A 72,089-nucleotide genomic window follows, 5' to 3' on the forward strand; every position below is an offset into this window, starting at 1 on the left:
TTCCGGAGATCTACATGGTACTTCCGTAAAGCAGACTAAGGCTCTCAGTCTAATTCGGTTTTGTGACAAAGACAAAGGTAAGGTTTTTGGGGCCTTGATTCTTGAACAGGTTATACAATTCCAAGCGTCTTGAACATGGTATTTTTGTAGACGAAAGGCCTTGAACAGGGGGTAGACGTTGGCGGCTGGTGCGCCGTCTACAAGTGCGGTACCAACAAACTTTTAAAAAATCTCAACAGTAAACTGTGTTTCTTTTTTCATTTTTTTCCGTCTTCTTTATTACTTAATTCTTTATGAAAAATGAAAAGAGGGTAGTGAAATGACTCTTTTTGTCTTAAATAGAGTCAGGGTTTGAAGGCCTCAGCAGCATAACCACTACCCAGACTTTCAATTAGTGCCTTCAAAGGGGCTTATCCGTAGTATATATAGCATGAGGAAAGACGTTCTAGAGGGTACCATGGGTGTCTAAGTTTCATGGACTAAGGCTAGGGAGGATGAGAAAAGAGGGCTGCAGGAAAGATAGAGTTCCTCAAGTCTGTCTTTCCTTTTTAGGTGTTCCCATTCGTTCGTTACAAGATTAGTATTATACTCTATTTTGTTTCCCTATTTTTATTGTTATTTATTTATTTCTTTTCTTTTGCGGAAAAGACGATGTTCTCTTTCCAAACGCTGTTGAAATGAACTTTCAGTCTTTTAACCTGTCATCTGCAGTTCAGTATTACAGCTAGAGTTTCCATGACACTAAAACGTCAATCAGTGCAAAAGTCTTTCAGACCAAAAAACAGCCCGTACTTTTTGCTTAAGCCAAGAACGCGCGAATAATCGAACGAATGGTCTGGAGCAAAACAAATGGTCATGCCCTCCTGTCTGGAGCAGACGGGGGTGGGAGAGGAGAGTGAGTGAGACTGGGGAGAGAAGCGAAAAATACGTCTAAAAATACGATAGAAATTGACAAAGAAAAAATAATAGAAAGAAAACAAGAAAGAAAAAAATGACAGTTTCACTGTCAAAAAGCAGTTAAAAAGTTAGTACTACCAAATCCGTTTCTGCTGATCAATAACAAAGCGCCAAAAGTGCTCGACGCTCAAGTTGAATATATACCATAAAAGGTTGGAAATGAAGGAATGCACGATAACCTGCGCAATAACCTGTAACAGGCCTTCAGATCGTTAGGAAAACGGAAAGAAAAGTGAGCTAGAAAAAACGGCGAAGGGGCGGGGTTTTGGAGAGAGGGCGAAAGAACCTCTTCTCCTCCTCCTACTCTCTCCCTCTTACTCTCTTCCACGTTTGTTTTCCTCTGTTCTCCATTTCGCGCCACTGTCCACTATGCACTATCCACTGTCCACTACGCCTGCAACAGGCTAGTTCATAGTGGGCTAGAGAGTTTTTTCCAATGTCGATGCAAGGAATCTGTAGATTTCCATGTAGGAGCATTTGACATTTTAAAAGCTCATACTCACGCTTCCTGCTTTAGCATTAGTCAAACGCCACTTTTTTTTCTATTTTCCGTTTTGCTGAAGAGGAAAGTTTTAGGCGATTTGTTTTTGACGATGGTGTTTCATCGTCGATCGAAACGAGTTAAAATATTTTCTGAAACGTTCGTTACGAAGTACCTTTATAAGCGTGATAGTAATACATTGAAACGTCATGTATCATGTATACTTATACATAACTAGTCATAGTTGTCACTAAATCTGCCCCCGACCTTTTAAAACCCGAATGAAGACTCCTTGTGGTTGTCCATGTATTTGCCATGAACCTTTGAAATGCAGTTTTCGTATTAGAGTTTCTGAGTGGAATTCTTTTGTTTTCTGTTTTCTCAATTATTACACTTCGTTTCCTGGGTTAATGAAAATCCAGATACGTGTCATGCTTAGGATGGAAAATTATTTTTTATACATCCCATAATGAGTTCAACCAACACTGCAAATGTAATAGAACGCGTGTTAAACAACAAAACCATCTTTAATTATTTATTTGTAACTAATAGAGCCCTAATAATATAAATGTCCTATAACTAATGTGTCGAACGAATGCTTTGAATTCGAGTGTGACATTCTTGAACGCATCTGATATAAATGATTTCGCAATAAACTAACCCTGGTAACGGCACTCAAGTTAAGCCCTGTCGGTCGGGGTTACGAAGTGGATGGGTGACCAACCGCGAATATCGTCTTAACGGTCCATACGTTGTTCTTTCTTTCCTTCTTCTTCTTTTTTTGCGTATTACGTGGTGTTATTGTTAACAGTGTATTGAAAAGCAGATTTAGCATTATTTCGGTGTCCGGATTTATAAAAAGACAAAAACAAAGAACAAATCATGGCCCGGTGCAGTTCGCCTGAAAATTGTTATTCTTCGGGCCGTAATACAGAGCTGAAACTTTGCAGCCTTTGATCTATATATCTGCGGGGAGACCGGCAAACTAAGAAATCCGGGTTTTCGACAGTGTAAAACGATCATAATTCCTCTGATTCCAATCTCCTGTTCCTCTGTATCTTGCTGTCGGCGTTGCCTTCGCTGTGCTAATCGATGTTCCTTCTGCTCCGTGGTATCTTGTTGACGTCTTCTCCTTCGTTGTTCACGCTGAATTTGAAGTCGACGTTCTCGCTCCAGAGGAGTTTCGGTGGACAATCCTCCTGGGCGAGGATTTGGAGCCACTTGTTGTGCTTGTGTGTGACACAATTCGGCGAATGCGACTCGTTGACAAACCCAGTTTGCGCGGTTGCTGAGCCATGCGCACACGCTGAAAATTAACCGGGACCACCGTGCGCGCCTAGTTTCATCAAATCGGGAAAATTGCGCATACTAACACTACGACGATACGATACTTTTACTTTACGCGGGAGACATTAGGGTGCCTCCTCGGGTTCCGGCCCTGCGGGGGCAATTACTTGAAAGAGAAAACTCGCAAGAAAAAGAAAGTGTTCTAATTAGTTAACTTGGCTGTCTCCGTCTTAAATTTAACATATTTATGCCTTTTTACGGATGCTTAAATTAATAAAACACACCATTGTACTTGTTTAAAGTCTGTTTTCGTTGGGCTCGGTCGCCGACGTTTTTTCGACGTCGTTCAAAAAAGCCGACTTTAGGGCAATTCTGCACTATGTATTATATCCAAACGAAATGACTCCTCTAAATGAGATAAGTCGTATTGAAAGATGTAATATAGATTGTATGCTGGAATTTGGCATGTTATCAACGTTGAATAGAAAGTATATCTTTCGTTAACATCGCAGGCGTGACGGGCTGCGTAACGCTATTTTTAACCACTGCAATGTCGCGATGTTTTGCAAAATAAGGGTTGAACTCGAGGTCTTGCGGGCTATACTTAAAGTCGTTTGCCCAGAGATTTGTTTCGATTTTCTGATAGACTGGGGCCCAGTTAAGCCGTAGAAAGTGAATTTGCGAAATTCTAAGTTATAGCGCATCGTAAAAATTTGCATTATTTCATCCCTATAATTTTGAAATGTAGAAATTGTCAATAGGGCCTATTTTTTACAATACCTTTTTGGCCACAAAATTATTACAGCCTTCACAAATTTATCGTCTTATAAGAAAGAAGGGGTCACGAAAACTATTCGTGTTCTTCAAAGGCTGCCAAATCGTTACGGTTTGACGTACGAGTCAATGAAATTTGTGTAAAATTTCGCTTTACCGGAAGTGGATTTTGCGCTCCGAACGGGCAAAATGAGTTTTCTCGAATTTTGACAAAAGGAACACGTTATTTAGGAAAACTAACTACAGCATGTTTCATTACTCATTACTGCGCTTTTCGCAAACATGCGAATTCTGAAGTTCAAAAGCCAACTGACGATTGCATTTTTCGCTGCCGTCAATCATCTTAACGGACCTCTTAGGAAACAAAACTTTACTTTAACGGGTTCAAAAGGTCAAGGTTTGTGATTTGTGATTGGTGGATTTCGACCCGTTTTGTGTCTTTCTGTGTTTCAAGGTTCGTTGCTTGTGATCGTAATTATGATTGACGGCAGCGAAAAACGCAATTGTGAAGGCGGCATTTGAACTTTAGAGTTCGCATATTTGTGAAAAGCGCAGTAAAGGTTATCGATAAGCCAAAAATGAGCGAAATTCGAATTTTGAACTTGTGCCACGAAAAGCTGAGTTTGGTCGATATTCAGACAGTCGCTCTTTTAAAAGTACGTGTGAATGAGTTTGGATCGTTCAATGCGTTCTATCCCTTAGCTTCAGGCCGATAGAACGTCTGCAGATCGTCTCCGGGAAAAACGTCGATCTTCACATGCAACGAACTAAACAAATAGACAAAAAATTTGTATTTAGCCTCGTTCGAGAGAAAATTGATTAAAACTGTTCTTTGAATTAATTGCTTCAGTTGATTGGTTCGAGGCGTCCTAAGTTCGACGTCCGACTCAACAGACGGATCTTAACTTAATTTAGGTCGAACCAAATTAGGGTTTGATTCGTCTTATGCAAAGTTGAACGTTTGGCCAAGGCCTTAGTTCAGATTCAGCAAAGGACGCCCTTGCCTTGGCAATATCTAATTTTGTTAGCTTCCGAAAGCGTGAGACATTCTTCATCGACTTGGCAAACTTAAAAGACTTGTCAGCCAATGTCCCATTTATCGAAACAAGGTAAACAACATGGAGGTACCTTCCTCCTCGTTTTAGATGTGAAGCTATTCAGTTAACTTAAACCCTAGGTTCCCAGGAAGGGATGCACTCGTGAACTAAATTTTGGTATGTTGTTTGGTACAAATTTACAAATTTCATACCCAAGAAAGTGTAGATCGTAGTGAGACAGTTCGTGACGTTTTAGATAACTTGGAAAATGCTTGTAACCGTTTGGAAAAGCAAAACGCTCTCTCGTCAACACCAGTGAAAGAGAATTCTTATTCGTCTCGTTGTAATTAAGGTTAGTCGTGTAATGCACGTCGCATTTCGTCTAACACTTTTTTTTTATGGTCCGTCCCTTGAGGTAGAATTCAAACCTCGATAGACGCCTTTTTAAATCAATTTAAATCAATTACACATTATATTACCAAGTCGGTTTAGCTTGAATTACAGGAAGGTGCAAGTTACCTATGCAACGTTTCTTGTCATACGTTAGACTGTATCCATCTCTGCAAGAACATTGATAGCTTCCTGGGATATTTGTGCAAAGCTGCTGGCAGAGAGCCAGTTTAACTGTGTGATTGGTGCCAGTTAGATCTTCTGCTTTGCATTCATCAATATCTATATGGAAGACAAACGCAAAATCTTGGCTATTGAGGATGCACAGAAATTCAGTTTTCAGGCTGGCCTTTTTGGTAAGTGGTAGTTAGCATGTACTCGCTAGAAGTTGATTTTGACCCCCTCTCCTTAAAAAATTCTTGACCACCAACATTAATTACAGTTCTATAAATTGAATTTCAGTTGCTCATCGAGCTAGTTAAGAACATAATTCACTAGCCCAGTAGCAAAATCCACTACACAAAGATACCATCGAATCGATGGTATATTGCTTGCATCTTCCAAGTATGGTAAGTTGGTTATGAAAAATAATCCAGGGGTTGGAGCCAATCAGAAACGGCGACTGTGGAGTATTTCGAGTGAATGATAATAAGTTTACCTTTACATGTTCTTTGATTGTCTTTTAATCTATATCCTCTTGAGCACTCGCAATGGTAGCCACCTACGGTATTGATACATTTTTCCTGACAGCCATGGAAACTGCTACATTCGTCAATATCTAGTAGATACAGTTAAAAAAGAATGAAAATAAATAATATAAAATAAATAAACTCTCTCAAATCCTGGGTATTTTAAGCACAACTGTGTTTTCACTTCGCGTGGAAACGAATCCCAAGAGACTGACGAGCTTCCATAGGACCAATATTTAAAAAAATGCTTTTATGAGGAATGTCGTTGATGAATTTTACTTGACTTACCAAATCCAGCACTGTTTTGAGTGTATTTTTAAGCTATTTTTGAAAACTGTTTTTAACCTGTTTTGTGAAATAGGTTTTAAATAGGGTGAAAAGTGTATTTTTAACGTATTTTTCGACTGCTTTTAAAGGTGTTTTAACCTGTTTAAAACGCTTTTAAAAAGAATTTTTAAAGTATTTTAAAATTCTTTTAAAAGATATAAAAAATTCCAGGGCTTTTTGCAAGGCTCAAAACAGGTCTAAAACAGTTTTTAAGAGCGTCTGTCCGTAAAAATCAAACATATCGCGGCAAGGGTGGAAACTTCGACTTCTTTCATATTTTAATGTTAGATAGGCTAGGGTATAACTAAAATCACTGTATGGTTTTTTTTGGTGAAATATCCTTTTATTTCAGAGATAAATGCAAATAAGCAAAATCCGTTAAAATCGACATTTGAGGCGCTCAATTATTACATGGATTTTAGCCTCGCGTGCAAAAACCGATTACTCTACCGTCTTTAAAACATCGCAGCCTTCTTTTACAGCTTCTAAATATCTGTTAAAATGATTTGGGGAGATAGTGCTCAGCATGTTCTTTGTATACAATATAATTTAATTTCGAAGGTATACAATTTACTTCAGTAAAAATAATGCGTGAAAAAACATAATTTTCACTATGTGCGAAACCTTCAAATCGATTAAGCTGCTGATGGTTGAATGTTAGAAGGATGGTCTACAGATTCCTGTAAAAATTTCTATGTGCAAAGGATTAATAGCGACGCGAGAGCTTTACAAAATCTGTTCAAAATGCAGATATTTGACCTTCCGCGGTCAACTTTGAAGTTGCGAGTCGGACATAAAATTTAGTGCCTTAACTTGTCTAAACCCACATTAAGTTAAAATAAGCAGATAGGAAACCCTTTTGAAATGTTCTTACCTTAAAATCCGCTGTAAACGACGAGTCGAAAGGCCATTTAAGCCCGATTATCGAGTCGTTTGATCTTTGTCTTTTAACGTGTAATTGTACACCGCGCCAACTGTCAACGTAGTCACAGGACAAATACTATTCTTAACAGATTTTGTAAAGCTCTCTCGTCGCTAGTAATCATTTTCCAAAAGAAATTTAACAGGAATCTGTAGACCATCCTTCTAACATTCAACGACAAGCAGCTTAATCGATTTGAAGGTTTCGCACTTGGTGAAAATTATGTTTTTTCACGCATTACTTTTAAAGTAAAGTAAAATAAAACTTTATTTACACAGGGTAGCCCATTCAGCTCAAAGGCTGGTCTCCATAGGGGCCCTGTATCTTAAAAAAATTAAATTACATCAAGAATTTTCATGACCTATTACATTTAAAAAGCCTAATAAAAATACAATACTAGAATTTAAGAACTACATTAAAAGCCTAAAAATACAATGCCAAATCCCATTTAAAGTCTAAAATAGTAATAAAGTATCAAAGTTATGATAAAAAGAAATGTCTTGCTCGGCGGCAGAACGTTTGAATGTTTTCACTGATCACAATGTTTAAAGGGAGATTGTTAAAAATTTTTGCGCCAGTAAAAAGAAAGGCCCTTTTCCCCGAAAATTTTGTTTAACGTTTGGTAGGGATAGCCTCATACTTTGCCTCGTGGAATAATTGTGAATGTTCGAAAATCTAATAAAATATAAATTGTATGCCTTCGAAATTAAATTATATTGTATACGAAGAACAGAGCACTATCTCCCCAAATGATTTTAACAGATATTTAGAAGTTATAAAAGAAGGCTGTGATGTTTTAAAGACGGCAGAGTAATCGGTGTTTGCACGCGAGGCTTGTTTCAAACCCATGTAATAATTGAGCGCCTCAAATGACGATTTTACAACGGATTTTGCTTATTTGCATTTATCTCTGAAATAAAAGGTTATTTCACCGAAAGAACTATACAGTGATTTTAGTTATACCCTGGCCTATGAAACATTAAGATATGAAAGAAATCGAAGTTTCCACCGTTGCAGTGCATGAAATTTTGAATTTGTCTGATTTTTACAGACAGGCGCTCTTAAATACCTTATAAATCGGAATAAAAACAGGATAAAAACAGTTTCAAAAACATATTTTAATTTGCTATACTATTTTAAAACTATTTTTAATGGCAATTTTAAACGTATTTTGAAAAAACAGGTTTAAAATAGGTGCAAAAATATATTTGTAATATATTTTTCGACTGATTTGAAAGGTGTTTTAACCTGTTTAAAACGCTATTCAAATGTTATACTTCAAAATATATTTTAATAGCTGTTTAATCGGTTTCGAAATTTAGTAAAATACTCGTCTTTGTAAATACAGTAAACATACTTTGAAAATGGTATTAAAATACCACAGAAGAAGAAAAGCAATAGCACGCATACCGTAAAATTCCGAAAATAAGCCCCGGGGCTTATATTTTTCAAAGGCCCTTTTTGAGGGGCTTTTTATGGAGGGGCCTATATTCGGAGGGGCTTATTTACGGAGGGAATTTTGCGTTTCAAAATCGATTGGGCTAGCTTGTAGTGGCAAGGAAATTTACCATTTTTGCTTTGTTTTACCTTGTATTCGAGGGCAAATTCCAAGTACAAGCCCCCCGGGGGGCTTATATTCGGAGGGGCGATTTAACGGAGGGTTTTTTGCGTTACGAGAATTATCTCTTAGCCGATTACTTTACGTTGATTTCCCTAAGAATGCTCGGGAAATTCTTATGGAAGTCTTTAGAAATGCTCAAATCAATCTTTAGCCTGTGTACAGACCCCCTTCCCTCAATAAAAATCGGAGGGGAGTGGGGGGGGGGGGTCTGTACACAGGCTATCAATCTTTGGCTTCAAAAGGGTATAGCGTTACTGACGTTACCGGTAAAATAAAGAACAACATAACACCATCAAATTTACGCGAGAATGAAAGAGGCCGGAGACATGACATTAAGTGACCGAGAACAGCGAGGCTGAGCAAGGAATGCTGTAAAACCTAAAATTGCCGTACAGGCGGGAGTATATAAATGTTTACTACCCTTCATTTGTTTCTCATATGGAGTATATTGGAGCGTCTTAGTGTTATGCATATAGAGGGAACATTGTATATAATACTCACACTGAGAGAAGACTCTTGGAAGACCGCGTGCACCGCCTGAACCAGAACCTTTCGAGGGCATAGCAGTCGCTGTGGAGTCATACCCATTTTTGTTTCGAGATAAAAGCAACATCTACGTGTTCAGACAATCCGCAGAGTTGAAGTGTACTTTTGTAAGATCGTAACAAACAGTAAAATCAAGCGCATTTAAGCTCACAGCAACCGCCGGTTTAATAATTTGAAATGAGCAAAGGACAAAGGACGGTTTGTTTATCACGTGCTTTTGTCACATCACCGCGGCGCGAAGTCGTGATTTCAGTCGCGCGTGACATCTCAGAAATAATATGCCGTGCATGTGCTGAATAATCTATGCGAAAAAGATAACCATATGTCGGAGTTTATTCAGATCTGAGCGTTGTTTCTTGGTGCAATATATACGAGGTGAGATCTAAGCTTGTGTAATTTCAAGGGCTTATTTTAGAGAAACCTCTGTTGACCGTGTGCATCCGGTTCTCGGCCCGCGGCTTCGGCTATTTGTGAAAAATTTCTATATGAAATTAAAATGCGATTTTAAGAAGTTTCTTATAAAAAAAACTTACGGAATGTCCCCTAACTGCATTAATTGATTCACGGCTAAAATCTAGGCGGGAGATTTTCTCAGAGAGCTTGCAGGTAATGAACATTGAGGAACGGATTGATCTTTTATCGGCACACTGTCACAATTACGTGTTGTCAGTCAAAGCTAAAATCTATTCCTAATTTTCTTCTCTTTTTTCAATTTCTTTTTGATTTGCTGGGAGATTTAATTTTTCGCTCAGCTTAGAACTTCGAACTTCGGTCCACATTATATGACAGCTTGTTTTGTGTCATTTATGAGTTCGTGACACGATGAAGGCTTAAAAATTAACTTTGTGCAATTGTTACTTTTGTCTGAGTATAAGTATCCCAAAATACATTACAATATTGCACCTCAATAATAATAAGTAATAAGTACTCTATTTTAAAGTATTTAAAGTAAGGTGAGCATTTGATGTCTTTGAGCAGACGTTAAATAGTTTATGTATAATCTGTTTTTATAGTTAGAGTCAGACGACGATCGAATAGTATCCCATGATGCACCTCGTTTCATGTTATATTATCACTGCGTACGTGACATATCATGATCAGTAATCTTCAGCACGCGGGAAATGAGCATTGCAGTGCTCGATGAGGATGGTTCCAAACATGTTTCGGTTCAGCAGCTTCTCGGCTTTAGTTGAGATTATCGAGTTGGCTTATATTCGCTATGCTTTAAAGGAGAGTTTCAGCATTACTTTGACTAAGGGTTTTACATGTGTTTCAGTGATCTGTCGAGAACTACTGCTTGTGCGCTCGGTCACACTGTAAACACGAAGTATAAGACTCGGCAACTGATAAGCTTCGCTCGGTTCAATAGGAGAACCGTACCCAGGCCTGAGGAGAACCAAAACCATGACTGATCAAAAAAGTGGTTCCAATTAACAAAACAGCTGCTACGCTGTGAAGCTAATTACCAAAGGAGGATTTATTAAGGCATCGCGCTCACAGGCGCTCAGTTTACAACGGCAGTTACAAATAAAGTTTAACCTATCGATGCGACAAACAATTCTCTGAAGCACAATCTACCCGGTACTGACTCAAGCAATCTTCATGCAAGGAACTTTCCTGGCCAGAATACGGATCTGTTTTTTCAAATAAATAAAGTTTCTGATGTTTCTTTTTCAAATTCTGAGCAGGCTTGTTTACGTTGTGCCGGCTTACATGCTGCGTGGCACCTTTCTTTGGGTTCCTATCACAGTGAAACACACCATTATTCACCGTTCCTTCTTCAAATTAAAATAATTATCGTCAAATTCCTTTTAACAATAACCACTTTGAAAATACAAAGTGATTGCTTCGGCATAAAGCGCTCTCGAAAGCGCCCAACAGATTGTAGCCCTCAGCAGACTTTACCCATATATTCTCAAACATGGCGTTGAAATGTGATAAAAGATTCGAAATTTCAGCTATCTTTTGTCGATGAAAAAGTCTTCAAAATGCGGGTACTTTTGGGTACTTCTTACCCTGTACAGTATTCAGGACTTCATTTTTCTGGCGTGAGGTCCACGTTTGGAAGATTTCAACATATATTCCTAAAATTCTTGAATATTCATGACCTTGTTGTGGGTCACTGAACACTTTGTGATGGGAAGACTAGTTGAAACCATGAAAATAAATGTTTCTATGTGGAAACTTCGCTCTTAAGGCATTGCAAATCGGAGAAAACACGTCAAATAACGAAATAATGCAATTTTCTTACTTTTACTGATGGAAATCGAATGAGAAAAAAGCCGACGAGAAAACGACCTTATTTCACGATGGAATCTGCCATGACTGCGATATTGCGTGATACTTCTGGAAAAATGCATCATGGGATACTACTGGATCGTCGTCTGAGTTAGAGTGTTGTGTGCCCAAAATACAATTCAAATAGACCTCAAAACAGTGTTTAAGTAAGTTAAGGTCTTAAAACATATTTCAAATAGTCTATTTGATCTCTGCTTGTAACTTTGTGAGTGGATGAGTCTCAAAATACATTTTAGATACAATTCAAAACAGAGTTAAAGTACCCTATTTAAAAGTATTTAAAATACAGTCGCATTTAAGCCCTTAAAACATATTTCAAATAGTCTATTTGAACTCTGTTTGTAATAGTGTTAGTGGTTCTATGCCCAAAATACATTTTAAATACCCTATTTTAATCATATTTATTAAACAAAATACATTGTAAATTGATGAGAGAGGTTTTCCTTTTGATGAAATAACAACAACATAAGCTTTATTTGCATGACTATAATTATGTAGTTACAGTGTTGCTCAAGCTTTAACATAAAAAAAAACAAACAAACAAACAAACAAATCATAACAATGATAATGCAATGCAATGATTACTATAGTCAATCAAGTGTCATCAGCATGATTTGATAACAAATTATTACGTAAATCATTACATAATGAGACAAATTTCAACAAATGTGAATTTACGGAAAAATTCTGTGAATTCATTAATTTAATTATTAATTCTGTGTAAGATAGCTGATTAAAGTCGACAAAATTTTGTTGGATCTGATTGTAGAATTTCTCCCTTGGGATTGAGTATTTTGGACAATGGTAGAGAAAATGAAATTCGTCTTCAATTATACCAGAGTTATTAATAGGGCAGAATCTATCGTTGCGGGAAGTTTGATTATATCTTCCAGTTTCAATCATGAGTTTGTGGTTACTTATACGAATTTTCACTAAATCTTTTCTATCAGCAGAATTTCTAATTAAGTCTAGATAACTTGAAATTTTATGATCATGTTTAAATAAGCTGTAAAATTGTAGTTTCTTAGAATGATGGATTGTATGTTGCCAATATGCAATATAGTTTTGTTTTATTATATCTAGTGTTTGATCTTAGCTTCACTTAGATTATTAGGATCAAAATCAGGGAGGTCATAATATTCAGGTATTTTCATAAGATTATGGTAAAAGCTATTTTTACCATTACAGTGAAGTTCTAGCGAAGTACGAAAGGCTTGTTTAACAACAGTATCCTCGTTTTTACGCAGAAGATACAATATGTAATAAAGGATGTTTTTATAAATATTAATAATTAATGGAACCGTCCTAATTCACTTGTACTTGCAACATTTGAAGCTTTATTGCTTATTTCTAGGTAACGTTTGCAAACTTTCAAGTGGGTTTTTTCAATTGGGGTATTGTCCCAAGCTTTAAAATCATGTTTTACATATACACCCCAAATTTCGCTATTATATGATAATATTGGGGAAATCATCGTTTCAAATATTTTGCAAGCAAGAGAAGGTTTTAATTTGCTAAAGTTTGTGTGTTTTCTTAAACTAAAAAGAGCATGAAGAGCCTTCTCTTTCAAGTGTTCGAGTGAGATATTAAAATTACCGGTTGAGGAGATACGGGTTCCTAAATATGTATATTCATGGACAACATCAATGGTTTCTTTACCTATATGGAATTCTAGATTGGAGTTTTTCTTCGCTCGTTCTTGAAAGACCATAACTACACTTAACTACACTTAACTACACTTAAGATATATTTCAAACAGGGGCGAAAATTTAAATTTTTTTGTCAAACAGGATTAAAATACAGGAAAATAGTGTTCAAATACTGAAAATACATTTTAAATACTTAAAATCAGTTTCAAAATACATATGGTTTCGTAAGGGAATTATTTTCCTGTATGAAACAATCCATTTTTGAATCCAAAACAAAAAAACAACCGTAACTCATCTGTTAAGAATTTTGTATTATTCCTTTTGCGACAAATTCTCTGGTTGAATGTTGCTGGATAGTGAATTATTCGGTAGATAAGATAGTGAATAGTGAATTAGATAGTGAATTATTGGGCACTTTCCAACGTTGAAAAGCCCAGACCTGATCAATTGCGGACAGGAAAACATTTAGCAGAAGGAGGTGGGAAAGAGATGTCGTTGGCATTTATAACATGCAGATTTTAAGGAGAGGCTTGGTTACAATTATAATAGTGGGAAAACATGATATTGCCGAAATATTGTATGCACCTTTATCACGTACTATGGATAACCATTTCGTTCATTAATACGTCTTACGCAAGTTCATAATAAAGTAAGTGGCTGACGTAAGTTGCTAGATACAAATTGGTGTGGACGCAGTGGTTGCATAGGCCCCGAGGAAGTCTTTCGTTTGCAGGTAGATAGTGGTAGTGGTCGATTGACTGAGATTAGTTGTTCTTTTTTTCTAACAAAACTAATCATAGTAAAAGAAGGAAGCTGACTCCTTACCTGAACATGTTCTTCCGCTACCGTCCAAAAGAAAACCTTGGTTGCAAATGCAGCGATAACTACCTGGTCTGTTGTCGCAAGTAGACCGAGTGTGTTCGCAAAAGCCATTGTTGTTATCGCATTCATCAATATCTGGCAAACAAAGACAGTGAAGGTGATGTTACCCTGACGGGACAATTCTCAAGGCGATTTTTAGCACCTTTCAGCGTTGCAAGTCGGCGTTGCACCAAAAAAAGTAAAAAAAGGAGCGCAACACAAATATGAACGCGAAACCAGTTGAAAAGACTTAACACACGGGACGATTTTAAACCCTACAAAAAAAGCGAAAAGAATTGTTAATTTAAAGCATTCCGCGGAAAAATGACAACACACTAGTGTTTCATGAAACAGGTAGGTAGAATTCGCCATTTGGCAATTTGCACGTTTTTTAAGCCTGTTCAATAAAGAAGAAGAAAAAGGTCGATGAAGGTTTTAAGATACTCCCCTGACCTTTGTTAAATTTTAGTGAACTGACCTAGACACCACTCTTAGGACTTAACCCTCTAAATTTTTTGAGATGAATCACCACAGCACCTTTGTTTTCGTATACATCGATATTTTCCTCACGACGTTCCTTTACGCTACATGATGTTCACTCTGCCCAGAAAGAAATCAGTGAGTAATTAAACTAAAAAAATGTTGCATAATATAAAAGCACCCTAGTCCTGTGGAAAAAACATATGACTATATTATAACCTTTGCACTTTCCATTAACTTTGTGAAATCCTTGTCTACATAAGCAATAATAAGAGCCAGGAGTGTTGTAACACCTATCCTGTCCACATTTTCCCTCCGAACACTCGTTAATATCTAGAAAGGAGACCAAAAGTAGTCTGAGTAACGCTTGTAGCCTTGTTTCTCCTGATGAAAAAAACGGTGTCGCCTGAAATGAATACTTTTAAAGAGGCCGTGTCACAAAATGTATGAATGTTCAAACAGAGAGAATTGCCACCAAATTGAGTGAAACATTAAAATAACCACCCAAAAGGGTTAGAAGAGGGTAGAAATGACACAGCAAATGCAAAAGGAAGCACGGATGGACAAACGAGAAGACGACTGAAATGGTTTTTCAATGTTCATTTTTTTTATTTGTAAAGATTGATATAATGCTTGGAAGACATATTTTGTTTGACAAAGAGTTGTAATTTTGTTCCAATTTCTCAAGGACGCGTAACCGTGACTGGCATGATAAACAAAATAAAAAAGACAGCCAAAACAGAGCCCTTTTAAATTGTGTGAAAACAAGGCTGAGCACAACCAAGATATACTAATATCAAAGACAGGAATCGAGCCAGGACTTCGAGTCTGGGCTCGAGCCAGGAATCCAGTTAGGACTTTTCGAATCTTTCAGTAAGCAAAAAAATAAATAAATAAAAATAATTAATAAACCAAAAAAAAGTAAAATAAAAGCAACGAAAAGGACTCCTAACCTAACTGGTAACCTCCTAACCCTAACCCTAACCCTAACCTTACCCTAACCCGAACCTAACGGTCACCCGAACTCGAGCTTTCCTTCTTAATGGTCATGGGACTTGCAGGACGTGAAAATGGCGGGAAAGCGAAAAACTGTCTAGTCCTTTCTCGAGGTCCTGACTCTAGTCCTGGCTTGGTATATGGGCATCCTCAGCAGGTATTGGATTTTCTTAGTATTTACACCTAAAACAAACTCTGTGCTGAATTTGATGCCTTATTCCACTTTGTACATGTAACTATTTTGCTTAAAGAATTAATCGCCCTACGCAACAGCAACACTGCTGGGATAAAAGCGTCGTTTTCAGTCCCGGTCTGGGTTAAAGATGGGACAGCTAATTTGCGCCTTGTCTGATCTGGAGTAGGAGTCAATAGGTTCCAATGGAACAGTTCTGCATCTCAATTGTTTTAGCACCCTCTAGTTTCAGCTGCATAACGCACTTACCTACACACACCGTTTTACGAAACACTCTGTAACCTCTTTTACAAGAGCAACTAAAACTACCAAGCGTGTCTCTACAGTGAGCTCCACAGTTGTTCGAGCCATCAGCGCACTTGCACATTCGATTAAATCGGCATTCGTTTACGTCTGTAGAAAACAATATTAAAAACATATGAAATTGTATTATAAAAGCACCAGCAAAATACCAAATATTGCTAAGTTAAGTGTAATGCTTTAATTTAATGGGTAAAAATAGAAATCAATACTTTGTACAAAAAAAGGCAAATTTTGAAAATCGTGGGTGCCAGAACTCGTCTTGACGACTTCAAAATGTTTCGTGATAATTTTAAGGAAAAGTCACTAGGTTTAGTGGTCATAGCTTTAACGGCTTTAAGGTAGTAAATGGAGACCTTTAGATTCCAGGACGAGGACGACTACGAGTGCGAGATTTGACTTAAAGTTTTTTCGCGTATTCTCAAATCATAGACTCTCCGGAAAGCTTCATTTACCATTTTTCACTAGAAAAGTTAGCACTGTCACCTATAGTGAAGGAGGTTACACCCTCTCCCGATCGCGAAATGATAAAACTTCTAACATTTGATAAGTTGTTTCCGCCACTTCGACATTCTGGCTAAAACTCGTAGTAGAATGACGACGGCTACCACGTTTTCCCGCCATTACTATTGAAAAAATCTCCTACTCGTAGTCGTACTCGTCTTAGAATCTAAAGGTCTCTAATGTTTTAACAGTGGAGGGGGGCCCAGGGTCAGAATAGCGGTGAATATTTTTAGGACTAAAGAAAATGATGGCGAATTGATGGACTGAAGGACTGGGGAAGGATTGTGCCTAAAAGGACAGCCGAGGAGTACTAGGAACGAGTTTCCGATTCGGGCCGACTTCGGGAATATTCTCATCCAATATGGCGGCCCAAGCGCGGTTAAAACTGAGAGCCAAAGGAGCCGTTTTATCGCCAGAGAAGCGTGATTTTACTGTATTGTTAACGAAGTTTGCGTTTATTGTGACTTTTGAAGAGTTCTTGGTCCTGTATAGTGAGCAATTCTTTTAAAATGTCTTATCAATTTGTCTTGTCCCGCTGGCCGGTATTACCCGTGTGAAAAACCTCCATGGGATTCCATGGAATTCCATGGAGGATTAGGACATCAATTTCCATGGAAATTTCTCCAAAGAGTTCCATGGAAAATATTTGCATGGATTATTAGGACATTTCCCATGGAATTCCATGGAAAACATTACGACACCAATTTCCATGGAATTCCATGGAAATTTCTGCATCGACATTTTCCATGGAGGATTAGGACATTTTCTATGGAATTCCATGGAAAAGTTCCATGCAATTTCATAGAAACTGCTCCATCGATTATTCCATGGATCTCCAGGGAGTTTCATGGAATTCACAGGAATTAGACATTTAAAATATCCAGTGAATCAAATGGAATACATAACAGATTTTGGTCCACTGCAATTTATTTAATCAATAAAACGACCGCATAAATCTCTTTTTAAAGATATCAATCAAAAGTTAACATGCTTTTGGCGGAAAATTTGACATACTGTAGTTTAACAAATTAATGTTTACTTGTGACTATATACACTGCAGTTTAGAATGCAGCAATCATATTGAAGTAGCTTAAATGAGAAATTTAGATTTAATATAAAGAAAGGAATCTTGGCCTGGTGTTTAAGAAAAGTAACAGGCGAACAAATGCATAATTGAGAGAAAAAAATAAGCTAATACTTAAATGCATAAACCGTCAGTATGTAAGACTTAAACATGGCTTTATTTAATGCGGCGAAAAATGGAAGTGCTTCTTATTTCCTCGATCAGAACCACTATGGTATTTAGTTAAAGCAAAGTCCTACCTAATCCTTGGGAAAAAACGGCGTCAGCCACAATTATAATTTATCAGTCTCTTGTATAGTTTTTACGTAGCAGGCATGAAAATTCTAAATATGATATTTCTTCTTATACATCGAAGCAGTCCATCCAAGTACAGTCTTCGATTTCTAATGCTGCAAGAATTAGTGATTATTCCAAAGGATTCCAAAGGCAATTTGCAGGAAAGACCACATTCATATCTGCATGAACAAGAAAGATGGAAACTACATATTAAAACCGATAAACAGCAGACAATCGAGAGGACGAATTCAGTTGAGCAACCAAACACGAGTTGTGTACATATTAAGCTTACCTTCCTCTTTAATGTGCGATCCAGCTGAGTCATGGTTTAATCGAAGTCGATTTGAAACAAGCCAAATATAAGCAACCTCACAAGTGATATTTTGCGTTGAAAATAACATCCTTTTCGGATGCATTCATTGCAAAGACTATCCGTTTACACAACACTGTCGTACTGCACAGAAGTCCGCCTAAAGATTCGAACCAAGAAAACTGATCTTCTACACATTTCTGTTGGTTCAAAAGCCCCACGTGATTGCGTAAGTCACTAAGCGGGGAGGCCTGGACGCCAGTTCAAGCACCAAACATGGCGTCAAATCACGGCACGATCGTGGAGATGTCTCAGATGTCTGTCTTTAAAGGCTTTAAATTGTTGTCCCTTTCAGAGTTAATTGTACTATTCCGACGCTGTCGAAGAGTAAAGCAGTGAGACGAAAATATTGCATTGTTCTCCCAGGTGAGGGAACCTTTGAAAAAAGGCAGCAGGCCTATTGATAGTCTGATACACAGCCGTTCTTAGTGTCGTCACGCAACGCTCCTCCCCACTAAAAACGGCTGTGGAGCAGACTAGCCTATCTACGGAAGCGGCAAAAAACTCTAATATTGCTTGTGTAGGTTCGCCGAAATACTCCATGCAAAGCAATCTCATCAATCAGGTTAGACTCGAGTAATAGGGAAAATCTTAGCTCTCAACCAAAAACACTTCGATACCGAGAAGAGTTATGTGCCAGTGGGATCATTTTCTATTGGCTATTTAAGAACGGGACCCGTACATCGTCTTGTATTTGCTATTCATACGGGATTCCGACTAAACTGATTAGGGCTATTAAAGCACTGACTCGAAACGGTTAGCTTCTAATTAGGGTTACCGTTGTTGTTATGTGAATAACATCGAACTCCACCTAGCAGCGAGTTACTACTCCATGGTAGAGTGGTTAGGCTACGAACTATGGATTCTACGCCCCCGGATCGGTTCTCAATCTTGCCACATCGAATTTTTCTTCTTTTCAAAATTTGCCACTGAAATTTTTTCCTTAAAAATGGAACAGTGGTTGAAGAGACTTACACTTTCATGGAAATTTGTTGATCAGAAATTTCAAGAGACTTAGAAATTTCATATAAATTTAAAGTAGAGACTTGATCCCGCGTGTCATAGCAAATACACGTCGGTGTACAGGTCCTGTACGAATAGCGGCACTGTGTCAATGTAATGAAGCACCTGCATGTTCTTAAAAACAGTGATCTTCTCATATTTTAAATGCAACACTGACTTTAAAAGACAAATGGCAGACAGCCCTAGTAAAAAACAATTTTCTATATTTATTTTTCTTTAACAGGATCATTTTTTTATTAAGCACACAAAACATTCCTCTCTATAGTTAGCGATAAAATTTCTTACACTGGAACTTTCAGCGTCGGTGAACAATACTTTTGCATTGTCTGTGTAATTTAAACTAAAAACACTATAGATAGTCAATTTCTCTATCCATTGAAAGACAAGTCAATGCAAAAAACGATTTTCGTTCGCACGCTTAGCTTGGTGGTTGTTGCTAACGATGTAATATGATGTAATGTCGATGTCATGTTTAGGCTCGATTACCGCCGTCTCCCGGATCCGGTCTCTGATCCTCCCCGAAGAGATGAGTGCAGGCTCATTTTGCCGAACAGCGGCTGGTAATCGAGCCTATGTCATGTAACAATAATAAAGATATTCGCTCTGAGAAGACTTCGGCACTGGTAGAGATTAAAAACACGGATGGATAGTATGGCGGAGAAGCTTGGTTCTCCGAACGAGAAGGTAGATCTTTTGGGACAACATTCCGTGAATGTACTTACTAAAAGTACCCAAAGACAAAGCCATAACGAAAAGAGAAGTGAGCGAAGGGCGAGCACTGAGCGCGTTGTATCGGATGTGGACAACGAGGTAAATAACACTGAGTTATTTCTTTGTATTTGTATACTGCAAATGATCACATCCTGGTGGTTTTGGTCAGTAAATAAATTGAGATGACGAAGGGGTCTTTGCATCAAGTTGACCTAACAGTTACTCGCAACGGTCCAGGGTATGAATACCTACAATATGTTTCAATATTTACCCTGTTTTAATTTACTGAAAAGGACAACGTGACACTGTTGTATAGTGTTGCATAATGAAACCGGAGGGTTGTTGCTTTATAACTTATTAATGAAAAGTTGATCATATCTGGGGAAGTTTCCTGTAACTCATGACTTTAAATGTATACTGTCTGATCTAGTCCAAAGTTAAATGAAATAAAACATGATATCCATGTCCATACTGAGCTTCAGTGAAAGATGCTTTAAATACCGGTATTGGGATGTTTTAGATTATTTTTAAATTGTTTTATCTAAGATGGAACACCTTTTGAACTACTTTAGAGGAAAAAGATGGTGATAGTTAACTCCCGACAGCTTTGCACTCTAAAGCAAAATAGAGCTATCATCGAAGAAGAATTATCGAGGGCAATTTCAGATGTAAAAAAAAGACAAGCTATAAGGTCTGCTTTATGGGAAAACGAGACTTAAGTCCTCAATGCCCTTTTACGAAGCGCTGGAGTACTATCTCCCGTTTCAATGTCATCACTCAGGGGGCACCAACAAAATATGAGAGAGGTGCCTTTCGCGAGGCCCTACTTCATGAAAAACATGGCCTTCGTGTCAGTGTTATTTGTATACGCATAGGTTTTGAGTTTGTCACCCTCCGTCCTGATGACGTCGATTTAGAATCATTGTGTTTAGGCATATTTAGTGCTTATGGTACTAAAAGTGGAGAAAGTGCTCTTGTTCTTGATAAGGAAACCGTGCAAGGTATCGTTTCCACTATGGACACAGAATGGGATATAATTTGCCTGAGAGTAATACTGCGATCCATATACTCCAGAAAAGAAATGTTAGATCTCGGTTTTGATCCAGACAGTCTTCCCTCGATGACGGAGAGAGTTCAATTTGTATTTGAGGAGATAAAAAATGCGACTGAGGCCTCAGCCGACCTCGTCAGGTTGCGGTTGAATTCCAAGAAAGAAAAGCTTGAGAAGGCGGTACAAGGGAAAGAAAATCTTTATCGAAAGAAAACAAGTATTTGGTCATCCAAAAAGTTACAAGAAATCGACAACGAAGTGCAAGAACTGAAGGAAAAAGTTAAAGACACGGAGGAGCTACTTTGCTTTGAGCCTGCCGATAACAATTATCAGAGAAAACGACAAATGTTGAAGCGCCAGGCTTCCAGCCTCATTGAGAGTAATAGACTAAAGAGGCGAAAGTTGTCTAACCAAGGCCCTAAGCTCAAGTTAGATGAAGAAGATGAAGACTTCATTGCAAAGGCGATAGAGGACAAATCGTCTTATCATGGCAGATGACATGATACGGTCCTCTATACCGGCCAGAGAGTGAAGAAAAGGAACCTCCTTTTAATAGCCAACTACCGATAGGTAAACGTGGCAAAAAAAATAATCCGATCCGCTACGACAGTGTACAACAGGGCAAGACCGCGTCACAAAAGAAGTCTTCAGGCGAAGCGTCACTGTGCGAAAGGCCTTTTTTGTTGTAAAGAGCCGCCAAAAGGCGAAGAGAGCACAAACGAAAACACTCACTACCAAAGAGCACATGTCAAAAACATAAATATGCGATTCTGGGGTGCTAGAAATTCCAAAGCAAAGACGTTCTGTTTCATGAGAGGCACCGATGATAAGGTTTACCTAAGACCAGATACATATGAAGGTTTTGACAAAGCTAGAAACCTTAAGATCTTGACGTCATCAGATGATTCTAAGGCGAGGAAGTTGCCAAAATATGACTGGCCGGAGAAAATGGTCTATGTGACCCCGGGTTCTCACCGTATTTTTCCGAGGTCTAGTGTTGTGAAGGCAAGGCAATAGTGGGATCTTGAGGGAGTGTTTGGGCCAGTGAAACGGTCCGTTTGCGATATGAGGATCTCTTGTTTTTTGAAGTTGATGAAATGACACCCGAAAGACCACAAAATTTATTGGGATTTCGTAAATGCTGTGCACGACTACATGATGACCTCTTTCTTTATTATGATATGACAGAATCAGGTGACCTAGACAAAATTACTGGAGAAAAAGAAAGTAATTGCCATTTTTTGGCCTACGAAAGACAGAGAGTGAGGCACTTGAAAATAAGGATCAATAATTTCTTGTCAGAGCACAAAAGAGCTTTGCTTTCAAGTTAGATACCTGTCACCAAACGTGTTTTAGCTGTCGTTAATGATTTGTTTACAGAGGACGTTGAATCCATCGGAAAAGATGTGAGAAAAGACAGAATATTAAGGGTGCGTGAGTTATGCAAGCAGGGGCTTGACGTTCTTTGTGATTTCTGCCTTCCACCAGTAAAGCCAAGATGGGCAGACCTTACAGATGCGGGTCCTAACCACGAAGTTAGGTTTCGAGACGCGAGTTAGCAAGGATTCACAACTCCAATAACCGTGTGCTATGCCATCGTTCGAGGGGCGACAGCGGGGAAGGTGAAGCCGAACGGACAAACTCTGCTATTTCTCATCTTGATAGATATCGGAGCGCATCAGGAAGAAACAAAATGGAATTCCCTGGTGCAGCATACTTCAGAAACATGAGATCGAATCGTTTATGGAAGACCATTATATCCGTGGAGAGCTCTTTATGGAATTCTGTCGTGATGCCTAAAAAAGGGGAGACCTCCAATCTCTGTTCTTAGGGTTCTAACAACAGATGGGTGGGACCAGAGACAAAAAGAACTCCACAACCTGTACCAGACCCAAACAATCGGGGACATTTCATCGATGTCTTTCACACGGAATCGACAGAAAGGACACCGGATGACTATCTCCCGAGAAATGTTTGAAGGACTTGTAAGAGGAACATTCTCTCAGTGTCATAAACGATGGAGATACTATTACAGAGCTTCTGTTCAAAATACAATGTTGATAAGGAGAGTGTTGTTACATATGTTAATCGTTTTAAAAAGATATTGATATCAGAAAAGACATCAGAACAAGAGAAGCTGAGGAACGAAAGAGGCAAGACGCGCAACGGACATACAAGGACTACAAATGGGACAACCTTATCGAGAGTGGCAAGATCGAAAAGTTAAAGGTAAAAAAACTTGACTTTTACCTGAAAGAACACGGACTGACCACTATTGGCCTGAAGCTTGACAAAGTAAAAGCTATTCGATGTCATTATTATCGACACATCAAAGAGTCTGTGAACACAGACGAATCGAGTGGCGCCAAAGATGAAAGTGACGGGGAATCAGGGGATTAAGAATATGAGGAAGAATTCGACAGTGAGGAGGACGAGAGCGACAATGACTTTGTTTTCAACGATTTGGATGAGAAGAGTAACCCTTCACAGACAATTCAGTGCATATCAGATGACCAAATGTGTGAAGTTGTTGTTCAAGGTTCATGAGACGTAAGTATCATTAATATAGATGTCACTTGTTTGCGTATAGTAACATTGGCTTTTTGTGGTGGCTGGGATAGAAGGGGGGGGGGGGGATTCATGAAATCTTCCACCGCCAATGTGGGGGGATCAAAGCCACACTGTATGCTGTAAGGGGGGATCACGTAAGTGCTCCGTTGTCGCAAAAAAACCCCTTCTCCCCCCCCCCCCCCCCAAGACGATAAATAATGACCAGTCCCTTAGGCACAACCCTGGTGAAGGATTCCTGTATGGCACGACTTCCGCAGGATATTTGCAATAGCACTGTATGGGAAAATGGAGAAGCAATGTATAACACTTCGGATACCAGTTAACTCCTTTAAAAAGGCGTCAGATGCGAAGCTGAGCAGTTTCAACATGATTCGAGCCATGATCTGGAGAAACGGAACCGTGACCTAATACTGATATTGCTATTATTTGGAAATGTTTCATTTCTTTATTTAGTTTATTTCACAATTTTTTGGCCATAATGCCCCGATGCGCAGACGCGGCCACCACCGGCTTTTCCTAAAATTTGCCCTCTATAGACTACCTTTTTCTACGATCGTAGTCCTTTTTTGTATTTGACTGCCTGTTTCAGGTCGCGTGCGACCTATTAAGAGGCAGTCTCAGTAAAAACTGCCCACTCAATTTCGCGTGAAAAATAATTTTGCCTGAAACTCTGGTGGATGAAAGCCTTTATCGAGACTATAACTAAAATAGGTTTGCTTTGATTCAAAGTTATTTTCTGGCCGCGCTAAGAAGCACGAAGTTTTTTGGCCCGCCATGGCCATATTGCGGGGCCCAAAAATTGAAAATTTGGTATTTTTTGGGAGCGCTGTAAAATTTTTTAAATTTGACACCTATTTACTGATTAATGTCTTCAGTTTTTCTAGATATTAAGTATTTCTCCGTAACCGTACCCAGAAAGATGAAATCAACCAAAATATGACCCCTATAAAATACTATCAAACAGACGGCCAAAAATGGCCTTAGTTTAGAAGCATATTTCTACTTTTTGGGACAGAGCTGGTTATTCTAGCTAGACTATAGAGCCGGAAAGATTGATCCTTAATTGACAAGAATTCACAAGAACCTGTGTACGATTTTAGTATTTCAAAAGTTATGGTCGTTTTTATATGCGCACATTCGAGGTTTTGCCATTTTTTCCTTTAAAGCGTAATAAATCATCACTACTTATCTCGACTAGATTTTGTCTAAATTAGGCTTACCTTATGCGAGGCTGGAACGTTTAAGCAAATGAAATAAAATCCTGACTTCCGAGAAGCATGATTCCATAAAAATCAAGTATACTTTAGCCTTGAAAATTGCTGGCGGAGTTGAATCCAAAATGTCTCCGATCGAAATGTCACGATCATACGGCTCATGTTTCGCGTGTATTGTATTAAAATACCTTGATGAGACAACCATTCAGAGCAATTTGCTCGAGAAACAGAATATATCGACTTTTCAGCCACGTTTTCGGAGAGAAAATAAAAATTTGTTCGCTTCAAAGCCCGGTAAAACCTTGGGATGTCACGCCTAGTCACCCAACTTTAGCTAGAAACCGGAAACGGAGAAATTAAGAAACCTGGAATAAGCAAACCAGCTATGTTTCCTTGGGTCCTCTTCATCTAAGATACCGAGCAAAAGGAAATTAACTGAATAAATTTATGACCAGATAAAATGGTGAAAATAGTAAACAGGGTAGACGGACAAAAGAATCGAAAATTGATGACCTCTAAAATTCGCTGCTGATCAGATCCTCTGCCATTTTATGCATGATACCGCTAGCCAGTCAAATCATGGACAAGACAAAGCCCAGAAAAGGAGCCGAGTAAGGATAGTTAACGCATGGAAAGTCTTTTTGTAGTTTTAATCTTTAACACCCTATTTTTTTATGGAATGGAACTCCGTAAGTGCTTATTCGAGGCTAGAGGTGAATCTGTTTGTGCCGAGTCCGGCGGCAAGTTAATAAAACTTTCAGACTGCAAGAGCAGTATCGACGATTCACTGCGAAAGTTGAACGTCCACAGTCATTTTCAGGAGCAACTCCTCGAATATGACGTGATCCTCAACAGATCAGGTCTAGCACACGACCTTTCGTTCGATCAACTTGAGCGGCTCTGGATATGTGAAAAACACAGAAACGACATGGGGAAATACTGGCGACCTCGATCGTCAAATTTCAATTACATACCTCGCTTTCATTGAATTCGAACCTGCCAGTACCCACTGTATCGTCCAGGCCCAAAGAAAAAGCTTAGAACGAGAAATGCTGTACACGCAAGTATGTCACGCGAAATTATTCTAATCTTTGGAAATAACGTTCCAATAGGATCCCGTGAGTATAATCTATATTTTGCCCATGTTACCTTTTGTTTAAAGCTCCTGTGCATTTTGGCAGAAATCTATCTAAGGGAAGGCGCAAGAAACGTTGCGTGCAAATATATAATCTAATTACGTCTCTGTTGACCGGGTTTGTGATATTTATTTATTGGGAATTCGAGGCTTTCTAGAACAATTGTAGTTCGTCTTCAAGTAAAAGCCTTTCTGTCTCTACGAAATTCACTCAATTTCAATTTGTCCAATATGTTCAGTACGTTTCCTCGATCTTCCCGTCGAAATTATAAACTGTAGTAGTATCGGTTGTTTTGTTTTTTAATTTTCCTTTTCAAGTACAGTTGTGAAAAAAAGGCCTGAAAAAGTTCAGGCTTGCAGGGGATTCGAACCCTGATCTTTGCGATACTGGAGAAGCGTTCTAAGTGAGCTAGCAAATCAACTGGAAGGAATTAAACTGGCTCGATGAAATATACCCGGAAAAGATAAAGATGAAATAATGATCATTATTTGACTAAATAATGTAATAGAAAAATAAGGTAGTTTGTCAGCAGTTAAGGCTGCTAGAAAGGTTTGTAATAGACGCATGTTGATAACACCAGAAATTTCTAGTGCTGTAAATTTCGCTCGTTTGAACCGTTCTGTGTCTCCTTCACTTGTTTTAAAGAGCTCTCCGGTTTCGAGGTGCGGTATGAAAAGAGCGCGCCGGGGCCTGATGCACAATTCCTGTTCTCTCTGTGTCTGTTTGTTTGTTTTGATTCAGTCATTTCTTTCTCGCGATTTATCTCATTATTTCGCTACTTTTATTTTCAGTGATCTGTATATCTTGCTTTAACTCACACAAAGTCAAGCTTGAAGAAAATAATGCTCTATTGAAACAGAAAGGAGGCGAAGACACCAACGAACAGGATGATAACCCTTCAAGGTGCATAATTTCCGTCGCAAAATATCAGTATCTGTACGTAGCTATAAATTACGTAACTATTGATGAATTTCAACGTAAATGACTCCAAATTAAACACATTTCTTTCTAGATACAGAAATATTGTTCAGTGTGTTGTATTAAAAAGGTTTCGTATCACTTCATTTTTATTTAATAGGGACAGGTTTTATGTGCGCAGCTTACTACAAGTCCTCTTTGTTTTATTTTATGAACTTTTTTATTTAACGTCTCAACGACAATGAGGATAATAATCAGGTAAAAGGAAAACTTGAATCCGGTATGTGTTAATTTTTATTTCCTTAATTGTACAGACTAGTAAAATGTATCGCATCTCTGAAGATCTCAGCTGCGGTATCTTCTACGCCTTCGGTGACACCGGCAGCAAAAGCAGCTTAGTGGAAGACGGGGTGGAGGCCTTCGGACTGTAGCTCTGGGGAGGAGGATGTTGCTGAAGGCGTGGCAGAGTCCGCCATGTCAGAATTCAATGCCGCCATGGGGAAGCTTAATGAGGTTGCCACCACTAGACAAGTCCTTCCCTTAACGTTTCAGTTAAAAACGACGTGGGATGAGGCAAAAGAGCACGAGAAAGAAGTGTGCATCGATAAGGCTACTGAAGTCTGTAGTCTCGTGTGTGAGATTATAGCGCCAAAGGCTGCACAGGAGCTACTTCAGTCCTGTTGTATTCCTGATACAAAGGCAGACTATGAGGATCTTGTACCACTGATGCAAGCCTACAGCGCTACTAAGACAACAAACGTGAAGACTCAAATTCTGAGCATTTATGCTTATAGATATCCAGCGAGGACGCTTCAGAGGATCCACGAACCATTTGCGAAGCTAACATCGTGGCAAATCAAACGCGCTAGAGCTCACGCAAGAGAATGCAGTCCAGGCTCCTTAGTAGAAAAGCCGCCTTCTCATCGGGTTCGACTTCTCCCAGCGAAACTTGACCATTTCTTAGACTTTGTTAACCGGCCATACTTTTATCAAGATGTTGCATTTGGTACAAGGAAACTGAGGCTTAAAAGCGGCGAGAAACTCACAATGCTAAATATCATACGTAAAGTAACAAGAGCAACAATGGTCAGGCAATATCTAAAGTTCCGTGAAGAAGAACAATATGAGCCCCTAAGTCGCGCGAGTCTATTTCGTGTTCTCGAAGTACGGGAGGCCTCACAACAGAAATCTTTGAGTGGTTTAGACAACACAGCTGCCGATGGGTCAGCGGCGTTCGAGCGCCTGCAACGAATAGTAGAGGAGCTTGGTCATATTGGTCTGGAGAAGAGCTTGGCAGATGATATTAGTAGATCTCTTCGGGACGGTAAGAAGTATTTGAAAACAGAATATCAGAAGAATTGCAAAGATAATGAAGCACATGTCCAGATCATTGCCGTAAGTTGGGTCTAAGTGATCCGAATGATCCAAATTTTCAAGAGTAATGTACACATGAACATACTCTTAGCTGCCCTCAATGTGATGACATCACTTCCTGTTTGCATAAATTGCAACAAACCGTCAATGACAGTGAAAGCTTACGCTTTTACAGCAAAGAACAGAAAGAAGACTTCTTGTACGACATCGAGAAAGCTTCAGATGCTATTGTACAGTGGAAAGCCCACATTATGAGAGCTGTAAACCAGGAATGTGCGAAACAAGATATACTGGCAGAGCTTGATCAGGATTCGTGCCTTCTAGTAATGGATTGGGCTATGAAGTTCTTGCAGCTTCGTTACAGAGAAAAACAAACTGATTGGTATGGCAAGAGAGGGCTCAGCTGGCACATCACTAGTGTCGTGACCAAAGACATGTCCGGCGTAACTGAGGTTATCTCTCACGCGCACCTATTTGATCAGTGTACACAGGATTGGTTCTCAGTAGCTTCAATTCTAGAAGTCCCTCTGACAAAAATAAAAGCCAGGAATCCTCTCATCCAAAGAGCATATTAAAAGTCAGATAAGGCTGGTTGTTATCGTAACAGCTCCTTGATTTCTGCTGTAAGAGATATCGTAAAGAGGAGTTGGTGTTACAGTACATAGTTATCATTACTCAGAGCCACAGTCTGGAAAGGATATTTGTGATCGTATCCTGTGTCCATTGAAGTCCTCCATCCGTATGTACTGCAACGAAGGTCATGATGTTTTAACTGCTGCAGACATGAGAGATGCCTTAATACAACACCCGGTAAAAAGAACATCTGCCGCGGTTTGTGTAGTCAACGAGTCGAGAAAGACTCTTTCTGTAAAGAAGATGGAGCAGTTCAGCAGGTTTCATAACTTTGAATATAAAGCTGATGGTCTTAGAGTGTGGAAATGCTATGGTATAGGCGATGGAAAGTACATTCCATATGAAATGCGTTATATCACCAATCAGGTTCCAACCGCTCTCCAAACAGTGGAATCCCAAGAATTCTATGTACCACTTGGAAATTCGAGAGGTAAAACCCAGTTCAGAAGCTAGCAAGAGTACTGAGAGTAGTACACCACTGTTTGAATGTTCAATGCTCGGTTGCAACGAGGCCTTTGAATTCTTTGCGCAGTTAGAGCTGCATCTTGATGTAACATACTGCCAGCAGGCTAAGCCAGTATGATGTTATCAGAAGGGACTGGGCACTGAAATTCTCATCTGTAGATAACCCTGCTGACACCGAAATGTATTCGGTGCCCTCCGGGGAACCGCCAACGTTTTCAGAAGTCACTTCAAGCAAATCATCTCTGCAAACAGGTTGGGCCTTAAGCAAACCGAGAAGTAGCGTTAGATTTTCGCCAAAGGTCAAAGAATACTTAACAGCACGTTTCACAATAGGAGAAAGAACAGGGCGTAAGGCTGACCCCGGCAAGGTTGCAGCAGACATACGAAATGCAAAAATTAGTCTAATGAACGCTTGTTTACTAGATCTGAGTGGCTTTCAAAGAACCAAGTTCAGAGCTTTTTTTCGCGGATGGCAGCAGCACGTCGTAAAGAGCAGGGTGTTGTCGGCTTGTCAACGGAAAAGGAAGAAGACATACAGTGCTTACAGGAATTTTCAGAAAGAGAGGATCTGATTAACACAGTAAATGAAGAAATTAACGTCGCCCATCCTATCTGCTTTGACAGTTATGACCTGTGTGAGCGGTATCATAGCAACACGCTCCAAGAATTCAATGTAGCCATGCTTAGGAGTATCTGCAACCATTTTGAGATTCCTGTGAAATCGAGAGACAAAAAGAAATTCCTCTTAGACAAGCTGACAGTCATGATAAGTGAATGCGAGTGTGTCTCACTAAAGCAATGTAAAGCGTTTCCTTAAATTCCTACCTGTTGTTTTGTGCTATCGTAAACAGGGTTACGTAAGTCAAATTACAAGGAACTTAGCAAAAGTAGTATTTTTACACATGGTGACGTTATTTCCGGCCGCCGTTCAACCCTGCCCGTCCGTTCAAACAAGTTTGTACGGCAAGTTGTCATACCCTATTTCCCTGCTCTTTACTTTTTTGAAATGGGAAAAAGTGAAATAATAAACATTAATGTTATATAAAAAATTATATAAAATTATTATCTGAAGAAATGACTCAACAATTTTCAATTTACAAGACATGTTTTGGAAACTTATTCCATCTTCAGTTGTAGAAGTTCGTTACAATTTTAATATCATAGGTGGCGAATTACTCCTTAATTTTGGCGCGAAATTTCAGCGTTTATTTGTAATTTCACATGTGAAATTACAAAATTGCCATGGCAACCTTCCGTACGTCTCAGTGTCAAGATGGCGACGAAGTTTTAAAATGTCATGAATGAAGATGTCAGGGCAAAAAAGACGCTTTAGAAAACCTGAACACACGAAAGAGCACATCAAAAAGGATTCTAACAGGAATTTTGTTGAAAAACTCTGAACTTAAGCCAAATTTAAGCTCTAAACGTTCGAGAGAGTGCAGAAGTTCTCGATCGATACGATCCAGGATAAACATGTCAAAATCCAAGATTGCTAACGTAATTCGTCACCTATGATATTAATAGGTAATCAAATGGTATACTCGTGAAATTAGGGAATAATTTCACTTGGGTTATAAGGATTTGGTTATAAGGATTTGGACAAAACGCGCGTGAAATTATTCCCTAATTTCACTCGTCACCATTTGATTACACATAAATATATATTCAGTCGTAGAAGTAGTTACAATAGGCCATTTACAGTTGAGGACTTTGTGTCCAAGCCTTTGAGTGAACGTTAGGCTGAGGTTGACATTGTCTTGACAGACACATCCTCTCTTTTCTAATGTAAATTTTGCTTAAAAACACTAGTCAGCATATTAAACCACACGATTCACATATCGCGACGCCGCCACTGGTTACCGTGCGAAATGGGAAACCAGTGGTGGCGTCGCAAAATGTCGGCTGTTTTCTGAGGCTATCCATTTTTAAGGTATTCTGCAATAGTCAACGGCAAAATTGTAAAATATAATGTTTTGTGAGTTGAGGAAGCTTGGCACGCGATAGTCGTTACAAATGAGTGAAAAACAGCACCCAAGTGAACACGTGATTTACTGTATTTTTAATAACTCCTAACAACCAACTTCTTTAACTTATCATTCCTTGTAACACTTAAAAACGTCGTTCTTTTATACGTTATGGGTTTATTTACAGTATCAGTTGTTAAAACAATATTTTTGTGAGCACGCCTTTCGCGAGATTAAATTCCGTTGATAAATGCACTATTCTGAGTGGTGAATTCCATGCCTTGTTTTCCTAGTTTCAGGATTCCATATTTCCGCTAGGAATCCTATTTCGGTCAAAACACGACGTGACCTTTTTGTTATAGAGAGAGTTCCATGGAACTGTTATCTGAATTTGAAGCAATCGAATCCTTATTTACGTTTCCACAAACGAATCGATTTTTTTCTTCTCTGATCCTCAAGCAAACTAGCTATCAACGTATGTTTTACTGGCTAATTACCGAGAAACGTTAAACGTGACCACGGATTTGCGCCTGTTTTAGTATTGGAGACGTTTTAGAATCTGCAAGGAATTCTACTTTAGGCGAACGACAGCTATTTTCAAGGCAGTTTTAGCCGGATTCTGATGAAATCAAGATTCCTACGGATCAGAATATGGCTCAGTTTGTAGGTAAGCCGTCCTTTTCACAACATTTTCTTGAGATGGATTCATTATTTCACACAGTATTAATGGACGACAAATCGCTCAATGTTGACATGTTCGTTAATTCAAACGGTCATAACTTTTGAAATACTGAAATCGTACACGGGTTCTTGTAAATTCTTGTCAATTAAGGAACAATCTTTTCGGCTCTATAGTCTAGAATAATTAACTCTGTCCCAAAAAGTAGAAATATGCTTCTAAACTAAGGCCATTTTTGGCCGTCTGTTAGATTGTATTTTAAAGGGGTCATATTTTAGTTGATTTCACCTTGCTGGGTACGTTTACGGAGAAATATTTAATATCTAGAAAAACTGAAGACATTTGTCATTTGTCATTTGTCAGGTGTTAAATTTATTTCGAGATGTTGCGAATAAAAAATTTTACAGCACTCCAAAAAATGCCAAATTTTCAATTTTGGGGCCCCGCAATATGGCAAAAAAACTTCGTGCTTCTTAGCGCGGCCAGAAAATAACTTTGAATCAAAGCAAACCTATTTCAGTTATAGTCCCAATAAAGGCTTTCATCCACCAGAGTTTCACGCGAAATTGAGTGGGCGGTTTTTACTGAGACTGCCTCTTAAGGACGAATTTGAACATGAATTTATTTGTTTTTATATATTTCGACATATCTTTAGCTTGAGCTTTGAGTTGAATTAAATTGAATTAAAACGAATGAAATATTAAAGTGAATTAAATTTTGTGTATTTGCATTTCTGCTTTATTTAGTGAATTTGATTTGCTTTTTCATTTAGAATTCTTTTGGTTTCATCTCTGTCAACAAGTCATGCCAAAAATGAACAGCAGTTATCGCCACTGAAAATAGAACTGTCGGTCTTCTACTGTTTCCAAACATTTTACGATAAATTATATCTACAAGGAGGGACAAAAGTGTTGAGACACTTCCGTAAAATGGCCCCTTTTTGCATAGTGGATAAACTTATCCCCTTCCCCTGTCTACCCCAACCCCTTCCCCCCCCAGATCAATGTTGAATTTTGAACCCTCAAGTCTTTTTTTTACTTCAGAAAACAGTGATTCGGGGGCTGAGGGGATTTACGGCGTTTAAAAAGAATGAAACAATAAATGAATTAAATGTTTGTGAAAAGCACCCGTTTTTAAACAAGTGTGTCAATTACTTTTGTCCCTGATTGTAGCAATTCACCTACTCTTGCAGTTGGTGCTATCAGGATGAGGCTTTGTGAAACCTCTGCGGCAAAGGCAGATGTTTTTCTTCCCTGGTAAGTTAACACAGTCTTGTTCGCACCCTCCATTATTGCTTGCACATTCGTTTACATCTGAAATGGTTAGTAAATGTTTAAAAGACTGATAAACTATATGAAGATAGGGCAGTCGGTCCCAAGCTCTGGGAAGAGAAAAGGGGGCCTTGGCTATCGTTTTCACATTGCATTGGTTTGTTTTCTGGGGCTGATACGGTTTGAAGGGTTTTTGGACAAGTGACAGTTGTACAGTTCTCTTCTCGGGTAGGACCGAGAAAGCGGCCGAAATTAAGCCGTATTGTTAGTACAGTAAAACCCTGGGACTGGCTCGAAATCTGAAGGGAAAACAGTTCGAGTTGGTACTGGGAATTCGAATTATCGGGTTCGAATGAATGTCAATTATGCCATCTTAATAAATAATAGTTACTGATTTTTCAGGACTTCAGTGTATAACACAGTGCAAATTTAACTTATTTCTCCAGAAACGGTAACATGATTATGATTTTTATGATAAAACGTGATGTTTCGTTGCACCAATCAAATCAATCGTGCCAATCAAATTGCAGCAGTAGTGTTAGTTTTAATGGTACATTTACCGATTACACAACAAGAAGAGCTAATAAAGTAGCATCCGAACCAGAATTCAAGTTATCGGAGTAAATTTTAGTGACATTTTGATCAAGGGAAAGGAGTTCGAGTTAGCGGGGAATTTGAGTGATCCGAGTTCGAGTTAAATGAGTAAAAATGAATGAAAAGTGGAGTGAAATCCGAGAGAAAAAGGACTTAGTTCGAGTTATCAGAGTTTGAGTTTTCAAGATTCTACTGCAGTAATGAAAAAGGTGTGGTAACACTGTTTTGCCCCTAGTACATCCCGGAACCCGGTTTCAGTTCGATTGAAAATGATCAACGTCAAGCTCCAGGTTACAAATGCAAGCTTTATTAAATGGCCTGTTATTGTCTTACCGTTACTGCAAGTAGCTCCGGTCCATTCAGAGGGGCAACTACATACTTCTGGTGCTACACACGTTCCACCATTGTTGCATCCATTAACACAGATCGCTGTAAAATAAGATATTCTTGTTAATGTCAACTAATAGCTTTCAGATGAGGAGTCCCGGCCTGTGATTTCCCAAAAGCGACACTCACGCTGACGTCACCGATTGACACTCATGTGCCAACCAGGGCCCAGTTGTCCGAAGGCCAATTAGCGCTTAAGCCAGGGTTAAATTTAACTCAGGTTTTTTTTTTGTCTTTTGTTTGAAAGCATTTTCTCGGATAATTTTTATTTTTGAGAGCATCCAATCATCAACTTGTTGAAAAAAAGAATTAAACTGAATTTACTTTTTAATATTTCATATCTGAATTCAAATTTCGGACTAACCCTGGGTTATCTTAACCCAGCTTTGAACATGCAACCTGGCCCAGAAGTGCATTGGTTCTTGTAACAAAGGATTCGTTTATTTTTATCGTTACAAATTTGAATAATAAAATTAATGTCCGTAAAAACTGATGTCTGCTATATAATATGCCTCTCTTTACTTCTTAGCACGGGGTGTCCTAAACTTTCCTATTTGCAGCGGTCGTGCCCAGTCTACTATATAAGGCACATACACCATGCATCAATAATCATCTTCGGAAAAGACACAAGGATCTCATCATGGCATCCTGATTAAACCCTGGGGGAAAATTTAAAAATATTCGCGATCCCAGCTTAGTAAATTTCTGTTTTTACATCTATCTTATAAAGCCTTTTAACTAGGTCATCCTGAAATGAATTGACACTTTGGTTAAATAAATCTTCCCATTTTTAATTCCCTAACAACCTCAATTTTCCGATTGCCCAGATCCCGAAAAAGTGCTATCCTATTCTAGTAACTCTAATGTAATTGCCACCCATTATAGTCAATCCTTTCCCCTAACCTGTGTACAGACCCCCCTCCCGTCAGGAAAAATCGTAGAAGGAGCGTCTGTGATTCACCGTGGCTAATCGTGTATGGGAATGATTTTGCATAAATGCAAAAAAAAAAAGTTTCTGCCGACCAAAATTTCCGTGGCTCAATTTGTTTCATGGCATTCCATTTCTCAAAAAGCCGGTACATGTGACTTATGAGAAAGTGAGACATTTTTAAAATCGGTTTACTCTTTTACCGAGCCAAAAGTCTGGCTTACATACTTGCCTCAGCTTTTTTTTTGTTTTGGCACTGACATATTTTATCGCTTTGTTTTTTGACAGAGACTCAAAAGGTTTCTTCCTCTAGCGGTGAGAAGTTGCCGACTTTTTTATATCTTACCTCATGGCTTTGTTATTTGTGTATATTTTTGCTGATATTTGTATATGGAACAAATCATATAAGAACTGCGGAAATGAAATCAAGTGAAGAATGATCCTCGCAGTTGTGAACGCAATTTATGCAATTGCGTTAAAAGCCTGGAAATAAAAATTCAGAACTTCAACGGGATTTGAACCCGTGACCATGCAATAGGCCACTTGCACTAAGAGGTCACGTGACCAATGCTTACTTTAAACGATGAGTTGGAATCTTGCTGATGCCAAACATTGACAGAGCACATAAAAATTATCGTCCAAACGAAATTTGAGAGGAAACGCATATAAGGGAAATATTTTATGGCAATTTGATTTTTCGACAAAGTAGTATGATTTGTATTGGCCGCCATGTTGGAGGGCAACTCTTGCCCTCCAACATGGCGGCCAAAACTACTTTTTGCTTATATCTTGTTAAACGTTTGAAATTTACACACAGATATGCGGTAAACGTTTCCGCATCATCTTTTCAACATTTTCCCTTAAGGTTAATTGCAAAATTTGTGTTCAGAAAGGGGTAATTCATAATTTTAAAAATCACATTTGGGTCACGTGACCAGCTACGAACTTACTCATTTTAAGAAAATGGTGCGGGTTTGAAAAACAAAATCACTGTTATTTTGTTTAAGATATAACCCACTAATCGTTTTTCGAACGCAAAATCATACAACTTTCATTTTCATAAAAACGATGTCACATACCTCTTAGTGCAAATCAGTGGCCTATACCGGTGCGATGCTCGTATCGCACCGGTACCTTGCCCGCCGCTCCTTAAAAGACCGTAAATATGATTTTCGGATTTTAAGACACTGAATTCCTTAAGACTATAAACGCAGCAACTTATACGCGAGTCAAATATTACGTGCCGATATGATTTTCTAATTGTTTGTAATTATTATAAATCAAGCAAAAGAATTAGACCTGACCATACAGTTGCATGTCACCATAGCAAATAAAATCGCCAAATTCAGAGACTCCTGGATCACTAACACAAAATGAAAGAGAAAATGTGGAAATAAATTAAGCTTAAGCCGTTTTTTGAGCATTTATTTCAGATGTTTTTAACTTTGAAATTCCACGAATACAGTTTTGATAAGGAGAGCTACTTAGTAAACTTCGCTTTTAACGAAGGTTACTCCCACTCCGTTTTGACAAATTCGGGCGCTGATGGTACAATAACTGTTCCCAGCTAAACAGCTCTTTTAAATCTTCGCTTTTTGAAGTCGTCAACACTAGTGCGAAAATCAGTTTAGACCAGGCGCTGTAGAATAAGAATAAAAAAGAAAAACGATCAGAAAACTGTTAATAGCACAAATGTTAACAAAGAGTACAGTATGTGGTCCTTGGTCCGCGTCTAAAAGTCATTAACTTGAATATCTTACCCGAATCTTCACGTAACGAGCTGAAATACGCCCTGAAGATAGCTTTATGTTCTTCTCGATAACCCTGAAGTTCCAAGTTCCAGACGTAGATATGTTGCTTGGAATTCGAAAAAAGGCGACCGTTTTCGATGGTCCTTGGTCCGCGCCTCAGGTAAGAAGCACGAAAAAAACGTAAAAATGTTATAGTTTCCACACGAATATTTTCACAATATTTCATGTATTTTTTTTCTTTTCTTGATGCAATTAAGCTAAAGTTTTTTTCGGAAGATGTTATGAGAATAAAATAATCTGCTTTTCTTTCGAAGACTTCAGACAACAGTCTCCTCGAGTCTCCCACACGAGCGTCGTCGAGCGGTTTTCAGCTCGGTCGAAAATAATTACCAAAAACTCTGTATGTATTCGAGGTATTAAAAAAAAGAGAACTTGTAGACATGTATAGGGACGATTTTCAAAACAGACTTCAAAAACAAAGGCCGTCGCTTTTTATTTTGGGAAGTTTTCTTCAACCAAGGTCATAGGTCGCGGACCAAGGACTGCTAAGCGAAATTTGATGATATTTTTCAAGAGTCGATAAAACAAAAAATTCAGAGTCTACAGCAACATGCTTCCCACAGCAGAAATAAGTTGATCTAAAAACCTGTTCTGCAAAAAGGCACGTCTTCCCGTTGCGTTTTATTTATTCGCGGGCTAAGTAAACATGACCATGTAATTCAGATACGGTGCCGCAAAAATCCAAACTTTAAGGAAGACAAATTAACCTACCTGTCAACAAACTTTAATTTCGCGTCTTCACCCACAGCAAGAAAGCCGAAACTTTGTCATATGAAAGAATGCTAATCAGTAAATCACGATATCTTTCATTATTCAACGTTTTTTTTTCTCGCCGAAATATTTTATCATTTTCGGAAAAGTCGTGGACCAAGGACATCGCGGACTTGCGCGGACCAAGGACCACATACTGTATTAGAGTGGTATAAGATTATTACCTCAAATCAAACGATTTAACCACTTGCAAGTTCAGCGGTGTTTCATAAGTCATAAGGGTAAACGTTAAATGTAGCATTAAGTTCACCGTAGTTTTCAGTTTAACGCTACCCAGGATACTACAGATTTTGCCTCCACTGCTCAACCGGCCACACAAAATGATAATATATGGGCGCGTTGGCCAGCCAAGCCCCCGTCCCGTTTATTAATAAGCTTCAATATGCTTACAAAATGTCCTTTAATAACAATAATAAAAGAACACGTTTAACCAGGATGAGTAAAAGTAAATGCACTAAAGCCGGGCACGAAACCCCTCCAAACCCCCCCTCCCCACACACAAAACAAAAACAAAAACAAAAAAAACAGCGGGTGGAAAAAAAGGGGGGAACGTGCACCCCCGACCAAGGCAGTGGTGCCACCCTGTATCAGTATGTAAATGCATCAAATCCTTATAAAGCCGACAGAAACAATTAACAGACAAGTACCGGTATGATTTAAAATTTTTTTGTACTGCTTTTATATCAAGCAAATGACGTAGTCCTGGCGATATGTCACCATCGGAAAATCGCCAAATTCAGAGGCTCCTAGATCACTAACACAAAATACTAAAATAACTGTTCTTAAAATGCTGCTCTTTTACTCCGCCTTGCTCAAGGCAACACTCGTGTCAAACTCAATTGAAAAAAATAAGATGGAATGAGAGAAAGCTGTTAATTGACTATGAATGTCAAGAAGGAGTAAGAGTTGAATAAGATTATCACCTCCATAAGTCAAATAAGTCAATGCAAGAGAGAATAAAGGGGCAGAGAAAGCATCCCCCATACACACCCTATTCCATAGGTAATTCGTCTCGAGTTATTTTTAGAATCGGGATAAAGTTACCTCGCGCGCTGCGGGGATGTTTCGTGGAGGTTTCGCATGACTAAACGTTGTACAAAACATGTCGGGCGAAAGGCGATGAAAGCGTAAAGAGATCGAGAACATATCTGCATATTGAAGCGAAACGATTCGGCGCTCACCTGGGAAAAGGGAATAGCTGGACTCTTTGACAACCCGTGAAATCAGTTTAACTCGAAGTTGTCGTAACCTTATTGCTTAAATAAAATGAGAAATTTCGCCGGTCTATTGAAACCGGTCGTTTGTACAATAAAGCAAGTAGAACGCCAAGTGTTATTTTTGTTGAATAATAAAAGACTAATAAAAGAATAAATATCAAACCAGAAATTGCTCTCTTCAAACTGTAAATTATAAATGATTCTGAGAGAATATTCAGTGTGTTAGGATTTCCCTGCTGTGCTGTTAGCTCTATACAAGAGAGGACGGGCGATTCTTTTCCAATTTCCATTTCGCTGACACCGCTTTAGTTTTCGTCGACAAAACGAATAGCAATATCGCTCTCCGCGTCTTCCGCCATTTTTTTCAGCGTCAATTCGCGAAGGACGCGTGACTCTGAGCGTGGGACATCCATGCGGAACACATTCGCGCTATGTGATTGGCTGTTGTCTAATCCCCCTTGGGATCTGTGATCTTAAAAATAACTCGACACGAATTACCTATGAAATAGGGTGTGTATGGGGGATGCCTTCTCTGTCCCCTTTATCCTGTCTTGGTCAATGTTATGTATTTTTTAGGGTATACATTAGCCGGGATACTACAGCATTGATTGGAGTATTTTTGCAAGTTAACTGTAGACTAGTCAGGTATACACTACCCAGGATACTACAGGAATGGTTAGAGCAGTTTTGCAAGCTAACTGCAGATTTCAGGTATACACTACCCAGGATACTACAGGAACGATTAGAGCATTTTTGCAACTTAACTGTAGATTTCAGGCATACACTACCCAGGATACTACAGCACTGATTAGAGCATTTTTGCAAGTTAACTGTGGATTTCAGGTATACACTACCCAGGATACTACAGGAATGATTAGGGCATTTTTGCAAGTTAACATGTAGATTTCAGGTATACACTACCCAGGATACTACAGCATTGATTAGAGCATTTTTGCAAGTTAACTGTAGATTTAAGGTATACACTACCCAGGATACTACAGCATTAATTAGAGCATTTTTGCAAGTTAACTGTAGATTTCAGGTATACACTACCCAGGATACTACAGCACTGATTAGAGCATTTTTACAAGTTAACTGTAGATTTCAGGTATACACTACCCAGGATACTACAGGAACGATTTGAGCATTTTTGCAAGTTAACTGTAGATTTCAGGTATACACTACCCAGGATACTACAGCACTGATTAGAGCATTTTTGCAACTTAACTGTAGATTTCAGGTATACACTACCCAGAATACTACAGGAACGATTAGAGCATTTTTGCAGGTTAACTGTAGATTTCAGGTATACACTACCCAGGATACTACAACACTGATCAGAGCATTTTTACGAGTTAACCGTATATTTCAGGTATACACTACCCAGGATACTACAGCATTGGTTAGAGTATTTTTGAAAGTTAAAGGAGTTTTCAGGCATACTGCAGGATTGATTAATTAAGAATTTGTTCATGCTTAGTGTGCGTATATCGAGTTATGGATGCACGCGGGAAGTTTGGTGGAGATCACGTAAGATACGTAAGAAAGAGTTGCACGAAGCGATACCCGAGTGCAACTCTAGCTCCTTGATTGCTCTCCAAACTTCCCAAGTGCATCCATAACTCGATATACGCACAGCTAAAAGCATGAGCAAATTCTCTTATAACACAGCTAACAAAAATGCTTGCTTTTCGATTAACTACAAAATTCTCGTAACGCGGGACACAATAACAAACGCTTCCATTGGCTCATTACAAACACGCCACAATGGTCTAGTTTGAATGAAAATCTTTCTGTAAAACTGAGAAAGAAAATTTGCTTATTTATTCGTTAACGATCAATGAAAACTAAAAAGAAACAAAAGTAAAAGAGTCTTAAAGTCCACCTGAAGTTAAAATACTCACATGTTCGTAAGAAGTCGTGGAGTACGGTTTGGATTTGCTTAAAAGATGTTTATGTTTTGCTCGGCGAAATCCAGAAAACTTGTTTTTCAGCGAAAACGACTGTCATCCTACTTTAACCTTATATTCATTTACGAACAATGGCTGGTCATTACGGCTTCTTGAGAAGACCTGGCAGCAGTTGTTTTTGTGGGTAACAAATTTATGTCTTCTTGTGTAATTTGTCTTGTTATTGCAAGAGAAATTTTCCTGCTTCAGGCGGATTGTTTGGCGATAACTGGACGAACCGACGGACGAGAATATAATTAGAAAATAGAAGCCAAAATAACATGTTTTTTTTGCAGTAGAATAATTAACCTCTCATTCAATGGTTTGGCATGTAATACGCGCAAAGATTTTGCTCATTGTTAACATCATTCTCACAGACAGAATCAGGATGATTCTGAATACTCTTACCAAAAAAATAAAAGCCAATTGCAAAATAACAATTTTTTGTAGTGGAATAATAAAGCTCAGGAAACAAGGGGACCCAGCATGACCTTAAGCGAGGTTAATTGTCTGCAGAATTTTTTTGAGAAAAGAGCTGACTCTCTCGAGTGTTGACCTAGAAGAGAATAAACCAGAATAATAATTTTCACCATCGAATGCTATAATTATTTAGTTTTCTTACCTGTCTGGAGTTTCTTCCTTTTCTCTTGATTACTGACGTCATTGATCTGGGCTCCAAACAAACACGCGCGGTACATATTTCCCGCCAGAAATAATTAAAAGCACTTTCATGAGACGGTGATCAAAAAACAAAAGCAAAATAGGAACATGCTCGAGGCTAGCGATCGTTTGTTGGGCGGCGTGTGATAGAGCAAAATTGATGAAATATCGAGAAAACTGGACAGAATCTTTTAGTACATTATCAAAATTATGTGAAATACATCATCAGAGAACACGTGCGAAAAAAATAATTTCCGCTGGATATTTTTTCTCGGTATTTTTCATCAACAAAAAGACGAAATATTAAAAATCACGACTTACCAGCAATTGCTAGGCTAAACAAAGCTTAACTTACCAAAGTCGATAACCAAGTAAGGATTTCCTACAGAAATAATTTCCCACTCTCGTTTAGCAGTTTAGTGGTCTAACTTGACGTGCGTTAAAACGGATTCGTTTTGCCGGCATCTTCCCGTTAAATTAAGGCCATCCCCTTTTTTTTTCTTCGTTCACCGTCGAATGCGTTTCCTGATATTGGGTCGGTCGGTCGGATTGAAAAGAAAAAAACCTTCAAAAAAAAATTACAAGAAGTCTCGGAATAGTAGGCCCTGGTACCCCAGGACGACGTTAAAAGTTAACATTCACATATTTGGATTAACAAAATGTACAATATACTGTGAAAAATGTTCATGGCTGTTTTTCTCTATGCTGTTACTATGCTCATTTTTCAGATTAAAAGAATTATTTCATGTGAAAAATGGTGTAACTACGTCTTTACCTTTTTTTTTTTGCTTTTTTTTTGAAAATGCCGAAAATTTGGGTCGGTCGGACGACAGTAAACGGCAGAATAAAAAGAGGATGGCGTGAAAGTAGATTTAACACTTGCCAGGAGTAATTAGTAATCTAGCCTTCGTGCTCATAGCTTCGCAAATGCAACCAGTGTTCTAAAGCGACAGAAACTTTAGCGAAATATTCACTCGCGACGGGACGACCTCAGTAAATCTAACAAATGAAAGAAGATACTGAGAGAAAAAAAAGGGTTCATTAATTGTTTCCGGCAGGCGGTGACAAGTAATTACAAGATTAGAAGATCTCCTTGTTAGAATTTTTTTGTAGCCTTAGTCCGTCATATACCCCAGAATCTATTAGGATTTTGAACGGGGAAAATGAAACTGACGTCTAGATACTGAGTTCTACTAGATGAGGTTAATTAGATTTCAGTTTTAAACCACGAAATAAGTTTTCCTTGAAAGCTTGAAAGGTCATTCAACCTTGCTTTGGGACCAGCGTTTACTCTTTCGCGCCTCTTCCGTCTAGAGCTTGTGATCATGCATGCGGCCATTTTCTACTGTCGCGGGTTTGGCCCGAAGGACTCGGAGAGTGCTCGTTAGTCCTAACGGCCAGCTTTCAAGTGTAATTTTTTGGTTAGGTCTCGCACTATTTAAGCTCCTTTTAGCTCTTCGAACATTAAAAATTGCGTAAGACGTTTCTATTCATAAATCGGCTGCAGCTACTTTAAGGACGAACCTTCTCTGCAGTCTTTGGAGTCTGATGTGAGTCTGCGCCATCCATCGCAACACTTCAGGTAGGAATTCATTCTTGTTTTGTAGGCTGTCTTCGACTTATAAACACTCCTATACCTAAAATGTGAGAATAAATAAAATGTGCCATCCTGGTTATAAGTCTCGTTTCACGCTTCAAAAAAGTTATTTCAAGAAGAGTCGTTTTGTCTCCTTACGCAAATCTCACGCATCTCCACATGCAAAAAAGTTTGCAGCAAGTTTCGTATTTTGACATTCGCTGTTCTGAATATTTTGTTGTATATCTATATGTCACTTCCTTCCTGTCCTGGCAAACATGATATCTGTGAAAAAAAAAGCAAAAAAAAAAAACAATAACAAATAATAATTTCAGTATATATCTTAACTTTTTAAAACAACGACAATGTCAATCGACTTATCGCCCCTATTTAAAAAATATGCTAATTCAGGTAGGAACAAAGAATTAGGCTATGTTCAGACCGATACCAGATAAGTTTTGCGCCGGTACGGTTCACACATAAGATCGGTGATTTCGGCACATATCGGATAGGTCTGTCACACTATACCGAATAGCTTTTCGTGTCGATCGGCACGAAAAGCTATTTGGTATAATGTGAACAAATTTGTTCCGAACCCCTCTAAATATGACGGAAATTAGGGGCAAAGATCTGAAAGCTAATAACTGGTCAGCGTTCAACATAAAGGAAAATTTTGGTTGTTTACCATTTAATACAAAAGGATTCCTGAAAATCCGGTTGGAAAGCCGGTGAATGGAACTCGACTTATTAGGTTATTTCACTGGAAAATTTTGGGGGAGCAACGGAACGTCTGAAAAGTTAGTCCTGTTTTCCCTCTCGGTCTGTCAAAACGGAAATTCGTGTTCCATTTCTTCGAGGCCATCTTTTTAAATGCAACTGATTTGAGTAAAAACTTTAATGTTAAACGCGATTCCGGAACGAAATTTACCATTATTGAATTTTGCTTACCATGAACCGATCGGCGTTGCCACGTAAATGGTAAACAACTGTTACTTCAACGTGTTGCATACCTAAGCCCGCGAAAACGGTCATGTCATAACGGACAGCCAATACCATACTTTTGACATCGATCAGTCAATTGATTATAAATTGGAAGTCCGATTAGAAGCAGATTGAATGCCATTGTCTTTCTTACGTTCCCCTTACTTTTCTCCTCAGGCTCCCAGATTTTTGGTAGGAAGTGAGACATTTCTCATTGGTCTCCCCGTGGTTTCGATGGACAGACAGGCGGATGGTCACGTGACCACCAGAAAAAAAAGACCTTGAGCTGGATTTTCGTTAAAAACAAACTGATCAGTATCCTGTAGACATCATGTGCTACAAATGAATAAGTATTTGTGATCAAGTAATATATAGATTTAGCCAGGGCTAAAAGCGAAGCTCCTATATATTAACTCGAATTCATGATTTAAATCAAACAATAAACTTATTTTCCACAATTCAGTTAACTTTAGAGCACACTCATGTGACTTTTGAGGGAAAGGTTAAGTGATTTTAGAGTAAAGTAATTTGCAAACAGCCCACGCTAAGAGTGAACTTAATCTTACATCGAGTTGATAGCCTTTTATGTACACCCAAAAAATAGCAATCATCTTCGATCACATTTAAGAGCGCGGGCTCTTGATCACAGTAGATTAGGCCTGAAAAAAAATTCTTGGAAAACAAATCAGGCCGAATTTTTTGCGTTCGACAAGTTTACTTTACAAAATCTTTCCAACAAGTCTGGGGACGTGTAACCCAACCTTTTATACTTTTTATAAATCACATCTGAGGTGAAACAGTACCATGAGGCGCTGTTTTTATCATACAAAGCAGTACAAATTGCACTCACTCAATATTCAGGATTCGAAGCGCGTTTGGGCTTTTAGCGAAACCGTTAAAAAAATTTCCAAAATCACCCATACGTCTAGCCGGTTCTCACTTTTGACAAGCGCCAAAGTCGACTGTTTAAATTATGATTAATAGAGTTATACGCTTCAACATAATAAAGAATTTATTATGTTTATTTTTTATTTAATGGTTTTATAACGATGTGTAATCGTCAAAAGCGTTTGATACGCGCGGCATTTTGACTACTCCTGCATGCAAGCGATGTTCATGAGCGACTGAAAACAAACGGCACAGCGATAAAAATTGCAAAAGAAACTACTAACAATCAATTAAAAGGAAAATAATTCGGTGAAACATATACAGGGACAACAATTTTCATTCACGGAGACAAGTATTAAAGTGTCTCTGAAAATCCTTGTTTATGTTTTTCATTTTGTAAGCCGGCTTCCCGGTGTTTGCTTTTTCAAAGATGAACTCGAGGCAAGAAAATCGCTCAAAGCTTTCTTTTACAGCCCAATTTATAACTAAATCAGTATTCTTTGGAACGTTTTCTTTCTATTTGCGGTGAGAAAATGGGTCCGTGTGGTTTTCGTTCATTTGATTTTCATTCAATATTGAAAATTGAAAATCAAAACTTCACAATCGTGATTTTCAATTTTTGATTGCTCAAATATTGAAAATCAAAAATTTACAATCTTAATTTTCAATTTTTGTTTCTAAGAAAAGTAAAAAAGAAACTCATTTTTCAGTATTTTTAAAATTAAAAATTGAAAATTGAAAATGGCCAGTTAGTGATTTTAACTTTTTTTTTTCAATTTCCTCTTCCCAAGATTCATGCTTATTAAAAAGTTCAAACTAAACAAAGCTATTCAAGTGTAATGAAAATACGCGAAACAGTATTAAAGCTGATGAAATCCAAAATGAAAATGGTTTTTTGATTTTTGTATTTATGAAAAACAAAAATTGCCAACAGGCCAAAAATATCTGTGACGGGAGGGGAGGGTAAAACCGGAAGTGGCGCGACTGCAAACAAGATGGCGGTCGCCCGCCTTGTAGTGAAGGAGTGTTCCGTGTCTTCGTCGAGCTTTCTCTAGCGGAAAAGTTGCGCCAACAGCAATCCAAAGCCTGCCTGTATCATGGCTGAGACGTTTTCCAAGAAGTGAACTGAATGTTTTTTCACTTTTGTTGTAACCTTGCAGCATTACGTTACGCAGGGTAGAGCGTTTCAGATCAGAAAGCATAAACGAGGGACTGTGGACTGCGGACGGCGGACGGAGGACTGCGGACTAGGTATCTATAAAAGATGGACCAAGAATAAAATGCGAACTACGTGCTATGCTTTAGTCGAATAATATTGATAAGAACCAATGAGGGCGTGGGGATATATTTGCGCGAGTGTGTTTTTGCCCTTAATAAGGTGCCAGCTGTGTTTCATTAGAATCTTTTTGAGATTCGGAGTTGCAGGATAGAAAGTCGTTACAAACGGCAAAATCTTTTGTTTTGGGTTTATTTTATAAAGCCGCATTGCGCGATTCGAAGAGGAATTCGGCTAGGATTGTTTCCACAAGGTCGTGAGGGTAGCCTCGTTCTGTAAGGCGAGTTAAAAACTCTTTCTGCTTTAACTCTAGTTATCGGGAATTATTTCCTAACCCAGTTCGTTCTGAGTAAGTGCAAGGCTATTCCATATACGAAGCCCTTTTTAACGATGAGGGGGTAAAATGAGGAGAAATTCGCATATTAAAACGTTTCTGTCGGCTTAAATAATGTGTTTGAATCGAATGAATCTTGGTCCTTTAAAAACTTCAGTGGTCAAGGAAAACAATCTGTTTTGATGACAGTTCGTCAGTGTAAAGTTTATTGTCGTGTGGAAAGAGTTCGCGAAATCAATAATGTCGGTCTCAGGAAGAGTCCAGACTGAGAATATGTTATCAATAAATTTCTTCCAACCGGAGAGATGGCTGTAAGGGCTCGCATGTAGTATAGTTGTTTCTCAACGCGAGCCATGAAAATGATCGAGAAAGCAACCGCCATTTTGGTGGCCACTGTAATGCCGTGAGTCTGCACGTAGTGTTTGTCGGTGAATTTGTCGGTGAAGTTTTCTGTTAAGATCACCCGCATTAAGTCTTCGAAATATGAAGTAAGGATAGGTAACTTTGACTGATAATGTTCTTCGTAATGGTGACAAACAATGTCGATTCCCTCTTCCTGGGAAATGCTAGTGCAGAGAGAACACACGTTTAACGTAGCTTAAATTGTTTCATCTGGAAGAGGCGTGTTTTCAATGATATCACTTTGGTGTGCAGTGTCCTCGATGTAAGACTCTTGTTTTTGCACGATTGGCCTGGTAAAGGCGAGTCCACAGAGCTAGAAATTCGTTCTTTGGAACCACCGCTACCAGAGACGATTCAGTGGTCTGCCGGCAGGAATAGTTTTAAGTATTTTGGTCAGCGTGTAAAACGCTGGTATTCTTCGGGTGATTTTGGCCAAAACTGAGCCATGGGTAAGTCATTTGAGTAATATGCCCGTTTGTGAACAGAGCGTTTATAGCTGATATCACTTTTCTGGCTTGTTTGCGTGTTTTGTCGTGATTTTCACTTCACATTAACGTTTTTTGGTCTTTTACAGAAAGACCTGTTCAAAGGAAGGTGATGTTTGGCGGAAAGTGTTTTCAAACTTGTCACTCTTATCACACAAGGTTTGACGTCTTCTTTCCTCTCCCGTCCTGTTGCGTAAGTTCACTAATTATCATTACATTAAGACATAGTACGTAGTTCGCATTTTATACCTGGTCCGTGTTTTACACGTACCCAGTCCGCTGTCCGTGGTCCGTAGTCCGCAGTCCGCGCTCCATTTTTATTAAGAGCGATTTTCTGTAAGGACCGACTAAGGGTATGCAAGATAGAAAAATCCGATTTTCCCAAACTTTGCCAGAAAGAAGGCCTTGGTGAACTGTTTCTGAAAATATAACTTTCGGGTCGTTTGGGGTTTTACTTATTTTTTAGCGAATTTTTTAAATTTTGGCCGTTAACGCCGGCTTTAATCACCCCGAAATATGCACTTTTGAAGAAGCTCTCATTAATACCTTGAAACCTTTCATAAAAAGATTAACCAAGCAAATCAAACTATCGTCTTTTCTCAGATTATCGGTGTCGTCAAATGCAAATAAAATGTAAACGTGAAAATTTGACAGATTTTCTAATTTTAGACCTTTCAATGGTGATTACAACAACAGTATTTTGGCTAAATTCAAGGCCTAAAAAAGCACTCTGGTACATTGCTTTGACCAACAAAACTATACTACGAGGAAATATTATCATTTCAACTAAACATCGATGAAAAAAAAAATTGGGGTAAATGAAACGGCGAGTTCTGAGCGCGATTTCAAAACAGGTCATTTTATCAATTATGAGTGACCTTTGACCTTTCATATTCATGGAAATAAACGCCATGAGCTCTGACTTTTGTTTGCGTGATGACGTTTTTTTGGCTCTACCAGTTTGTTTTTACTTAGAAATACTTACCTTTTAAATTTTGAGCCATGCAATTAATTTGGAATAGTAAAATTGGAAATTAGAGACAGTTTGCTCAGACATGTCAGTTTTGTCTACCGCCGACTCTGTAGTACCAGTCTATTGATACAACGCAAATGCGGCAACAAATGCGAGGTAAATCAATGTGCGAGGTACTTGACTATGCTTTCTTGGATAGAAAGAACCGCATTCATGGAAGTTCCTGACAAAAATCGCCGAGCGCATATATCACCTGAACGTGCAACATGAACAAGTATTGAATGCCACAGGACACCCAGGATTGGATATGGTCGCGGAGAGGTCGGGACATCTTTGGTAGTTCAATTTTTTTTTGTTTTGGACTGATAAAAAAATCTTTTCTCCTGTATTATCGAGTTGTTCTCCGTAAATCGAGAAGAGCCCGCATTCCGAAGAGGCAGCACTGGCTTACTTCTTTGTCTTTAATTGCACCTGTTAATTTGTACAGTGCAGTTTATTCATTGACTTCATTCAGTCATTGTGTACTTGCAAATGGCTTCGTGTGAGTATGGGCAGATTGCAGGAGGAACATGTGGTTCTAGTGTGGACAATCCGGAAAATGTGAAGAGCGTGATCCTCGCCAAGTGTACAAAAGCCGTACAAGGGCATCTACGTTCTTGCAACATTCGAGACGCTAGTTTAGACTCTGAACCAAAGCTGTTGTTGGCACGTGCAGGTACGTAAGGTAGATGTCTGTATTAAACAGGCCATCGTTAAAAAAAAAAAATAAGAAAAAATAGACGCATAATTTAAAGAAAGGAAAATAAACGCCTCCCAATCTTTTTACATCAAGAAGAATCGGTATGAGACTAAAACTAAATGTAATTTAGCTGCATCGTGATCTGCCTTCAGACTGTTTTTATATTTTGAAAGGTGTCCGCAAATTTATCGAAACATCACTAGTTTTCCTACGTCTGCAGCCTGCAGATTTTAATTATTGTCCATAATTTACACACTAAATAAAACTGGACGATGTTCAAGGTTTAGTTACAAGGGTAACGCGGAAAATGACTTGAAAGGAAGGCTTAATGAAGCGTGACGCTCAGCACCTGCTTTGATTGTTTAATGTCGTGTACTTCTCATTTTACTGCATTTCATATACAATTTTTACCCCGTTAATTAAGGGCCATGATTGCAACTTACAACGCTAAAATATTTTTAGACATATTCCTAAAACACATAGCGTGTTATTCAAGAATGAATTTTACTGACAAAGATATGAGTGATAATTAACCCGTGCAGTAGCCGACTTAATCAAATTAAGATCAATATCAGAACATCTGAGCTGAGCCAAAACGCAAAAGTAAAAGCCTCCGTGTTTCTCAGTGAACACGCAAAATTTAAACTTATTCCTGATCATTAATACTTCAGTGCGTTGAGAAGTTTATTTAAAAAAAATTATTAATATTGCCTACATTTATAAACCATCTCAGATTTATCGCGAGCATTACAGCCTTGTTTGTTTCACAGGAACTTTAAAAAAGAGAGGAACAAAAACTGCTTTTGGGATGACTGGACGTCCAAAGAAAAATTAAAAATAAATCTTTTGATTTATCTTTTGGTGCATAAATTAACGATAAACGTGGAAGAAGCGAATAAAATGTGAATGACGCTGTGATATATACGCTAAAAATTGTTAAGGAAAAGGCACCTTACAACCTTTTTTTATCTTTGAAGGGATTTTTGAGTTAAACGAAAGTCACCTTGAACTAACAATATGCCCAAGACATCGAGACAAATTTGGCATTAGATGGCGTTCAAGTAAGAGGATATGCACTGCTCCCAGTGAATGGTCATCGCATGGAACTTTAGTGTCAGGGGAGAGAGGAATATCGTCTCTACATTCCAAGCTACTCTACCAGCAAACCCAAGTGTTGCTTCCTGTAGGCTCCCGTGAGTGTTAAACCTGTAGTGATATTTTACAACATTGCCGGGTTTAGAGCGTAAAAAAATGGCAGTTTCAATTTCCTCCACTGCCATTTTTTGTTTTTTTTAAATTCATAATCGGATATACCCCCGCCCCCTAAAGTCTTTAAATCAAGAAACGTGTTACCGAACAGTTTCAACACATAGCTGCAATATTTCAAAAACTAAGAGCATCATGAGCAAAAACAGAAGCTATAAGAGTTTGGCACAGATTTTCTGAGTAATGTTCTGCAATCCATTATTTTTTCCAGAAATCTGCAAGCAATGCAGGAGAAAGTTGGAAGAAGCATCACAGTTATTAGTATTTCCCAGCTCAGAATCGACCACAGAAGCTTTAGGATCTAACGTAGACAAACCGGAAGAGCGGATATCACAAAATATCGCACAGGTAGATAGAGCTATATTGTATAGCTATGGCATGAACATAACAGATTATAACCTTGTCCGAGTGGCTTTAATAGTTTAGTGAGGTTCAGCAAAAGGCGACTTTTCCTCCCCTTCCCTTTTGATGACCCCAGCCTCCTTGCATACTACTCCTTTATATCATGTATTGATGCGAGAACACTTACATATCATTGCAGTGGTGATATGTACGCCGTTAAAAAAAGTCATTCGCTCTACAGCGGCGACATCGAGTTTATATATTTTTCTGCGCTAACTAGTTCATTTTCCTTTCTAACGCGTACAGAGAGAAGATGTGGAGAGTGAAGAAGTTGAAGACAACGTTAGCCAGTCAATGCACCAGCTGACCTTAAGAGACGAATACTCTCATCCACAGCTTGACGAATCAGGACACTACTCCGAGATCGACACTAGCCTGTATCAAACGGACTCTCAAGCGAGCAGCAGCAGCGAGAGTTCTAACGGCGATGATCCACAAATTAGTAGTCAAGTAACAAGACGTTCTCTGTTGAACGATTTCTTACGTTCATGTAACGCTCATACAGTCGGGTCATACAAAAAGCGATGGGAGGCAGCCAGCGAACGTACTAGAGCAAGCCATGTGTCAAAGGCGAAGTCAGTTATTGTTTCTGGCCTTAACGTTATTGCTCCAGGAGACGAAGGCTACCTCTGGGAGGCCGTGAAAAAATCTGGCTCAGTCGAGAAGGTACTTGGCATCGGTGAACGACAAGAAGACCGAAAATATCTAAAGGCACTGGCGGAGTCTTACCAAAACGCATCTACCTGGGAAACAAGGCGTCAGATATTATCAATCATGGCAGACCTGATAACGTTTAAGCGTATCCTAAACTACATTCCAGGGATCACCAAATACCGGTTCAAAATGGCAAGACAGCACTCTCTTCAATATGGGCGGGGTGCCTTGCCAGCCCGAGCAAAAAGTCCTAGGATGAGAGTAGAAAATAAACAGTTGGATCACTTTTTGACTTACATAACTAGCCCGCACGTGATCCAGGATCTTCCTTTTGGGCAGCGATATCTCCGCCTATCTTCTGGAAAGATACTAGAAACCCCAAATGTCATTAGGGCGATGATCCCTAACAGGCTAGTAAAGCAGTACCAGGCTTATTGCGAGGAGACGAATTTCACTCCATTCAGCCCAACAACGATGTTAAGAGTCCTGTCTGCCTGCGGGGCGACCGTAAGGAAGTCCTTGCAAGGGCTCGACTACATTGCTTCGGATGGCGCGAAAGGGTTTGAAGCTTTGTGTGGAATAGTGGACCAACTTAAAGAGAGAGGTCTGGACAGAGAGACTGCCAAAAAATGGAAAGTGTCTCTGAGGGAAAGCAAGCAGTATCTGAAGGCTGATTATAAGGTATCAGATACGGTTTAAAACATGGTTAACTGAAAGTAAACCGGAATATATAACGAACTGCCACGAGACTGGCAAAATGGCAAAATCTGTTAACTTTGTCGTGAGGGCTTAATTAAATCCGGTGGGTTCTTTTCCAAACTAATTATACAATTGTTGGGCAAGAGAACACCGTTCTCTATACTGGCGACCGTCTTCGCCTTGCTAGGTGTGTACTTTATTCTGCCAAAGATTCATATTTTCTAATTGCTTTAACCAAACTTGGCAAAAATATTGCGCGTACAATAGATGAAAGCTCAGAAACTTCAAACGGTCACTAAATTTACTACTTTGTCTTTTTTGAAGGTTCATGTATCCGAGTCCTCCTCGGTTGCAGACCATTGCAGCGGATACGCTCTCAGCGATAGTAAGGACGATGAACTAAGATCCCAATGCTCTCATAATCATGACATTCAGTGTCCACAGTGTGAAAGTCTCAGTAATGTTCTTTTTTCAATTAAAACATTCTTGACTGAGTCAACGTTTGTACCTGAAGAACTAGAAGACGTCTTGTACACGCATAGTCATGCAGTCCAGGCAATCCACTCCTGGAAAGCACATCAACTCAGGTGTGTCAGGCAAGATACAGCAAGGACGGCGTGCTTGAGCGCTTTAGATGAGACCTCTGTACTCATAACACAAGATTGGGCTATGAAGTTTTTACCGCTCAAATATAGAGAAAACCAATCAGATTGGTACGGGAAACGAGGAATATCGTGGCATATAAGTGTCATCGCAAGAAAAATGAGAGGGCTTTTAGAAAGTCAGTCCTTCGTCCACATAGTTGAGAATACATCACAAGACAGCTCAGTTGTAGTGCGAATTATTGAGCACACCTTAAGGTCGCTGAAAGAGGAGAATCCTAGAATCAACAGAGCATTTCTACGGCAAGATAACGCGGGATGTTATCACAGTTCTGCTGTAATAGCATCATGCACCCTAATGAAGGCAAACACTGGGATAGACGTTTGCAGAGTAGATTTCAGTGACCCTCAAGGAGGCAAGGGGGCTTGTGACCGAAAAGCCGCGACTATCAAGGCCCATGTCCGCAGGTATGTAAATGAGGGCCACGACGTGCAAAATGCTGAACAGCTTCAGACAGCTATCCTGTCTAATGGAGGTGTCACCGGGGTTCGCGTTACTGTTGTTAATGCTGCCGTTTCCGCCTGTGAACTGTCTCAAGTAAAACTCGATGGTATCAGCACATTAAACAACTTTGAGTACTGCAAAGACAAGTTGACAGTTTGGAGAGCTTTCAACGTCGGAAATGGAAGGGAGATCAGCCAAACGAAAGTTCAAGGTAAAAAAAATATACGGGCATAGTGATATATAAATGTACTGTATTGGAGTGTTGCAAATACTCACTGACTTAGTCAGCTAATAATTACGGATAACGGGCAATATTAACAGAGTATAAGAGAGTCTATACTAATGGCTACTATAGACAACTCAGTCAGTTGTGTACATGATAAATTAACAAACCTTTAAAAGACGCGAAAAACGTTTCATCTGAAATTAAAAAAGACTTCCATTTCAATGTTCGCTTTTTTAGTTGCTGATGTCTTACAAAGCTGCAAATTTACTTGCCGATTTTCCCCTGGTGACTTTGTAAAAGCATCCAAGGAAGCCTCAAAGAAACCAAGACCCAATGAAACGATGGCAGTAGAAGAAACGAAAGACTCTTGTGTCTTGTTCTCCTGCCCAAATGAAGGTTGCATCAAGGTATACGAGAGATACTCGAGTCTCGAAAGGCATATGTCGTTTGGCAAATGCGAGTTGATTCCGGAGAAAGAGACTTTGTTGGACAGGGCTAAATTAACGTACCACGCTATCCTTCAGGACGATATTGGCATTGCAAAAGTATTTGAAGGAAGGGAAACGGAGAAGAAGCACGGTGTCAGTTTACCTGAGGGTTGGGCATTGAAAACTGCAAAGAAGTCGTCACGGTTTAACGAATCACAAAGAAAGTACCTGGAGGAAAAATTTGAGCTTGGACAGCAAACAGGCCACAAACAAAACCCTGAGAAAGTGGTGAGAGATATGCGTTTTGCGAAAAAAACAGATGGTTCGAGGCTGTTTTCGAGTGATGAGTTTCTTACCTCGCAGCAGATACAGTCTTTCTTTTCAAGATTATCGTGCAAGTTGCGTCACGCTGTAGAGGTTAGCGACTCAGATTTACAAGCTTCTCAGGATGAACAAGAGTTTTGCGACACCCGCCAGGCTGTGTTAGAGGAAGTACAGCTAGAACATCCCATCGCTTATGACAACCTAAACCTTTGCGAATTGACCAAGAAAGGTAACATGAAAACACTCAGCATTGCAATGCTGAAGAACATATGCGAGTATTTTGATATCTGCACGGAAGAATTTAACCCAAGGCGCAAGGCAGAGTACCTTGCCGCGTTAGGGGATCTAGTAAAAGGGTGCGGCTGTAACGCCTAAGAGTCAAATTACTGTTAACAGTTTGGATAACAGTTGTCAGGAGGGGCCGCATCTCGTTTTTCGAGATGGTTGGAAAAAAAAGGTCCCACCTAGTTTATTTTAGCTCGTCAGATTCATCACGTATAAAAAAGCTTCAGTTCCAGTTTTTTTTATGTACACGCTGACCTCTTTCTAAACTTGTACCTACTGGTGACCTCATACTTTTGCGCATTCCTAATTTTGCGCAATCCCCCCTCCCCCCTTCGCTCCGCGGACCGTGTCGTCGGATCTTAAAATCTATTGTTTTGTTCGAAAATAATTGTATTATTACAATTACTACTTCTAAGCAAAGCGATAACTTGACTCGTATTATAATCACTTAAACTGACGATGTTTATACGTAGAATTAACGGGAAGCGTTATGATCGTATAAGACTAAGAGCAGATGTGAGAGAAACATTGTTAATTTAACGAGCGCTTCCTAAATCTGCGCTCATCTACCCGATGTTAGATTTTCCTTTAATTCTTACAGGATTTTGCTGACAACGAAAGAAAGGAATCGATCCATACAAGTTTTGTTTAATTTGTCTTTGTGGGTCCGTAACCCGGGGGTTACTCGACTAATACTAGGGTATATGTGAGCCGCTGAGGATTTGAAACCCTGACCCTGTTTAGGAGAAACAAATTGCAAAATACATACTCTGTTTATGATATACCCTGTTTAGAACAGAGAGTTCAAAAACCATACCCGGTCCAGCGGCACATATAAGGGAGTACCCCCGGGGTCCGTTATTCCTGCGCGTCGTTTTTACCTTGAGTCTCAGAGACTTTACCCAGCACTATTCAGGGTAAGTACGATTATTTAGGAATTATCCTAACACTTAAGTATCTATTATAGAAATATCCCGTGCCTTTTGTCAGTATAGTACAAAACACGCAATATTGCTAAAAATATAATGAGACTTGCGGTTCCGGAATACACTTGACTGGGTGTACTGTGGCGTTTCATGGTCAGTTGTTTTTATGCAAATTGTGTTAGCGCGCGAGTTCGATGATCTCTTCGTACTTATCTAATGAGTGCTGTGGTTTCGATCCAGGAAAAGATCTGTAAGGTAGGAAGTATTTTATAAGCAATTGGTGAATTGATTAACCTTGTAGCTGATCACCTATTTGTGTTGTAAGTACAAAGACAATCGATTTCTACTTCACTGGTAAACAAACCGCAAACGCCTGAGCAAACTCATATTTTGACTTTCCAAATTCTCTTTTTTAGGGAATACAGTACCAGAAATTGAAAAGACTAGTATCCTTAATTGGTAATATGCTAGAAATGAGGAAACAGGCTTCATCATGCAAAGGAAAATCGGAGTTAAAGAGCTCTGGGTTTCTATTTCCACTAATTTGGAACCGTTCCAAGTTCAAAAGGTCGCTCAAAAATGGCCCAGGTAACCCATTTTGAAAACGCTCTCAGAACTCGCCGTTTCATTTACCCCAATTTTTTTTTTCATCGATGTTTAGTTGAAATGATAATATTTCCTCGTAGTATAGTTTTGTTGGTCAAAGCGATGTACCAGAGTGCTTTTTTAGGCCTTGAATTTAGCCAAAATACTGTTGTTGTAATCACCATTGAAAGGTCTAAAATTAGAAAGTCTGTCAAATTTTCACGTTTACATTTTATTTGCATTTGACGACACCGATAATCTGAGAAAAGACGATAGTTTGATTTGCTTGGTTAATCTTTTTATGAAAGGTTTCAAGGCATTAATGGGAGCTTCTGCAAAAGTGCATATTTCGGCGTGTTTAAAGCCGGCGTTAACGGTCAAAATTTAAAAAATTCACTAAAAAATAAGTAAAACCCCAAACGACCCGAAAGTTATATTTTCAGAAACAGTTCATCAAGGCCTTCTTTCTGGCAAAGTTTGGGAAAATCGGATTTTTCTATCTTGCATACCCTTAGTCGGTCCTTACAGAAAACCGCTCTTAATACTGCCCGACTGAAACGCTTTACCCTGCGTGGAGTAATGCTGCAAGGTTACAACAAAAGCATACTTATCAGCGAAAAAATATTCAGCTTAATTCTTTAAAAACGTGTCGGCCATGATACAGGCAGGCTTTGGCTTCCTGTTGGCGTAACATTTCCGCCAGAGACAGCTTCACGAAGACACGCAACACGGAACACTCCTTCACTGCAAGACGACCGCGATCTTGTTTCTTGTCGCGCCACTTCCGCTTTTACCCTCCCCTCCCGTCACAGATATTTTTAGTCGATTGGCAATTTTTTGTTTTTCATAAATAGGAAAATCAAAAATTGATTTTCATTTTGGATCTCACCAGCATTAATTCTGTTTCCCCGCAGTTTCTTTACACATGAAATTGCTTTGTCAAGTTTGAATTTTTAATAAGCTTGAATTTAAGGAATAGGAAATTGAAAATACAATTTTAACTTCGGTACCAGGCAAAAATCTCAAAATTGAAGATAATCGTTTAGTTTTCCTTTTCCTTAAAAACAAGAAATAAAAACCACCAACTGGCCATTTTCAATTTTTAATTTTTGACTTTCAAAACATTGAAAATTGTTTTTCAATTTTATGTTTCTTAGAAACAAAAATTGACAACTGAGATTGTAAATTTGTGATTTTCAATTCTTGAGGCATCAAACATTGAAAATCACGATTGTGAATTTTTGATTTTCAATTTTCAATTTGGAATAAAAATCAAATGGACGAAAACCACACGGACCAAAATGTCTAAAGGCTTTTTAAAGTTCTATAAGCTTATAATCAAACCTGTTACTCGGTCAGGTCATTGTCTCAAATCTTAGAATTAAAAAACAAAATAAAAAACAAACGTCAAATACAATAATTACTCAGGCTTACCATTCGAGAAGCACTGAAAACTATCAAGTAAGACCAGAATCGCTTCAGACTTTTCAACCCTCTTACGCATCAAGGAAGGTGAAAAACGAAAACGATGCCATCCGAAATCGGATTTCTGACTTTGACAAGCGACGTATTTCTCGACCAAAAACCCAATAAACAAACTAGCCATGATAGCAGCTGAATTTCATTTTGTACATTCAGTGGAAAAAGACAGTTAAAAACATCACAAGTTGACACAAAACTGCGTCAGCTTCAGCACAGTAAACAAGTTTCAAGATGCTGCATAAATTTTCCGCATGAACTCACCCGTCAAATTTTGACCAATCAGAGCATAAAAATTGGACGTAGAGCGTGACCAACGCGTGACCTTGGTGAGAAAAGTCAAAAGCAACTGGTATGTCTTCCCTGCCTGTAAAAACTGGCTGAATTTTAGCTTCCGAGGTCAGTTTGAAATCAACATTTTAATTGTGCGGCACATACAAAACACAACATATTTCATATGAATTAAAAAAAAAATAAACTTGAGCCTGGGATCATTTGAAAACTAGTAACTTGTCAGCGGATAACTTCAAAAAGATATTCGACCTCGATGGGTCGACACCTAAGCCCGCGATACGATCAGGTCAGCGGATACCCTGTTTTGACAGCTGTCAATTGATCACAACATTGATGTGCAATATATGTGTGCAATATCAGTCTTCCTGTGCTCCCAAACTGGCTAGAAAGTGTGAGGAATAAACACTGGTTTCCCTGTGGTGCGGACGGGTAGGCGGGCAGTGTACGGTCACGTGATTACCAAATTTTCTGGGATGGGTAGATTTACTTACCCATGGTGCTCCGTAGGCGCGCTTCGCAAGCCAGAGCTCCGCTACTATTTAACTAACATTAATAAAATTAACTTTTAATTTTTTTTTTGGCATAAGCTTACCTTTCTCTACACCCAAGTTTCGAGGTTTTATTTTGTAATTTTATTCCGTAATTTTGAAGTTAGTTATTATATCAATAATTTGCTAAGAACTGATCCAAGGAAGGCTAATATATAGATCAGTAGCCAGGGCTAAAAGCGAAGCTCCCGTTATTATACTTATAATTAACTAGAACAAAACTCGAGCAATGCTAAACAGCGACGGCAACGAAAACTGCAAAACATCAATAGTCTAATTAGCAAAAAAAAAAAAAGGCAACTTTGCACGTGCAGCATACTTTTTACTCCGGCGGAGCGAAAGTTGCAAAGTTGAAATCCGACTGTCCCGAAGTTGAAAAGTTGAAATCTTCGAGTCCTTTGAGGAACGAAATAATTATGAGAAAGTATTACTTCTGGAAGAAAAAAATGGAATAAATAATTATTATTTCTGGATTGCCCAGGATCTGAAAAGGCTTACGTGTGACCGGTCATATCAGATAAGTCTCTGAAATTGGGGGATTAGCCGATTGCGCCACTGCGACGCAAGATAATTTGTGATGTGAAAAACAGCCATAAGTTATGCACAAGGTACGGGAAAGATTCGGCAGGAAAGTTTGTAGTGATACCGGAATGCGTTGGAGATATCGCAAGATCACTTCTAGTTATTTCAGCTACTATAAATATTTGAGGCGGTGCGCGAAGTATTAATATGGACTTTAAGACCCAAGGACGCGGATGGCAACGAGAACGTCGATAAAACAATAGGATTAATAAGCCAAACAACAGCTTTGCTCGTGCATCACACCGGTGTTTTGTACATTTTTTTTTTCCGTTTCTCCACTACTACAACGTGAAAATGCCTAATTTCCCGTTTTATTTTAGGACGTAAACAAGCAACGACGAAATTTTATTATTGTCACTTGAAATTCAGCTTCAAGAGAGTTGTCTACATTTGACAAAGTGAGTGGGTAGGAATAAGTGCTTTTAAGACTGAAACAACGGAAATTAACTTTTTACGCGACGTTCTCGTTACCTTTGGGTTATTCGATCTTAAAGTGCCTATTAAAGGTTTTGCGACGTTCAGGAATGTTGTTTACTTGCAGTTTGTTGCTTAAGTTAGAGCGGAATTTGTTCGAGATATCTTGAGATAAGCTCAAGTTGTTTAGTTTATCTGAGAAAGAAAGAAATCCTAATTTGGCTTGCGCGGGGCTATCTTTAAAATAAGGAACGGGGAATTGAAGAATGGAAATGGAGAACTGGGAACGGGGAACTGGGAACGGGGAACCTTGAGATGTGAAAAATAGTCATAAGTTATGCACAAGGTACGGGAAAGATTCTGCAGGCAAGTTTGTACTGATACCGGAATGCGTTGGACATATCGCAAGATCACTTCTAGTTATTTCAGCTACTATAAATATTTGAGGCGGTGCGCGAAGTATTGATATGGACTTTAAGACCCAAGGACGCGGATGGCAACGAGAACATCGATAAAACAATAGGATTAATAAGCCAAACAACAGCTTTGCACGTGCATCACACCGCTGTTTTGTACATTTTTTCTCCTTTTCTCCACTACTACGACGTGAAAGTGCCTAATTTCCCGTTTTATTCTAGGACGTAAACAAGCAACGACGAAATTTTATTTTTGTCACTTGAAATTCAGCTTCAAGAGAGTTGTCTACATTTGACAAAGTGAGTGGGTAGGAATAAGTGCTTTTAAGACTGAAGCAACGGAAATTAACCTTTTACGCGACGTTCTCATTACCTTTGGGTTGTTCGATCTTAAAGTGCCTATTAAAGGTTTTGCGACGTTCAGGAATGTTGTTTACTTGCAGTTTGTTGCTTAAGTTAGAGCGGAAGTTGTTCGAGATATCTTGAGATAAGTTCAAGTTGTTTAGTTTATCTGAGAAGGAAAGAAATCCTATTTTTGGCTCGCGCAGGGCTATCTTTAAAGTAAGGAACGGGGAATCGGAGGATGGGAATGGGAACTGGGAACGGGGAATCTTTTAAACGGGGAATCTTTAAAAGCGGGAATCTTTAAAATGGGGGATCTTTAAAAGCGGGATCTTTAAATATTTAGAATAAAAGGACACTGTTTGTTAAGTTGGACTAATGTCAGCTTTATTAATCATTCGAAGCAAAATTATTCCAGCTATTCACTTGTAGCACATTTTGTTGAATTCGAGAAAACCCATTTTATGAAGGAATTTTATCCCGGGGAATTTTAAAACCACGACAACATGAAGGTAAGTGAATTACAAATTTGAAACAACGACGACATAAATATTATTTCAAATATCATCTATGACATGTGAAAAATATAATAATATAATAATGACGTACCGTAAGATATGTTTTGGGCGACCTTCAATAACAGCAACAGTAACAGTAACAGTAACAACAGCAATATATGTTTTCCTTTTTCCCAAAGATAATCCAGTTTTAGGGTTTTAACCACTACTATCGAAAACCATAAAAACCGCTCCGAACGAGCCTTGTCCAACCACTCCTGTTTCCCTAGATCACGCCATTTAAATTCTGGAAGGCCTTCAAAGCGAACGATTCGCTTACTCTTCACCGTCAATGCCAAAGGCACTTTGAAATTTCCAGGAGACAACATGGCGCAGAAAGAGGTAAAGCGAAGCAAATAGACGAATATTCTCCCCAAAATGAGAATTTCTCCCTAGAGCAATGTATAAAGTTGTCATGAAATATTAAATTCTTCTCAGTCTTCCGTTTCCCGGATACGACAACCGGGGGTCCGTTTGATTTTTATTTTTTGAAAGCCTTTCAAAAAATGAAAATCAAACGGACCCCCGGATCGCAGGTTATAGATGAATGAGCTACAAATTGTAGTAGCTGAGCGGTGGTAACCACAGTCTTTTTAAGAGCGGCCGCCGAGAAAAATCGAGTGAATTCTCGATTTTTTTGCACAAGTTTCGCAAAAAGCTCTGCTAGTTTAGAGAATAACAAGAAATTCAGTTTGCTAGTTTAGAAGTAGAGTCAGACGGTTTCGGGGGAGAACTTCCGTATAAAAGCGACGGCGATATTTATCATTTCTCGCTTTGAAGTGTAAATTGCAGATTAATTCTGGGACAGATCGCTCAATCTTGAGGGACGTATGCCTGGGGGAAGCTCCAATAAAAAAGTGACATAGACACTCGTCGGAAAATTAAATTGAAACCCAGCGTGGGTCAGGAGACCATGACAGACTATTATCAGACCTTCAATGATTATTATTGGTCGGGATGTCATGTGCTTTTTTAAAAAAGTAATTGCATTTTAATTTGTATAGGTAATAATAGACACGAAAAACATAACTACAACAACAAGTTTGGCAGCGCGCACGTTTTTAGTTCATTCAACTGATTTGCTGAAACAGACTACTACCTTTGTCCAATTCAAACTTTTTCAAGACCAACGCTTTAAAAATCATTCAGCTAAGAACTTGGAAATGTGCAAGGATTGATTTCACACCAGCCTGTTAAAGATAACTCGGTTTACAATAATCAGCAAAAGTAAGGGTTTTTAGAATCATCCTCGATTATGAAAGCGTTTACCAAAGATTCCCGCTTTTAAAGATTCCCCCATTTAAAAGATTTCCCGTTTTAAAGATTTCCCGTTCCCCGTTCCCCTTTCCCCATTCCCATTCTTCCCTTTACCGTTCCTTGTTTTAAAGATAGCCGCTCGCGCCGGGTTTGTCTCTTTGACCTGTAAGATAAGGGAGACGAAACTGTAGCCAAAAAAAACAAAGATCGGTTATTTGTAGGTTTACTTTTTTTAACTTTTAGGAACGGCAAGTTAATGCTTAGCGAGAGATATATTTCATTGGCTTTTAGGAAAGTGAGTGAAACAGGAAGTGAAGTTTTGGCATTTTTATACAAACTGTTTTTTATAGGAGTAAATAGATTTGGAAATGTCAGTTCTTGTTAAAAGGGAAGAGTGTTCAGTTCGTGTTTACGTGCGTAGCTCACAAATGGTTTGTTTATGTTATTGCAGCTGTGGCGAAAAGAGATGATAAGCAGAGGATTTAAATCGACAAATCAGACAGGCAATTTGACGGTTTTTTCCTTAGAGGTTATCTGAATTTGCTCGTTCTGTGATTTTATTTTCTGATTGGTAGGCCGAAATTGATGAGCCAATTAGGGAAGGGTTGGATGGTTTTGCTCGGAGTGATGGAAAATTGGGATTAAATTGGCAACTATTTAAGAAGAGGAAGGAGTGAATATTTTTTTGAAACACGAATGTTGTGTTATATGGCGCGTTTACATACAAATACACACACTGTTCGCGGTAGGCCCACACCAAAAAAGGAAATAAGGCGTTTTCGGAATGGGCTGGTCCGCGAACTTCAAGTTAGTGAAAGGAAATTATTGAGACAGTCAAAGACATTAAAATAGTAATCCCACAAACAACCACAATAGCAAAAAATAATATTTATATACAATCGCCACACGCATATACACACAAAAGCAACACAACAACACACTGCGAGTAAACAAACAGAGCTCTTCCTTTTACTCCCACTTATCGCTACTTCAGCGCCGTGGAAAAAAACCAACATTAGCTCGCCACTCAATTTTTTCATTTTATTCACAAATTACTCCGACAAGATACGATTTCTTCACCCCTACAGAAAATGCCATAATGTACCATAATACTCTTTGTTTGTAACCCAAAATTTTGAATAAAAATTCTTTTCCGTTCGTCACAATCCTTATCTAAAACATTAGAATGACCAACAAAGAGTATTAGTGGTCACACTTTAAGAATGGGTTGTGGGAAAACGTATCGCTAAAGAGACTAAAGATTTGTCGTCATAAAATATTCAGCTAAGGACAATGAACACATTTGAGCATGTGCATAAGTCAAAACATACCCATTTGGATGAAGACCGTAACGCAAAAGTTCCTGTGCCAAAATCTTGTCAAGACAGATAACAACCATCAGAATAGTTACCGTATTGGAGACCTTGGACCAGTTCCTTGGATGGGTCATTTTAAAGGAAATATCCCGAACGCACACCCGGTTGTTTCTCTAATGAATAAATGAACTAAAGTACTGTGCTTATAAGTGAGTGTCGGCCAGGTTTCAATGTCTTCTGAAATACTATATCCTTTTAAGGTGTAGAATTACCTAGTAAGGTATCAATGGTGATATTTACTTAACGTTCATTTTGAAACTTTTATCATCATTAGCTTTTTCATTGTCACTTATTTAAGTGAAAATCTGTTGGTTTTTCTTGATACTGCCTGCATTCATTCAAACTTTTCACAAACGATCAAAAATTATGCTTTAGTGGCATTTTGCGGGGTCTACAAGAGACAGAAACAGTGGGAGAACTAGATAAGCAAACTTCAGATCGAATCAGAGTGCTTAAGCGACGACGACGGAAACTAGAACGTCAAAAAAGCTACAGCTGTACACCTTTGCACGTTTATCTCACATTTTTCAACATTTCTTCCTGTACATGTAACTAAACGACCACGGCGTGAAATACTTTAACATTTGACCACAAAAAATCAGATGTGTCAAAAGACAACGAATTTGTTTTCTTTTTCTTTGCTGTAATTAAGTACAACATTTGACTAATTCAGCGTGATGAAATAAAAGTTAGAAAGTTTGTAACAGCGCGAATTCACTCTTCAGTGACGTTTTCGCTGCCGCCGTCGCCTTGGTAATAATCCAATGAATCAACTAGAGAGGCATTTGGCAGTCAACGTCTAGCAAGTGAGGTTAGGAATGGTTGACAGTTGCTTGTTATTCTCCTCTCTGGGGAATAAGCTCATAATTTTAACTTCAACAAAGATCACGATGAAAAGTGTTTCTTACTTTTGTCCCAAGCATTGTCGAACAGCTGAATTATAAAGCCAGTGTGTACAACAATGTATAGTCAGGGTCGGGCAGGAGGGGGGTGGGGGGGGGGGGGGTAGTGGAATACCAAAATACCCGAAATCAGCCGAAATAAACCTTCCAATAGACCAAAAATAACACTAAAACTCGTGTAAAATACCAAAATTAAGAAAAACACGGTATACGTTATACCCAAAATTGGTCGTAAGGGAATACTTTATACCTAATTTCAAGCATAAAAATACTGTATACCTGAAATTAAATACCCATATACTGTATACCCAAAAACCATGGCGACCCTGTACATGTAGAGTCAAAAGACGAGACTCTTTCAAATTCCTTACTTTAATTTATTGACTGTCAACTAACTGATAGACTTTAATTACGTACCATTCCTTAGCCAAGGCCGTTTAACGTTTTTGCAGTCAGTTATCAATGTTCGGCCATAGTGCCAATGAGTCTGGCCGTAACATGCCAGAATGAAGTAAATTGAAATGTACAATTTCTTGTTGTTAATGTTGTTATTTTTGGTTGCCTTTGTCTGCTACCTCGATCAAGTACGTGCAAATTGGATTAATTTAACGACATTTCTGATAAAGGAAAGTCGTGATCTGCACTACTGACCTCACGTATTTAACTTCCGGAAGTTTGTGTACCATTGATCGGGAAATTACTCACAGAAATCTAATTTTCTAAGGTTTTTTTTTATTGTTATCTTTTTGCGAGCTACTGACCTTATATTTAACTTCTAGGGGATTGTTTATCTTTATTGAAGCATAATAAAAGTCACAAATGGAAATCAAAATTTCTATGTTTTAAATATTAAGCCGAGTCGTCTCTGTAAGAGCGGTCCGGTCGATTTTGCTTGAGACACAGATTTAGCTCATTTCTTATGTGTTGTAAGACATTCATGTACCTATACTAAAACCACAATCCGTTCGATCGGATCTCTTTATTTTTCAGAGTTTTACGGAAATTAAATTTCACTCGATCGAAGGCCTGCCGTGACAATTTTCAAGACGTTAATTTCGGGCAACTTTGGCGGACAATTTACAACAAACTACGGGACTCAGCAAAAAACAAATACCACAGCCATGTATATTAACTCTATCTTATCCATCGAGGCAACTTTCGTGAACATCACGTTTCAATCAAGCAAACAGGAAGACTTGAACGACACCTTATCGGTTCGCTTAAGTCACACACGCGAAAACCGATCAAATTCAAGGTACATTTTTGAAAAAGTGAGGCGTTCTTAACCGATCCAACTAACTTAGCTAGGAAGTAGGTGCCATAAAAAAGGTAACTACAGAAAAAAACTTTGATAAAAGGTCACATCGAATCAAGGAATGAGCTGAAACTAACATAGTTCACTTGACAATTGTATGTCAGGCTTATAACTAGAAAACGCTAAAAATTGTACATTGCCAGTTTTATTAACACCTTACGTAAATGACATTGGTTACTGTTACGGAAAATCATATTTTAGAGTCAGCTTTGTATAAAGCAATGATTTTGCATACATTCTTGGGAACAGCAAAAATGATTCAAAACAAACCTTCTAAGCATAGTGTTCATTCCGTGCAATAACGCATAAATAAAAGGTTCTGGAAGAAAAGACACCTTATTTTATACCACTGAGGACAAGCAAAAAGGTCATATGGGTACCTCAGTTAAAAATATTTAAATAACTCTATTAATTAATACCAGCTCTAATTTAAAGGAAAAAGTTATGAGAATAAAATAAAAGTTGTCTGTACCACGAAGCATGCCTTCACTGTTTAGACTGAGAGTCCTAAAGCTTTTTTAGCATGTATTCGAATATCTTATGACGATAAGTCCGCCACCCACACAACCCCGCGCCGTACTGTTTTCACTCAGCGGCTGGTCAGCGGTCACGTTTACGAGGTAAACATGGCGATCACTTCCTGATCACCGTTCTTGTCGATCAGAAAATCAGAATACCAGCGTGATATGGCCTCGAAGATGAAGCAGTGATGTTGTTTGATTCGTACTTCACATTCGAAGCGAAGCTTGGGTGGCACAGGTTATTTCTTACGGTGGAATCGACGAGGGAAATTCGAAGACTAGTTGTAGTGTTTGAATTGTTGGAAGAAATGGTTGCATGGGGATGTAGGAATGGTAGGTTTAACGAACAATTTCAAATTTTGCCCCTTGAATTGCATGCTTACATGCTTTCGTATGTATTTCTGACGGTTTTAGATCTACCTGCTCGATTTATATCTGCTACGCTTCATGTTGACAAGTCCCTCAAAATGGCGGCAAAACTTGTAGATTGCCGAAAATTAGGTAAGTTCACGGAGTTATAAAGTTTTAGTAAAGGTCGGGCCGCAAAGTTTTTTTCTGTAGTTACCTTTTCTATGGCACCTACTTCCTAGCTAAGTTAGCTGGATCAGTTAAGAACGTCTCACTTTTTCAAAAATGTACCTTGAATTTGATCGGTTTTCGCGTGTGTGACTTAAGCGAACCGATAAGGTGTCGTTCAAGTCTTCCTGTTTGCTTGATTGAAACGTGATGTTCACGAAAGTTGCCTCGATGGATAAGATAGAGTTAGTATACATGGCTGTGGTATTTGTTTTTTGCTGAGTCCCGTAGTTGTAAATTGTCCGCCAAAGTTGCCTGAAATTAACGTCTTGAAAATTGTCACGACAGGCCTTCGATCGAGTGAAATTTAATTTCCGTAAAACTCTGAAAAATAAAGAGATCCGATCGAACGGATTGTGGTTTTAGTAAAGGTACATGAATGTCTTACAACACACAAGAAATGAGCTAAATCTGTGTCTCAAGCAAAATCGGCCGGACCGCTCTTACAGAGACACTCTCTTAAGTGTCCAAAAAGGTTCTAAGTTATTGAAATGGTTAGTGAAACATTTTGACCAGATAGACTCTCACATGCACACACTCTTAGCTACTGCAGCATTGGAAATCGCAATCAATAAATCAATACAATAACAGCCCGGACACCACCCCCTCCCCTTAGCTTCCGGTTTTTGTTGTTCTTTTTATGCGGGATAACGTAGTCAGCCACGCATTCCTTTCGTATTCTTGGGAGTCAAAAATTGCCTTGTTTTTTTAACTTTCCCGTATTCCGTGCCCGTCCCGAAAAATTGTTTGAGTTTTATAGGCTGCAACTTCGAATTACGTACAAGTCAGGTTGGATTGCACAAGCAGAAGAAAGATACTTCGTCAGCAAAGAAAGGAAAAGTAAGCTTACGGTGTAGATGAGGACAAAGACTCAAGGAGTGTGCTCTAAGGGCGCAAGACTTGGCCTCGGGCGACTGAGAATAATGTCCAGGCTCCAGTTGTTTTAAAAGGTGGATAGCGCTATTCACCGGATAAATTTCTATCCACTGCATAGCACAATTGGGTTCCCCAATACTTATCCGCTGGATAGTGATTTATCCGGTTGATTTTGAACAACGGGGCCAGGACGCCCTGCCGGGCGACATTCTAGGGTTGGTTTCTTGATTTACAGTCAATAAATGTTTCATGCGTACCACAAACTATTTTTTTAGTGGTACTGCGAATTATTTTTAATTCAAGTATTGAGAATTATTTTTTCATCGTGCTGACAATTATTTTTCGCGGTATCGCGAATTTATTTTGGGGCCTACAATGCTTTGCGGGCCTTGCAGTCGACGTGCACTGATTCGAGTCTTTGACTTCCTTGGGCGACCATTTTAAAAACTTTGCAAGTGGAGGAGTGCTTTCAAAGACAATACCATGGTGAAACATTGTCAGGGAAAGAAACGAAAGAGGTTTTCATCTTCCTTACAAAATCTGTCAGGAGCCAGTAGTCTGTGCGTTAGTGATGAGGTTTTCTGGACCGAAGACTTAATACTGAGAGGAGACTACGAAGCGACTTCACGACTCGAACACAATTCTAACCCTTATTGAACATGACATGTCTGCCCATTGGAACAGTTCTGTACCCAATCTTATACCTCGAGTCTTCGTCCCGTACGACACGTGCTGGCTTTCGGAACGAAGATGCTGTGAATGAAAGTGCCCCTACCCCGAACTTCAGGAAGGATCTACCGATTCTAATCCTGACGGGTGGGCACAAGAACTAGCAGAACCAAATGGATTCAAGGTAGAAGACCTTCGCAGAGTGCTAGTGAGAGTAGGGAACTTGCTCGAGTGCCTTTACGATGGCCGTATAGTAATTCCTGATTTTTAACATAAATATTCGGAGATGAATAAGTTTGTCCAACGTCAGATACCTGAGATATATAGCCAATAATGCCATAACATAAATATTAGATAAATCAATCGAATTTCCTAGTTAGTGAGGTCTACTCAAACTAGCACTCAGCGAAGGTCGTCTACCTCGAGTCCATCTGGCTCTGCTTCTAGTGCACGCCCGTCGGGATTAGAATCGGGAGCTTCTTCCTGAACTTCTGGGTAGGGGACACTCATTCTCTGCGTCTTTGTTCCGAAAGCCAGCATTTGTAGAACGAGACGAAGACTCGAGGTACAAGATTGGGTAGAGAACAGTTCAATTGCGCAGACATGTCATGTTCAATAAGGGTTAGAATTGTGTACGAGTCGTGAAGTCCCTTCGTAGTCTCCTCTATTAAATCTTCGGTCCAGAAAACCTCATCACCAACGACGAACTACCAGCTCTTGATTTTGTAAGAAAGATGAAAACCTCTTTCGTTTCTTTCCCTGACAATGTTTCGCCTTGGCATTCTCTTTGAAAGCACTCCTCCACTTGCAAAGTTTTGAAAATGGTCGCCCAAGGAAGTCAAAGACTCGAATCAGTCCACTTCAAATGCAAGGCCCTCAATGCATTGTAGACCAAAAGATAAATTCGCAATACCGCGAAAAATAATTCTCGGGCCAATTAAAAAATAATTCTAGGTACACATTAGAAAAATAATTTGAAGTACCACTGAAAAATAATTCATGGCATGAATGAAAAATGTATTCGTATAATTAAAACAAAAATAACTCTTGTTACTAAAAATAATTACTAACACGCTGAAAAAAGTATTGTTTAGTGATGACAAAAATACACAACATGTCCATAATATTTGCTGCAGTTGGATTAAAACTGACTTGTGGTGCAATTTTATTGTCAAGATTTTGACCAGAACGGGCCTTCATATGACAAGGTGCACAGTTTTCGATTTTAACAGCTTTTCAACATTACTTTTTTTCTTCAAATTAGGATGGTTCATTAGTTAGTTTTTCAAAAGAAATTGTTACTTTTGCTCTGACAGGGGTAAAGAATGGTCGGCGACGCGAAACAATAGTTTTGTATTTTAAAAAATCGCTGAATAAACACGGGAGTCGCTCTTTTATGTTTTTATGTTAATTAAATATTTTTACCTGTTTTTTACTGCTGTGTCTGCGAGGCTAAAACATAACTTAAGATTGTTATTCCAGTAAAATACGATGTTTAAAAACGAAAAGATACGACTATTATTGTGATTGTTTTAGAAACGGGTATAACTCCACAAAGTCTTGTACCTAAGTATTTCCATGACGCTGAAATGGCAGTCGGAAGAGTTTGCGGCCTTTTGTAGCTATGGACGTACTGAAGACCATCATGGTCCAAATTCATGAATACTGTTAGATGCAATTAAATACATTGAATCCATGGTTCAACGTCTCCTTAACTGACGGTGCTGGATGTCGTCTTCGATGGCATTTGAGCAGGGTTGAATGATTTCGATAGAAACGCGCTGATAATGAAATGAAGCAGAGTCCGCCATGTTCACAATGTATTACACTGATTTATTCTCTAACCAACCTGCAACCCTACCCGGTTCATGTTGGTCCAAATTCATCCAACACTATTGGTTCAACGTCTCGTTAAACGGTGTTGGATGTCGTCTTCAGTAGATGGCATTTGAGTAGGGTTGAATTATTTCGGTGTAAACGCATCCAGTATGAAATAAAAAAGAACAACTCACCACCTTTAGTCCACAATGTTCACACTTCATTTTACTCTGATTTATTCCCTAACAAAACTTTAACCTTACAGGGTTGCACAGACTATTTCTTATTGCCATTTCAATAGTTAAATGAAATCATTAAAATTCTTAAAAGGGCCCTAATGAACGGCGCCTATTTGGTTCCTTTTTCTCAAACCGTTCCCTTACTTGAAACAAAGATAGTTCGTCTGTCGATTTTACACCCAAACGTCAGTCTAAACGGATAATCCATCCCTAGTTTTATAATATATTGCAGTTTCTCTAGTTTTCTAGTGTCACTGTATAAAGATTTTTACCTTCAAAAACCTAATGGCTTTCTGAATATGTTGTCCATGTTTGACTCAATAGTTTTGTTTGCAACTGTTTTCTCAGTTTGTGCATGGTGTTTACTAGGGGCTTTTGGAAAATGGGTCGCGACTTAACGAAGAATATATCTACAAGTATCCCCTATATACCACCAGAATTCAAAGTCTTGGCCTTTCTGTAGATGTTGTTCTTAGTCATCTGTATGTACTTCCCTTATATTTACCTCTTCAAGGCTGCATAGCAGTTCGTCTAATGTTTCCCCCTCAGTATCACAAAGATCAGGGGGAAGATACGGAACGCCAAGTAAAAAAAAACATGTCAGTCTAGCCTTGTTAAAGATACAAAGAGCTGTTTTAAATACAATGATGCAATTCTGTATACTTTTTACGAAACTACAAAGCAGATATCGTTCGATTGTAAACTACTGCCTGTCACGAAAGTTCAGGTCTGTCTAATTTACAACGTTACACTTCATTTAACTCGATATAATCGCTTCTCACATAATTATCAATACCAGATACTGAAAACTGCTAAACTATCCGAGTCAAGGTCTAGAAACCTGGCTTTACTTAAATTTGTGTCGTTTGTTGTGGAAATCGAGTGGAATAGTAAGTGTCAGGTTAACAACTGACGAAAACCCTAATTCACCGTATCCTACATCCGAGCCCACAACGAATAACTATGTAACCGGACAAGCTAAACAATTCTGTGCATCCACGGCGGAACGCACCATTGGCATCAGCGCCCACCATGTTGATGATTACGCCTCAATTATAAACTTGATTCTATCACTTCCTGAAAACTCTGATAACAGGTTTCAAATCAGGACCGTTACTCTCAAAGAGGTCATCCTTGAGTTACGCAACATTCGATCAGACTGTTCAACTGGTCCAGATAACATCCCTGCAAACATAATTTAAATGGCTGCAGATTATCTGAGTCACTTACTGATGTCATCAACACCTGCATCAAGAACTTGTACTTTCCTTCCGCTTAGAAGCTCGCGTGCATCTGTGCGATTCCTAAAGGGAACCAAATCAGATCCGAGAAAGACTTACGACCTATTTCAATACTACCAGTGGTTTCAAAGGTTTATGAACGACTGATTTTTCGTCAGCTGTCTGATTTTATTGATAAGAACGATGTTCTCAACTGTAACATTTCTGCCTATCGGAAGGGACAATCGACCACTACTGTACTTCAAGCTGTACGAGATGACATAGTAAAAGCCATGAAACTTTCGGAAGTAACTATGATGATCTTAGCCGATTTCTCCAAAGCCTTCGATAAGATCTGTTTCAGAAATCTTATCACCAAGATGAGTAAACTAGGTTTCTCTAGAGACTTTATATGGACACTCCATTACGTTACGCATCGTAAACAATTCGTACAGATCGATGACACGTGCTCAGAGGCTATAAACGTGAATTTTGGGGTTCCCCAAGGCTCCATCTTGGGCCCTGTGTTATTCAATATTTATGTTGCTGACCTTCAGGAGAACGTAAATGTCAAATGCTTCCAGTATGCGGACGACACAACAATCTACGATCATGCCAAAATATCTGACCTAAATAACTGAAGAAACACTATCTATCAATCAATATTAATAAACTAAGTGCCTGGTGTAAGGAGAGTACCCTCGCCTTTAACAACGACAAAACCACGGTTATGATCCTATCCACCCCGCAAATGTCCAGAGTA

At 38.8% G+C, this 72,089-nt stretch overlaps 2 protein-coding genes and 2 pseudogenes across 2 annotated transcripts; all 4 read left to right on the plus strand.

The window, feature by feature from the left end:
* Window positions 1–19,716: 19,716 nt before the first annotated feature.
* LOC140948939 (uncharacterized) lies at window positions 19,717–21,844 on the plus strand (annotated as a pseudogene).
* A 164-nt stretch (window positions 21,845–22,008) lies between these two features.
* Window positions 22,009–23,374, plus strand: LOC140948940 (uncharacterized; annotated as a pseudogene).
* A 25,382-nt stretch (window positions 23,375–48,756) lies between these two features.
* Window positions 48,757–52,044, plus strand: LOC140948941 (uncharacterized). Its single transcript, XM_073398200.1, has 4 exons — window positions 48,757–48,999; window positions 50,001–50,216; window positions 50,501–50,637; window positions 50,938–52,044. The coding sequence occupies exons 1-4, from the start codon at window positions 48,816–48,818 to the stop codon at window positions 52,042–52,044; spliced, it is 1,644 nt and encodes a 547-aa protein (XP_073254301.1). The 5' UTR covers window positions 48,757–48,815.
* An 81-nt stretch (window positions 52,045–52,125) lies between these two features.
* LOC140948942 (uncharacterized) lies at window positions 52,126–54,504 on the plus strand. Its single transcript, XM_073398201.1, has 2 exons — window positions 52,126–53,362; window positions 53,615–54,504. Exons 1-2 carry the CDS (start codon window positions 52,312–52,314, stop codon window positions 54,502–54,504), a joined length of 1,941 nt encoding a protein of 646 aa, XP_073254302.1. The 5' UTR covers window positions 52,126–52,311.
* Window positions 54,505–72,089: the final 17,585 nt, after the last annotated feature.

The sequence above is a fragment of the Porites lutea genome, chromosome 9 (assembly GCF_958299795.1).
Source record: "Porites lutea chromosome 9, jaPorLute2.1, whole genome shotgun sequence".
Classification (NCBI taxonomy): domain Eukaryota; kingdom Metazoa; phylum Cnidaria; class Anthozoa; order Scleractinia; family Poritidae; genus Porites; species Porites lutea.

Bases quoted from the DNA above. Each gene is read 5' to 3' on its own strand.
- LOC140948941 (XM_073398200.1), top strand. From the start codon at position 48,816: ATGGCTTCGTGTGAGTATGGGCAGATTGCAGGAGGAACATGTGGTTCT. The intron at 49,000-50,000 runs GTACGTAAGGTA...TTATCTTTGAAG, and splicing joins GCTGTTGTTGGCACGTGCAG to GGATTTTTGAGTTAAACGAA. The intron at 50,638-50,937 runs GTAGATAGAGCT...TAACGCGTACAG, and splicing joins TATCACAAAATATCGCACAG to AGAGAAGATGTGGAGAGTGA.
- LOC140948942 (XM_073398201.1), top strand. From the start codon at position 52,312: ATGAAAGCTCAGAAACTTCAAACGGTCACTAAATTTACTACTTTGTCT. The intron at 53,363-53,614 runs GTAAAAAAAATA...TCGCTTTTTTAG, and splicing joins CAGCCAAACGAAAGTTCAAG to TTGCTGATGTCTTACAAAGC.